Source organism: Heterodontus francisci, chromosome 18, assembly GCF_036365525.1.
Source record: "Heterodontus francisci isolate sHetFra1 chromosome 18, sHetFra1.hap1, whole genome shotgun sequence".
NCBI classification, from domain to species: Eukaryota; Metazoa; Chordata; class Chondrichthyes; order Heterodontiformes; family Heterodontidae; genus Heterodontus; species Heterodontus francisci.
Genome location: NC_090388.1, coordinates 94516413 through 94588501, shown reverse-complemented (window position 1 = coordinate 94588501; position 72089 = coordinate 94516413).

The window sequence follows — 72089 nt, the reverse complement described above, 5'->3', positions numbered from 1 at the left end:
TCTGACACTTTCTGACATTCTCTGACACACTCTGACACACTCTATCGCTCTCTGACATTCTCTGACACACTCTGACACTCTCTGACACTGTCAGACACTCTCTGTCACTCTCCATCATTCTCTGACACAATCTGACACAATCTGACAATCTCTGACACTCTCAGACACTCTCTGTCATTCTCTGACACTGTCTGACACCCTCAGACACTCTCTATCACTCTCAGACACTCTCTATCACTCTCTGACATTCTCTGAAACTCTCAGACACTCTCTATCACTCTCTGACACTCTCTATCACTCTCTATCACTCTCCATCACTCTCTGTTACTCTCTGACACACACTGACACTCTCGAACACACTCTGACACACTCTGACAATCTCTGACACTCTCTATAACTCTCTGACATACTCTGTCACTCACAGACACTCTCAGACACTCTCGATCACTCTCTGACATTCTCTATCACACTCTATCACACTCTATCACTCTCTATCACTCTCTGACACTCTCGGACACTCTCGGACACTCTCTATCACTCTCTATCAGTCTCTGACACTCTCTGACCGTCTCTGACACTCTCAGACACACTGACAATCTCTGACAATCTCTATCACTCTCTGACATACTCTGTCACTCACAGACACTCTCAGACACTCTCGATCACTCTCTGACATTCTCTATCACTCTCTGACACTCTCTGACACTCAAATACACTCTCTATCACACTCTATCAATCTCTATCACTCAAAGACACTCTCTGACACTCTCTATCTCACTCTGCACTCTCTGACTCTCTCTGACTCACTCAGACACTCTCTGACACATTATATCACTCTCTGAACCTCTCAGACACACTCTGACACTTTCTATCACACTCTGACACTCTCAGATAATCTCAGACAGTCTCGGACACTTTCTATCACTCTCTGACACTGTCCGACAATCTCTGACACTCTCAGACACTCTCTTTCACTCTCTATCCCTCTATGACACTCCCTATCACTCCCTAACACTCTCAGATTCTCTATGACACTCTCTTTCACTCTCCATCTCTCTCTGACACTGTCAGACACTCTCTGACACTCTCAGACACTCTCTGACTCTTTCAGACACTCTCAGACACTCTCTATCACTCTATATCACTCTCTGACCCTCTCCATCACTCTCCATCAATCTCTGGCACACTCTGACTCGCTCTGACCCTCTCTGACACTATCTGACATTCTCTGACACACTCTGACAATCTCAGACACTCTCTATCACTAGCTATCACTCTCTGACACGCTCTGACTGTCTCTGACACTCTCTGACACTCTCTATCACTCTCTGACACTCTCAGACAATCTCTATCACTCTCTATCACTGTCTATCACTCTCTACCACTCTCTATCACTCTCCAACACACTCTGACACTCTCTGACACTCTCTGACACTCTCTATCACTCTCTATCACTCTCTGACACACTCTGACTGTCTCTGACACTCTCTGACACTCTCTATCACTCTCTGACACTCGCAGACACTCTCTATCACTCTCTGACACTTTCTATCACTCTCTATCACTCTCTATCACTCTCTGACACACTCTGACACTTTCTGACACTCTCAGACACTCTCTCTCAATCTCTATCAAACTCTGACACACTCTGACAGTCACTGACACTCTCTGACATTCTCTATCACTCTCTATCACTCTCTATCACTCTCTGACACTCGCAGACACTCTCTATCACTCTCTGACACTTTCTATCACTCTCTATCACTCTCTGACACACTCTGACACTTTCTGACACTCTCAGACACTCTCTCTCAATCTCTATCAAACTCTGACACTCTCTGACAGACCCTGACACTCTCTGACACTCTCTGACAATCTCTGACAATCTCTGACACTTTCTATCACTCTCTGACACTCTCTATCACTCTCTGACACTCTCAGACACTCTCTATCAATCTCTGACACTCTCAGACACTCTCTATCACTCACTGACACTCTCTATCACTCTCTGACACTCTCGGACACTCTCTGACACACTCTGACACTCTCAGACACTCTCTATCACTCTCTATCACTCTCTGACACACTCTGACACTTTCTGACACTCTCAGACACTCTCCATCCCTCTCTATCACTCTCTGTTACTCTCTGTTACTCTCTGAAACACTCTGACACTCTCTGACACTCTCTGACACTCTCTGACACACTCTGACAATCTCTGACACTCTCTATAACTCTCTGACATACTCTGTCACTCACAGACACTCTCAGACAGTCTCGATCACTCTCTGACATTCTCTATCACACTCTATCACTCTATATCACTCTCTGACACTCTCTATCACTCTCTATCACTCTCTATCACTCTCTGACACTCTCTGACAGTCTCTGACACTCTCAGACACTCTCTATCACTCTCAGACAGTCTCTATCACTCTCAGTCACTCTCTATCATTCTCTGACGTTCTCTGAAACTCTCAGACACTCTCTATCACTCTCTGACACTCTCAGACACTCTCTATCACTCTCTGACACTTACTATCACTCTCTATCACTCTCTGACGCACTCTGACACTTTCTGACACTCTCAGGCACTCTCTCTCACTCTCTGACACTCTCTGACACTCTCTATCACTCTCTGTCACTCTCTGTTACTCTCTGACACACTCTGACATTCTCTGACACTCTCTGACACACTCTGACAATATCTGACACTTTGTATCACTCTCTGACACTCTCTATCACTCTCTGACACTCTCAGACACTCTCTATCAATCTCTGACATTCTCAGACACTCTCTATCACTCACTGACACTCTCTATCACTCTCTGACACTCTGACACAATCTGACACTCTCAGACACTCTCTGTCACTCTCTGTCACTCTCTGACACACTCTGACACTTTCTGACCCTCTCAGACACTCTCTATCACTCTCTATCCCTCTCTGTTACTCTCTGACACTCTGACACTCTCTGACACTCTCTGACACTCTCTGACACTCTCTGACACACTCTGACAATCTCTGACACTCTCTATCACTCTCTGACATACTCTGTCACTCTCTGACAATCTCTGACACACAAAGACACGCTTTATCACACTCTATCAATCTCTATCACTCTCTGACACTCTCGGGCACTCTCTATCACTCTCTGCACTCTCTGACTCTCTCTGACTCTCTCAGACACTCTCTGACACTTTATATCACTCTCTGAACCTTTCAGACACTCTCTGACACTTTCTATCACACTCTGACACTCTCTGACACTCTCAGATAATCTCAGACAGTCTCAGACACTTTCTCTCACTCTCTGACACGTTCTGACAATCTCTGACACTCTCAGACACTCTCTTTCACACTCTATCCCTCTATGACACTCCCTATCACTCCGTAACACTCTCAGATTCTCCAAGACACTCTCTGACACTCTCCATCACTCTCTGACTCTCTCAGACACTCTCTATCACTCTATATCACTCTCTGACACTATCTATCACTCTATGAAACTCTCTGACACTCTCCATCACTCTCTATCACTCTCTGGCACACTCTGACTCACTCTGACCCTCTCTGACACCATCTGACACACTCTGACACACTCAGACACTCTCTATCTCTCTCTGTCACTCTCTATCACTCTCTATCACTCTCTGACACACTCTGACACTTTCTGACACTCTCAGACACTCTCTATCACTCACTGACACTCTCTGACACTCTCTGACACACTCTGACACTCTCAGACACTCTCAGACACTCTCTATCACACTCTATCACTCTCTGACACACTCTGACAATCTCTGACACTCTCAGAAACTCTCTGTCACTCGCTGACACTCTCTCACACTCTCAGACACTCACTATCAATCTCTGACACTCACTGACACTCTCAGACACGCTCTGTCACTCTCAGACACTCTCTATCACTCTCTTTCACTCTCTGACACTCTCTGACATTCTCAGAAACTCTCTATCACTCTCTATCACTCGCTGACACTCTCAGACACTCTCAGACACTCTCTATCACTCTCGATCACTCGCTGACACTCTCAGACACTCTCAGACACTCTCCATCACTCTCTGACACTCACTGAAACTCTCAGACACTCTCTGTCTCTCTCAGACACTCTCAGACACTCTCGCTCACTCTCAGACACTCTCTGAAACTCTCTGACACACTCACACTCTCTCTGGCACTCTCTATCACTCTCTGACACTCTCTGAGACTCTCTGACACTCTCTGACACACTCTGACACACTCTATCACTGTCTGACATTCTCTGACACACTCTGACACTCTCTGACACTTTCAGACACTCTCTATCACTCTCCATCACTCTCTGACACACTCTGACAGTCTCTGACACTCTCGATTACTCTCTATCACTCTCTGATACTCTCTGACACACTCTGACATTCTCTGACACTCTATGACACTCTCACACACTCTCTATCACTCACTGACACTCTCTATCACTCTCTGACACACTCTGACACTCTCAGACACTCTCTATCACTCTCTATCACTCTCTGACACACTCTGACATTTTCTGACACTCTCTGACACTCTCTGACGCACTCTGACAATCTCTGACACTCTCTATCACTCTCTGACATACTCTGTCACTCACAGACACTCTCAGACTCTCTCGATCACTCTGACATTCTCTATCACTCTCTGACACTCTCGGACACTCTCTCTCACTCTCTGACACTCTCTGACTTTCTCTGACTCTCTCAGACACTCTCTGACACTTGATATCACTCTCTGAACCTCTCAGACACTCTCTGACACTTTGTATCACTCTCTGACTCTTTCTGACACTCTCTGACACACTCTATCGCTCTCTGACATTCTCTGACACACTCTGACACTCTCTGACACTGTCAGACACTCTCTATCACTCTCCATCACTCTCTGACACACTCTGACACAATCTGACAATCTCTGACACTCTCAGACACTCTCTGTCATTCTCTGACACTGTCTGACACCCTCAGACACTCTCAGACACTCTCAGACACTCTCTGTCATTCTCTGACACTGTCTGGCACCCTCAGACACTCTCAGACACTCTCTATCACTCTCAGACACTCCCTATCACTCTCTGACATTCTCTGAAACTCTCTATCACTCTCTGACACTTTCTGACATTCTCTGACACACTCTGACACACTCTATCGCTCTCTGACATTCTCTGACACACTCTGACACTCTCTGACACTGTCAGACACTCTCTGTCACTCTCCATCATTCTCTGACACACTCTGACATAATCTGACAATCTCTGACACTCTCAGACACTCTCTATCACTCTCAGACACTCTCTAAAACTCTCTGACATTCTCTGAAACTCTCAGACACTCTCTATCACTTTCTGACACTCTCAGACACTCTCTATCACTCTCGATCAAACTCTGACACTCTCAGAGACTCTCGATCACTCACTGACACTCTCTTTCACACTCTGACAGTCTCTGACACTCTCTCACAATCTCTATCACTCTCTGATACTCTCTGACACACTCTGACATTCTCTGACACTCTCTGACACACTCTGGCACTCTCTATCAATCTCTGACACTCTCAGACACTCTCTATCACTCACTGACACTCTCTATCACTCTCTGACACACTCTGACACTCTCAGACACTCTCAGACACTCTCTATCACTCTCTATCACTCTCTGACACACTCTGACATTTTCTGACACTCTCAGACACTCTCTATCACTGTCTATCCCTCTCTGTTACTCTTTGACACACTCTGACACTCTCTGACACTCTCTGACACACTCTGACAATCTCTGACACTCTCTATCACTCTCTGACACTCTCTGACATTCTCAGACACTCTCTGTCACTCTCTATCACTCGCTGACACTCTCAGACACTCTCTATCACTCTCTAACACTCGCTGACACTCTCAGACACTCTCAGACACTCTCTGTCACTCTCTGACACTCACTGAAACTCTCAGACACTCTCTGTCACTCTCAGACACTCTCAGACACTCTCTCTCACTCTCTGACACTCTCTGAATCTCTCTGATACACTCACACACTCTCTGACACTCTCTAACACTCTCTGACACTCTCTGACACACTCTGACACTCTCTGAATCTCTCTATCACTCTCTGAAACTCTCTGAAACTCTCTGACACTCTCTGACACACTCTGACACACTCTATCGCTCTCTGACATTCTCTGACACACTCTGACACTCTCTGACACTCTCAGACACTCTCAGACACTCTCTATCACTCTCTGACACTTTCTATCACTCTCTGACACTCTCTGACACACTCTGAAACTCTCTGACACTCTCTATCACTCTCTGACACAATTTGACACTCTCTATCACTCTCTGGCACTCTCAGACACTCTCTATCACTCTATGACACTGTCAGACACTCTCTATCACTCTCTGACACACTCTGACACTCTGTGACACTCCCAGACACTCGCTATCACTCTCTATCACTCTCTGACACTCTCAGACACTCTCTGACACACACTGACACTCTCAGGCATTCTCTGAAACTCTCTATCACTCGCTGCAAATGTCTGACACTCGCAGACACTCTCTGAAACTTTTTATCACTTTCTGACACTCTCAGAATATCTCAGACACTCTCAGAAACTCTCAGACACTCTCAGACACTCTCTGACACTCTCTATCAAACTCTGACACTTTCTGTCACTCTCTGACACTCTCAGACACTCTCTATCACTCTCTATCCCTCTCTGTTACTCTCTGACACACTCTGACACTCTCTGAAACTCTCTGACACACTCTGACAATCTCTGACACTCTCTATCACTCTCTGACATACTCTGTCACTCACAGACACTCTCAGACACTCTCTATCACTCTCTATCACTCTTTGACACACTCTGACATTTTCTGACACTCTCAGACACTCTCTATCACTGTCTATCCCTCTCTGTTACTCTTTGACACACTCTGACACTCTCTGACACACTCTGACAATCTCTGACACTCTCTATCACTCTCTGACATACTCTGTCACTCACAGACACTCTCAGACACTCTCGATCAATCTCTGACACTCTCTATCACTCTCTGACACTCTCTGACATTCTCAGACACTCTCTATCACTCTCTATCACTCGCTGACACTCTCAGACACTCTCTATCACTCTCTAACACTCGCTGACACTCTCAGACACTCTCAGACACTCTCTGTCACTCTCTGACACTCACTGAAACTCTCAGACACTCTCTGTCACTCTCAGACACTCTCAGACACTCTCTCTCACTCTCTGACACTCTCTGAATCTCTCTGATACACTCACACACTCTCTGACACTCTCTAACACTCTCTGACACTCTCTGACACACTCTGACACTCTCTGAATCTCTCTATCACTCTCTGAAACTCTCTGAAACTCTCTGACACTCTCTGACACACTCTGACACACTCTATCGCTCTCTGACATTCTCTGACACACTCTGACACTCTCTGACACTCTCAGACACTCTCAGACACTCTCTGACACTTTATATCACTCTCTGACACTCTCTGACACACACTGAAACTCTCTGACACTCTCTATCACTCTCTGACACAATTTGACACTCTCTATCACTTTCTGACACTCTCAGACACTCTCTATCACTCTATGACACTGTCAGACACTCTCTATCACTCTCTGACACACTCTGACACTCTGTGACACTCCCAGACACTCGCTATCACTCTCTATCACTCTCTGACACTCTCAGACACTCTCTGACACACACTGACACTCTCAGACACTCTCTATCACTCTATGACACTGTCAGACACTCTCTATCACTCTCTGACACACTCTGACACTCTGTGACACTCCCAGACACTCGCTATCACTCTCTATCACTCTCTGACACTCTCAGACACTCTCTGACACACACTGACACTCTCAGGCATTCTCTGAAACTCTCTATCACTCGCTGCAACTGTCTGACACTCGCAGACACTCTCTGAAACTTTTTATCACTTTCTGACACTCTCAGAATATCTCAGACACTCTCAGACACTCTCAGACACTCTCTGGCACTCTCTGACACTCTCTGGCACTCTCTATCAAACTCTGACACTTTCTGGCACTCTCTGACACTCTCAGACACTCTCTATCACTCTCCATCCCTCTCTGTTACTCTCTGACACACTCTGACACTCTCTGAAACTCTCTGACACACTCTGACAATCTCTGACACTCTCTATCACTCTCTGACATACTCTGTCACTCACAGACACTCTCAGACACTCTCGATCAATCTCTGACATTCTCTATCACCTTCTATCTCTCTCTGACACTCTCGGACACTCTCTCTCACTCTCTGACACTCTCTGACTCTCGCTGACTCTCTCAGACACTCTCTGACACTTTATATCACTCTCTGAACCTCTCAGACACTCTCTGACACTTTCTATCACACTCTGACACTCTCTGACACTCGCAGATAATCTCAGACAGTCTCAGACACTTCCTATCACACTCTGACACTGTCTGACAATCTCTGACGCTGTCAGACACTCTCTTTCACTCTCTATCCCTCTATGACACTCCCTATCTCTCCCTCACACTCTCAGATTCTCTATGACACTCTCTTTCACTCTCCATCACTCTCTGACACTGTCAGACACTCTCTGAAGCTCTCAGACACTCTCTGACTCTCTCAGACACTCTCAGACACTCTCTATCACTCTATATCACTCTCTGACACTATCTATCACTCTATGAAACTTTCTGACACTCTCCATCACTCTCTATCACTCTCTGGCACACTCTGGCCCACTCTGACGCTCTCTGACACATTATCTGACACTCTCTACACACTCTGACAGACTCAGACACTCTCTATCAATCTCTATCACTCTCTGACACTCTCTGACACACTTTGACACTCTCAGACACTCTCTATCACTCTCTATCACTCTCTGACACACTGACATTTTCTGACACTCTCAGACACTCTCTATCACTCTCTATCCCTCTCTGTTACTCTCTGACACACTCTGACACACTCTGACACTCTCTGACACTCTCTGACGCACTCTGACAATCTCTGACACTCTCTCTCACTCTCTGACATACTCTGTCACTCACAGACACTCTCAGACACTCTCGATCAATCTCTGACACTCTCTATCACTCTCTGACACTCTCTGACATTCTCAGACACTCTCTATCACTCGCTGACACTCTCAGACACTCTCTGTCACTCTCTAACACTCGCTGACACTCTTAGACACTCTCAGACACTCTCTGTCACTCTCTGACACTCACTGAAACTCTCAGACACTCTCAGACACTCTCTGACGCTCTCAGACACTCTCTGACTCTCTCAGACACTCTCAGACACTCTCTATCACTCTATATCACTCTCTGACACTATCACTCTATGAAACTCTCTGACACTCTCCATCACTCTCTATCACTCTCTATCACTCTCTGGCACACTCTGGCACACTCTGGCCCACTCTGACCCTCTCTGACACGATCTGACACTCTCTGACACACTCTGACAGACTCAGACACTCTCTATCACTCTCTATCACTCTCTGACACACTCTGACAGACTCAGACACTCTCTATCACTCTCTATCACTCTCTGACACTCTCTGACACTCTCTGACACACTCTGACACTCTATGACACTCTCAGACACACTCTATCACTCTCTGACACTCTCTATCACTTTCTGACACTCTCAGACACTCTCTACCACTCTCTGACACTCTCTATCACCCACTGACACTCTCTGACACACTCTGACACGCTCAGACACTCTCAGAGACTCTCTATCACTCTCTATCACTCTCTATCACTCTCTGACACACTCTGACACACTCTGACACACTCTGACAATCTCTGACAATCTCTGACACTCTCAGACACTCTCTAAACACTCTCTGACACTCACTGACACTCTCAGACACGCGCTGTCACTCTCTGACACTCTCAAACACTCTCTATCACTCTCTATCACTCTCTGACACTCTCTGACATTCTCAGAAACTATCCATCACTCTCTATCACCCGCTGACGCTCCCAGACACTTTCAGATACTCTCTATCACTCGCTGACACTCTCAGACACTCTCAGACACTCTCAGACACTCTCAGACACTCTCTATCACTCTCCGACACTCACTGAAACTCTCAGACACTCTCTCTCACTCTCTGACACTCTCTGAAACTCTCTGACACGCTCACACTCTGTTGACACTCTCTATCACTCTCTATCACTCTCTGACACTCTCTGACACACTCTGACACTCTCTGACAATCTCTATCACTCTCTGACACTCTCTGACTCTTTGTGACACACTCTGACAGACTCTATCGCTCTCTGACATTCTCTGACACACTCTGACACTCTCTGACACTATCAGAAACTCTCTATCACTCTCTGACACTGACTGATACCCTCAGACACTCTCTGTCACTCTCAGACACTCTCAGACACTCTCAGACACTCTCGATCACTCTCTGACATTTTCTATCACTCTCTGACACTCTCTGACACACTCTGAAACTCTCTGACACTCTCTATCACTCTCTATCACTCTCTGACACAATTTGACACTCTCAGACACTCGCTATCACTCTCGATCACTCTCTGTCACTCTCTGACCCTCTCTGACACTCTATCACTCTCTGTCACTCTCTGACACTCTCAGATACTCTCAGACACTCTCAGACACTCTCAGACACTCTCGACCACTCTCTGACATTTTCTATCACTCTCTGACACTCTCTGACACACTCTGAAACTCTCTGACACTCTCTATCACTCTCTATCACTCTCTGACACAATTTGACACTCTCAGACACTCGCTATCACTCTCGATCACTCTCTGACACTCTCTGACCCTCTCTGACACTCTCTGACACTCTCTATCACTCTCTATCACTCTCTATCACTCTCTGACAGTCTCTGACATTCTCAGACACTCTCTATCACTCTCAGACACTCTCTATCACTCTCTATCACTCTCTCACACTTTCTATCACTCTCTATCACTCTCTGACACACTCTGACACTTTCTGACACTCTCAGACACTCTCTCTCACTCTCTATCAAACTCTGACACACTCTGACAATCTCTGACAATTTCTATCACTCTCTGACACTCTCAGACACTCTCTATCAATCATTGACTCTCTCAGACACTCTCTATCACTCACTGACACTCTCTATCACTCTCTGAAACTCTCTGACACACTCTGACACTCTCAGACACTCTCTATCACTCTCTTTCACTCTCTGACACACTCTGACACTTTCTGACACTCTCAGACACTCTCTATCCCTCTCTATCCCTCTCTGTTGCTCTCTGACACACTCTGACACTCTCTGACACACTCTGGCACTCTCTGACACACATCTGACAATCTCTGACATTCTCTATCTCTCTCTGACACTCTCTGACACTCGAAGACACTTTCTATCACACTCTATCTCTCTCTGTCACTCTCGTTCACTCTCGGACACTCTCTATAACTCTCTGACACTCTCTGACAGTCTCTGTCACTGTCAGATACTCTCTATGACTCTCAGACACTCACTATCACTGTCAGACACTCTCAGACACTCTCAGACGCTCTCTATCACTCTCCGACACTCACTGAAACTCTCAGACACTCTCTCTCACTCTCTGACACTCTCTGAAACTCTCTGACACGCTCACACTCTGTCTGACACTCTCTATCACTCTCTGACACTCTCTGACACACTCTGACACTCTCTGACAATCTCTATCACTCTCTGAAACTCTCTGACTCTTTGTGACACACTCTGACAGACTCTATCGCTCTCTGACATTCTCTGACACACTCTGACACTCTCTGACACTATCAGAAACTCTCTATCACTCTCTGACACTGACTGACACCCTCAGACACTATCTGTCACTCTCAGACACTCTCTGACACACTCTGAAACTCTCTGACACTCTCTATCACTCTCTATCACTCTCTGACACAATTTGACACTCTCAGACACTCGCTATCAATCTCTATCACTCTCTATCACTCTCTGACACTCTCTGACCCTCTCTGACACTCTCTATCACTCTCTATCACTCTCTGACAGTCTCTGACATTCTCAGACACTCTCTATCACTCTCAGACACTCTCTATCACTCTCTATCACTCTCTCACACTTTCTATCACTCTCTATCACTCTCTGGCACACTCTGACACTTTCTGACACTCTCAGACACTCTCTCTCACTCTCTATCAAACTCTGACACACTCTGACAATCTCTGACAATTTCTATCACTCTCTGACACTCTCTATCACTCTCTGACACTCTCAGACACTCTCTATCAATCATTGACACTCTCAGACACTCTCTATCACTCACTGACACTCTCTATCACTCTCTGAAACTCTCTGACACACTCTGACACTCTCAGACACTCTCTATCACTCTCTTTCACTCTCTGACACACTCTGACACTTTCTGACACTCTCAGACACTCTCTATCCCTCTCTATCCCTCTCTGTTACTCTCTGACACACGCTGCCACTCTCTGCCACTCTCTGGCACTCTCTGACACACATCTGACAATCTCTGACACTCTCTATCACTCTCTGACATACTCTGTCACTCACAGACACTCTCAGACACTCTCGATCACTCTCTGACATTCTCTATCTCTCTCTGACACTCTCTGACACTCGAAGACACTTTCTATCACACTCTATCTCTCTCTGTCACTCTCGTTCACTCTCGGACACTCTCTATAACTCTCTGACACTCTCTGACAGTCTCTGTCACTGTCAGATACTCTCTATGACTCTCAGACACTCACTATCACTGTCAGACACTCTCTATCACTCTCTGACACTCTCTGACAATCTCTGACACACTCTGACACACTCTATCGCTCTCTGACACTCTCGGACACAATCTGACACTCTCTGCCACTCTCTGACACTCTCTATCACACATTATCACTCTCTGACACACTATGACACAATCTGACAATCTCTGACACTCTCAGAAACTCTCTATCACTCTCTGACACTCTCAGACACTCTCTATCACTCTCAGACACTCTCCATCAGTCTCTGACACATTCTATCACTCCCTATCACTCTCTGACACTCTATGACACACTCTGACACTCTCAGACACTCTCTATCACTCCCTATCACTCTCTGACACTGTCTGACACACTCTGACACTCTCAGACAGTCTCTAGCACTCTCTGAAACTCTCTATCACTCTCTATCACTCTCTAACATTCTCAGACACTCTCTATCACTCTCTGACACTCTCTATCACTCTCTATCACTCTCTGACTCTCTCTGACACACTCAGACAATCTCTATCACTCCCTAAAACTCTCTGACACTCTCTGACACACTCTGACACTCTCAGACACTCTCTATCACTCTCTGGCACACACTGAAACTCTGAGACACTCTCTGTCACTCTCAGACACTCTCAGACACTCTCTCTCACTCTCTGACACTCTCTGAAACATTCTGACACACTCACACTCTCTCTGACACTCTCCATCACTCTCTGACAATCTCTGACACTCTCTGACACACTCTGATACTCTCTATCGCTCTCTGACAATCTCTATCGCTCTCTGACACTCTCTGACACTTTCTGACACACTCAGTCTCTCTCCATCACTCTCTGACTCTCTCTATCACTCTCTGACACTCTATCACTCTCTGTCACTCTCTGACACTCTCAGATACTCTCTGACACTCTCTGACACTCTCAGACAGTCTCTATCACTCTCTGACACTCTCTAACACTCTCTAACACTCTCTATCACTCTCTATCACTCTCTGACACTCTCAGACACTCTCTATCACTCTCTGACACTCTCTATCACTCTCTATCACTCTCTATCACTCTCTATCACTCTCTATCACTCTCTGACTCTCTCTGACACACTCAGACAATCTCTATCACTCCCTATCACTCTCTGACACTCTCTGACACACTCTGACACTCTCAGACACTCTCTATCACTCTCTGGCACTGACTGAAACTCTCTGACTCTCTCTGAAACTCTCTGACACACTCACACTCTCTCTGACACTCTCCATCGCTCTCTGACAATCTCTATCGCTCTCTGACACTCTCTGACACACTCTGACACTTTCTGACACACTCAGACTCTCTCCATCACTCTCTGACTCTCTCTATCACTCTCTGACACTCTCTGACACTCTTAGACATTCTCTATCTCTCCCTATCACTCTCTGACACTCTCTGACACACTCTGAGACTCTCAGACACTCTCTATCACTCTCTGGCACTCTCTGACACTCTCAGACATTCTCTATCACTCCCTATCACTCACTGAAGCTCTCAGACACTCTCTGTTACTCTCAGACACTCTCAGACACTTTCTCTCACTCTCTGACACTCTCTGAAACTCTCTGACACACTCACAATCTCTCTGACGCTGTCCATCACTCTCTGACACTCTCTGACATTCTCAGAAACTCTCTGACACACTCTGACACTCTCTGACACTCTCTGACACTCTCAGACAGTCTCTATCACTCTCTGACACTCTCTAACACTCTCCATCACTCTCTGACACTCTCAGACACTCTCTATCACTCTCTGACACTCTCTATCACTCTCTGACACTCTCTGACACACTCAGACAATCTCTATCACTCCCTATCACTCTCTGACACTCTCTGTCACACTCTGACACTCTCTGTCACTCTCAGACACTCTCAGACACTCTCTCTCTCTCTCTGACACTCTCTGAAACTCTCTGACACACTCGCACTCTGTCTGACACTCTCTATCACACTCTGACACTCTCTGACAATCTCTATCACTCTCTGAAACTCTCTGACTCTTTGTGACACACTCTGACAGACTCTATCGCTCTCTGACATTCTCTGACACACTCTGACACTCTCTGACACTATCAGAAACTCTCTATCACTCTCTGACACTGACTGACACCCTCAGACACTATCTGTCACTCTCAGACACTCTCTGACACACTCTGAAACTCTCTGACACTCTCTATCACTCTCTATCACTCTCTGACACAATTTGACACTCTCAGACACTCGCTATCACTCTCTATCACTCTCTGACACTCTCTGACCCTCTCTGACACTCTCTATCACTCTCTATCACTCTCTGACAGTCTCTGACATTCTCAGACACTCTCTATCACTCTCAGACACTCTCTATCACTCTCTATCACTCTCTCACACTTTCTATCACTCTCTATCACTCTCTGACACACTCTGACACTTTCTGACACTCTCAGACACTCTCTCTCACTCTCTATCAAACTCTGACACACTCTGACAATCTCTGACAATTTCTATCACTCTCTGACTCTCTCTATCACTCTCTGACACTCTCAGACACTCTCTATCAATCATTGACACTCTCAGACACTCTCTATCACTCACTGACACTCTCCATCACTCTCTGAAACTCTCTGACACACTCTGACACTCTCAGACACTCTCTATCACTCTCTTTCACTCTCTGACACACTCTGACACTTTCTGACACTCTCAGACACTCTCTATCCCTCTCTATCCCTCTCTGTTACTCTCTGACACACGCTGCCACTCTCTGCCACTCTCTGGCACTCTCTGACACACATCTGACAATCTCTGACACTCTCTATCACTCTCTGACATACTCTGTCACTCACAGACACTCTCAGACACTCTCGATCACTCTCTGACATTCTCTATCTCTCTCTGACACTCTCTGACACTCGAAGACACTTTCTATCACACTCTATCTCTCTCTGTCACTCTCGTTCACTCTCGGACACTCTCTATAACTCTCTGACACTCTCTGACAGTCTCTGTCAATGTCAGATACTCTCTATGACTCTCAGACACTCACTATCACTGTCAGACACTCTCTATCACTCTCTGACACTCTCTGACAATCTCTGACACACTCTATCGCTCTCTGACACTCTCGGACACAATCTGACACTCTCTGCCACTCTCTGACACTCTCTATCACACATTATCACTCTCTGACACACTATGACACAATCTGACAATCTCTGACACTCTCAGAAACTCTCTATCACTCTCTGACACTCTCAGACACTCTCTATCACTCTCAGACACTCTCCATCAGTCTCTGACACATTCTATCACTCCCTATCACTCTCTGACACTCTCTGACACACTCTGACACTCTCTATCACTCCCTAACACTCTCTGACACTGTCTGACACACTCTGACACTCTCAGACAGTCTCTAGCACTCTCTGAAACTCTCTATCACTCTCTATCACTCTGTAACTTTCTCAGACACTCTCTATCACTCTCTGACACTCTCTATCACTCTCTATCACTCTCTGACTCTCTCTGACACACTCAGACAATCTCTATCACTCCCTAAAACTCTCTGACACTCTCTGACACACTCTGACACTCTCAGACACTCTCTATCACTCTCTGGCACACACTGAAACTCTGAGACACTCTCTGTCACTCTCAGACACTCTCAGACACTCTCTCTCACTCTCTGACACTCTCTGAAACCTTCTGACACACTCACACTCTCTCTGACACTCTCCATCACTCTCTGACAATCTCTGACACTCTCTGACACACTCTGATACTCTCTATCGCTCTCTGACAATCTCTATCGCTCTCTGACACTCTCTGACACTTTCTGACACACTCAGTCTCTCTCCATCACTCTCTGACTCTCTCTATCACTCTCTGACACTCTATCACTCTCTGTCACTCTCTGACACTCTCAGATACTCTCTGACACTCTCTGACACTCTCAGACAGTCTCTATCACTCTCTGACACTCTCTAACACTCTCTATCACTCTCTATCACTCTCTGACACTCTCAGACAATCTCTATCACTCTCTGACACTCTCTATCACTCTCTATCACTCTCTATCACTCTCTGACTCTCTCTGACACACTCAGACAATCTCTATCACTCCCTATCACTCTCTGACACTCTCTGACACACTCTGACACTCTCAGACACTCTCTATCACTCTCTGGCACTGACTGAAACTCTCTGACACTCTCTGAAACTCTCTGACACACTCACACTCTCTCTGACACTCTCCATCGCTCTCTGACAATCTCTATCGCTCTCTGACACTCTCTGACACACTCTGACACTTTCTGACACACTCAGACTCTCTCCATCACTCTCTGACTCTCTCTATCACTCTCTGACACTCTCTGACACTCTTAGACATTCTCTATCTCTCCCTATCACTCTCTGACACTCTCTGACACACTCTGAGACTCTCAGACACTCTCTATCACTCTCTGGCACTCTCTGACACTCTCAGACATTCTCTATCACTCCCTATCACTCACTGAAGCTCTCAGACACTCTCTTTTTACTCTCAGACACTCTCAGACACTCTCTCTCACTCTCTGACACTCTCTGAAACTCTCTGACACACTCACAATCTCTCTGACGCTGTCCATCACTCTCTGACACTCTCTGACATTCTCAGAAACTCTCTGACACACTCTGACACTCTCTGACACTCTCAGACAGTCTCTATCACTCTCTGACACTCTCTAACACTCTCCATCACTCTCTGACACTCTCAGACACTCTCTATCACTCTCTGACACTCTCTATCACTCTCTGACACTCTCTGACACACTCAGACAATCTCTATCACTCCCTATCACTCTCTGACACTCTCTGTCACACTCTGACACTCTCTGTCACTCTCAGACACTCTCAGACACTCTCTCTCACTCTCTGACACTCTCTGAAACTCTCTGACACACTCGCACTCTCTCTGACACTCTCCATCACTCCCTGTCAATCTCTGACACTCTCTGACACACTCTGATACTCTCTATAGCTCTCTGACAATCTCTATCGCTCTCTGACACTCTCTGACACACTCTGACACTTTCTGACACACTCAGACTCTCTCCATCACTCTCTGACTCTCTCTATCACTCTCTGACACTCTCTGACACTCTCAGACACTCTCTATCACTCTCTGGCACTCTCTGACACTCTCAGCCATTCTCTATCACTCCCTATCACTCACTGAAATTCTCAGACACTCTCTGTCACTCTCAGACACTCTCAGACACTCTCTCTCACTCTCTGACACTCTCTGAAACCATCTGACACACTCACAATCTCTCTGACGCTGTCCATCACTCTCTGACACACTCTGACACTCTCAGACACTCTCAGACACTCTCTGTCACTCTCAGACACGCTCAGAAACTCTCTCTCACTCTCTGACACTCTCTGAAACTCTCTGACACACTCACACTCTCTCTGACACTCTCTATCACTCTCTGACAGACTCTGACACTCGCAGACACTCGCAGACACTCTCAGACACTCTCTATCACTCTCTGACAATCTCAGACACTCTCTACCACTCTCTGACACTCTCTATCACTCTCTAGCGCTCTCTGAAACTCTCTATCACTCTCTGACACTCTCTGACTCACTCTTACACTCTCTATCACTCTCTGACTCTCTCTGACACACTCTGAAACTCTCAGACACTCTCTATCGCTCTCTATTACTCTCTGACACACTCTGACACACTCTGACAATCTCTGACACTCTCAGACACTCTCTATCACTCTCTGACACTCACTGGCACTCTCAGACACTCTCTGTCACTTTCAGACACTCTCAGACACTCTCTATCACTCTCTGACTCTCTCGATCACTCTCCGACACTCTCTGACACTCTCTGACTCTCTCAGACACTCTCTATCACTCTCTATCACTGTCTGACACTCTCTGACACTCTCTGACACTCTCTGACACTCTCTGACACTCCCTGACACTCTCAGACACTCTCTATCACTCTCTGGCACACTCTGACATTCTCTGACATTCTCTGTCACTCTCTGTCACTCTCTGACACACTCTGACAGTCGCTGACACTCTCAGACGCTCTCAGACACTCTCTGTTACTCTCTGACTCTCTCTATCACTCTCTGACACTCTCTGACACTCTTAGACATTCTCTATCTCTCCCTATCACTCTCTGACACTCTCTGACACACTCTGAGACTCTCAGACACTCTCTATCACTCTCTGGCACTCTCTGACACTCTCAGACATTCTCTAACACTCCCTATCACTCACTGAAGCTCTCAGACACTCTCTGTTACTCTCAGACACTCTCAGACACTCTCTCTCACTCTCTGACACTCTCTGAAACTCTCTGACACACTCACAATCTCTCTGACGCTGTCCATCACTCTCTGACACTCTCTGACATTCTCAGAAACTCTCTGACACACTCTGACACTCTCTGACACTCTCAGACAGTCTCTATCACTCTCTGACACTCTCTAACACTCTCCATCACTCTCTGACACTCTCAGACACTCTCTATCACTCTCTGACACTCTCTATCACTCTCTGACACTCTCTGACACACTCAGACAATCTCTATCACTCCCTATCACTCTCTGACACTCTCTGTCACACTCTGACACTCTCTGTCACTCTCAGACACTCTCAGACACTCTCTCTCACTCTCTGACACTCTCTGAAACTCTCTGACACACTCGCACTCTCTCTGACACTCTCCATCACTCCCTGTCAATCTCTGACACTCTCTGACACACTCTGATACTCTCTATAGCTCTCTGACAATCTCTATCGCTCTCTGACACTCTCTGACACACTCTGACACTTTCTGACACACTCAGACTCTCTCCATCACTCTCTGACTCTCTCTATCACTCTCTGACACTCTCTGACACTCTCAGACACTCTCTATCACTCTCTGGCACTCTCTGACACTCTCAGCCATTCTCTATCACTCCCTATCACTCACTGAAATTCTCAGACACTCTCTGTCACTCTCAGACACTCTCAGACACTCTCTCTCACTCTCTGACACTCTCTGAAACCATCTGACACACTCACAATCTCTCTGACGCTGTCCATCACTCTCTGACACACTCTGACACTCTCAGACACTCTCAGACACTCTCTGTCACTCTCAGACACGCTCAGACACTCTCTCTCACTCTCTGACACTCTCTGAAACTCTCTGACACACTCACACTCTCTCTGACACTCTCTATCACTCTCTGACAGACTCTGACACTCGCAGACACTCTCAGACACTCTCTATCACTCTCTGACAATCTCAGACACTCTCTACCACTCTCTGACACTCTCTATCACTCTCTAGCGCTCTCTGAAACTCTCTATCACTCTCTGACACTCTCTGACTCACTCTTACACTCTCTATCACTCTCTGACTCTCTCTGACACACTCTGAAACTCTCAGACACTCTCTATCGCTCTCTATTACTCTCTGACACACTCTGACACACTCTGACAATCTCTGACACTCTCAGACACTCTCTATCACTCTCTGACACTCACTGGCACTCTCAGACACTCTCTGTCACTTTCAGACACTCTCAGACACTCTCTATCACTCTCTGACTCTCTCGATCACTCTCCGACACTCTCTGACACTCTCTGACTCTCTCAGACACTCTCTATCACTCTCTATCACTGTCTGACACTCTCTGACACTCTCTGACACTCTCTGACACTCCCTGACACTCTCAGACACTCTCTATCACTCTCTGACACACTCTGACATTCTCTGACATTCTCTGTCACTCTCTGTCACTCTCTGACACACTCTGACAGTCGCTGACACTCTCAGACGCTCTCAGACACTCTCTGTCACTCTCTGACACTCACTGACACTCTCTATCACTCTCTATCACTCTCTGACTCTCTCTGACACACTCAGACAATCTTTATCACTCCCTATCACTCTCTGGCACTCTCTGACACACTCTGACACTCTCAGACACTCTCTATCACACTCTGGCACTCACTGAAACTCTCAGACACTCTCTCTCACTCTCTGACACTCTCTGAAACTCTCTGACACACTCTGATACTCTCTATCGCTCTCTGACAATCTCAATCGCTCTCTGACACTCTCTGACACACTCTGACACACTCTGACACACTCATACTCTCTCTATCACTCTCTGACTCTCTCTATCACTCTCTGGCACTCTCTGACACTCTCAGACATTCCCTATCACTCCCTATCACTCCCTATCACTCTCTGACACTCTCTGACACACTCTGACACTCTCAGACACTGTCTATCACTCTCTGGCACTCACTGAAACTCTCTGACACACTCTGATACTCTCTATCGCTCTCTGACAATCTCAATCGCTCTGTGACACTCTCTGACACACTCTGACACACTCTGACACACTCAGACTCTCTCTATCAATCGCTGACTCTCTCTATCACTCTCTGGCACTCTCTGACACTCTCTATCATTCTCTATCACTCCCTATCACTCTCTGACACTCTCTGACACACTCTGACATTCTCAGACACTCTCTATCACTCTCTGGCACTCACTGAAACTCTCAGACATTCTCTATCACTCCCTATCACTCTCTGACACTCTCTGACACACTCTGACACTCTCAGACAGTCTCTATCACTCTCTGAAACTCTCTATCACTCTCTATCGCTCTCTAACATTCTCAGACACTCTCTATCACTCTCTGACACTCTCTATCACTCTCTATCACTCTCTGACTCTCTCTGACACACTCAGACAATCTCTATCACTCCCTATCACTCTCTGACACTCTCTGACACACTCTGACACTCTCAGACACTCTCTATCACTCTCTGACACTCACTGAAACTCTCAGACACTCTCTGTCACTCTCAGACACTCTCAGACACTCTCTCTCACTCTCTGACACTCTCTGAAACTCTCTGACACACTCTGATACTCTCTATCGCTCGCTGACAATCTCTATCGCTCTCTGACACTCTCTGACACACTCTGACACTTTCTGACACACTCAGACTCTCTCTATCACTCTCTGACTCTCTCTATCACTCTCTGGCACTATCTGACACTCTCAGACATTCTCTATCACTCCCTATCACTCTCTGACACTCTCTGACACACTCTGACACTCGCAGACTCTCTCTATCACTCTCTGGCACTCTCTGACACTCTCAGACATTCTCTATCACTCCCTATCACTCTCTGACACTCTCTGACACACTCTGACACTCTCAGACACTCTCTATCACTCTCTGGCACTCACTGAAACTCTCAGACACTCTCTGTCGCTCTCAGACACTCTCTGACACTCTCTCTCACTCTCTGGCACTCTCTGAAACTCTCTGACACACTCACACTCTCTCTGACACTGTCCATCACTCTCTGTCACTCTCTGACACTCTCTGAAACTCTCTGACACACTCTGACTATCTCTATCGCTCTCTGACAATCTCTAACGCTCTCTGACACTCTCTGAAACACTCTGACACTTTCTGACACACTCAGACTATCTCTACCACTCTCTATCACTCTCTGACACACTCTGACAAAATCTAACACAGACTGACACTCTCTGTCTCTCTCAGACACTCTCTATTACTCTCTGACAGTTTCTATCACTCTCTATCACTCTCTATCACGCTCTGACACTCTCTATCACTCTCTAACACTCTCTATCACTCTCTGACACATTCTGACACACTCTGACACTTTCTATCACTCTGACACTCTCTGACACTCTCTGTCTCTCTCAGACACTCTCTATCACTCTCTGACAGTTTCTATCACTCTCTATCACTCTCTATCACGCTCTGACACTCTCTATCACTCTCTAACACTCTCTATCACTCTCTGACACATTCTGACACACTCTGACACTTTCTATCACTCTGACACTCTCTGACACACTCTGACAATTTCTATAAATCTCTATCACTCTCTGACACTCTCAGACACTCTCTATCACCTCAGAGACTCTCTATCACTCTCTGACACTTTCTATCCATCTCTATCACTCTCTGAAACTCTCTGACACTCTCAGACAATCTCTATCACTCCCTATCTCTCTCTGACGCACTCTGACACTCTCAGACACTCTCTATCAATCTCTGGCACTCACTGAAACTCTCAGACACTCTCTGTCACTCTCAGACACTCTCAGACACTCTCGCTAACTCTCTGGCACTCTCTGAAACTCTCTGACACACTCACACTTTCTCTGACACTCTCAATCACTCTCTGACACTCTCTGACACTCTCTGACACACTCTGACACTCTCTATCGCTCTCTGACACTCTATCGCACTCTGGCACTCTCTGACACTCTCTGACACACTCTGACACTCTCTGACACTCTCAGACACTCTCTATCACTCTCTATCACTTTCTGACACCCTCTGACACAATCCGACAGTCTCTGACAATCTCAGACACTCTCTATCACTCTCTGACACTGATTGACACTCTCAGGCACTCTCAGACACTCTCTATCACTCTCTGACACTTTCTATCACTGTCTGACACTCTCTGACACAATTTGACACTCTCTATCAGTCTCCGACAATCTCAGACACTCTCTATCACTCTATGACACTCTCTGACACTCTCTATCACTCTCCATCACTCTCTGACACACTCTGACACTGTCTGACAATCTCAGACACTCTCTATCACTCTCTATCACTCTCTATCACTCTCTGACACTCTCTGACAATCTCTGACACACTCTGACACACTCTATCGCTCTCTGACACTCTCGGACACAATCTGACACTCTCTGCCACTCTCTGACACTCTCTGTCACACATTATCACTCTCTGACACACTCTGACACAATGTGACAATCTCTGACACTCTCAGAAACTCTCTATCACTCTCTGACACTCACTGACACTCTCAGACACTCTCTATCACTCTCAGACACTCTCCATCAGTCTCTGACACATTCTATCACTCTCTGACACTCTCTGACACACTCAGAAACTCTCTGACACTCTCTATCACTCTTCATCACTCTCTGACACTCTCAGACACTCTCTATCACTCTATGACACTCTCTGACATTGTCTATCACTCTCTGACACACTCAGACCCTCTCTATCACTCTCTATCACTCTCTGACACACTCTGACAGTCTCTGACACTCGCAGACACTCGCAGACACTCTCTATCACTCTCTGACACTCCCTGACACTCTCAGACACTCTCTGTCACTCTCAGACACTCTGTATCACTCTCTATCACTCTCTGACACTCTCTGATTCTCTCTGACACACTCTGAAAGTCTCTGACACTCACTATCACTCTTTATCACTCTCTGACACAATTTGACACTCCCTATCACTCTCTGACACTCTCAGACACTCTCTATCACTCTATGACACTCTCTGACATTGTCTATCACTCTCTGACACACTCTGACACTCTCAGACACTCTCAGACACTCTCTATCACTCTCTGACACTCACTGATACTCTCAGACACTCTCTGACACTCTCTGACACTCTCAGACACTCTCTATCACTCTCTGACACTCTCTATCACTCTCTATCACTCTCTGATACTCTCAGACACTGTCTATCACACTCTGACACTCTATCACTCTCTATCACTCTCTGACACACTCTGGCAATCTCTGACTCTCTCAGACACTCTCTATCACTGTCTGTAACTCACTGACACTCACAGGCACTCTCTATCACTCTCTGACTCTCTTTATCACTCTCTGACACTCTCTGACACTCTCTATCTCTCTCTGACACTCTCTGACACTCTCTATCACTCTCTGACACACTCAGACATGCTCTATCACTCTCTGACACTCTCTGATTCTCTCTGACACTCTCTATCACTCTTTATCACTCTCTGACACAATTTGACACTCTCGATCACTCTCTGACACTCTCAGACACTCTCTATCACTCGATGACACTCTCTGACATTGTCTATCACTCTCTGACACACTCTGACACTCTCAGACACTCTCAGACAATCTCAGACACTCTCTATCACTCTCTGACACTCACTGACACTCTCAGGCAATCTCTGTCACTCTCAGACAATCTCTATCACACTCTATCACTCTCTGACACTCTCTGACACTCTCTGTCACTCTCTGTCACTCTCTATCACTCTCTGACTCTCTTTATCACTCTCTGACACTCTCTGACACTCTCTATCACCCTCTGACACACTCAGACACGCTCTATCACTCTCTGACACTCTCTGACACACTCTGGCAGTCTCAGACACTCTCTATCACTCTCTGACACTCTCTATCCATCTCTATCACTCTCTGAAACTCTCTGACACTCTCAGACAATCTCTATCACTCCCTATCTCTCTCTGACGCACTCTGACACTCTCAGACACTCTCTATCAATCTCTGGCACTCACTGAAACTCTCAGACACTCTCTGTCACTCTCAGACACTCTCAGACACTCTCGCTAACTCTCTGGCACTCTCTGAAACTCTCTGACACACTCACACTCTCTCTGACACTCTCTATCACTCTCTGACACTCTCTGACACACTCTGACACTCTCTATCGCTCTCTGACACTCTATCGCACTCTGACACTCTCTGACACTCTCTGACACACTCTGACACTCTCTGACACTCTCTGACACAATTTGACACTCTCTATCAGTCTCCGACAATCTCAGACACTCTCTATCACTCTATGACACTCTCTGACACTCTCTATCACTCTCCATCACTCTCTGACACTGTCTGAAAATCTGAGACACTCTCTATCACTCTCTATCACTCTCTATCACTCTCTGACACTCTCTGACAATCTCTGACACACTCTGACACACTCTATCGCTCTCTGACACTCTCGGACACAATCTGACAGTCTCTGACACTCTCAGACACTCTCTATCACACATTATCACTCTCTGACACACTCTGACACAATGTGACAATCTCTGACACTCTCAGAAACTCTCTATCACTCTCTGACACTCACTGACACTCTCAGACACTCTCTATCACTCTCAGACACTCTCCATCAGTCTCTGACACATTCTATCACTCTCTGACACTCTCTGACACACTCAGAAACTCTCTGACACTCTCTATCACTCTCTGACACACTCAGACACGCTCTATCACTCTCTGACACTCTCTGACACACACTGACAGTCTCAGACACTCTCTATCACTCTCTGACACTCTATCACTCTCTATCACTCTCTGACACACTCTGGCAATCTCTGACTCTCTCAGACACTCTCTATCACTGTCTGTAACTCACTGACACTCTCAGACACTCTCTATCACTCTCTGACTCTCTTTATCACTCTCTGACACTCTCTGACACTCTCTATCTCTCTCTGACACTCTCTGACACTCTCTATCACTCTCTGACACACTCAGACACGCTCTATCACTCTCTGACACTCTCTGATTCTCTCTGACACTCTCTATCACTCTTTATCACTCTCTGACACAATTTGACACTCTCGATGACTCTCTGACACTCTCAGACACTCTCTATCACTCGATGACACTCTCTGACATTGTCTATCACTCTCTGACACACTCTGACACTCTCAGACACTCTCAGACAATCTCAGACACTCTCTATCACTCTCTGACACTCACTGACACTCTCAGACAATCTCTGTCACTCTCAGACACTCTCTATCACACTCTATCACTCTCTGACACTCTCTGACACTCTCTGTCACTCTCTGTCACTCTCTATCACTCTCTGACTCTCTTTAGCACTCTCTGACACTCTCTGACACTCTCTATCACTCTCTGACACACTCAGACACGCTCTATCACTCTCTGACACTCTCTGACACACTCTGACAGTCTCAGACACTCTCTATCACTCTCTGACACTCTCTATCCATCTCTATCACTCTCTGAAACTCTCTGACACTCTCAGACTATCTCTATCACTCTCTATCTCTCTCTGACGCACTCTGACACTCTCAGACACTCTCTATCAATCTCTGGCACTCACTGAAACTCTCAGACACTCTCTGTCACTCTCAGACACTCTCAGACACTCTCGCTAACTCTCTGGCACTCTCTGAAACTCTCTGACACACTCACACTCTCTCTGACACTCTCTATCACTCTCTGACACTCTCTGACACTCTCTGACACACTCTGACACTCTCTATCGCTCTCTGACACTCTATCGCACTCTGGCACTCTCTGACACTCTCTGACACACTCTGACACTCTCTGACACACTCAGACACTCTCTATCACTCTCTATCACTTTCCGACACACTCTGACACAATCCGACAGTCTCTGACAATCTCGGACACTCTCTATCACTCTCTGACACTGACTGACACTCTCAGGCACTCTCAGACACTCTCTATCACTCTCTGACACTTTCTATCACTGTCTGACACTCTCTGACACAATTTGACACTCTCTATCAGTCTCCGACAATCTCAGACACTCTCTATCACTCTATGACACTCTCTGACACTCTCTATCACTCTCCATCACTCTCTGACACACTCTGACACTGTCTGACAATCTCAGACACTCTCTATCACTCTCTGACACTCTCTGACAATCTCTGACACACTCTGACACACTCTATCGCTCTCTGACACTCTCGGACACAATCTGACACTCTCTGCCACTCTCTGACACTCTCTATCACACATTATCACTCTCTGACACACTCTGACACAATGTGACAATCTCTGACACTCTCAGAAACTCTCTATCACTCTCTGACACTCACTGACACTCTCAGACACATTCTATCACTCTCTGACACTCTCTGACACACTCAGAAACTCTCTGACACTCTCTATCACTCTTCATCATTCTCTGACACTCTCAGACACTCTCTATCACTCTATGACACTCTCTGACATTGTCTATCACTCTCTGACACACTCAGACACTCTCTATCACTCTCTGACACTCCCTGACACTCTCAGACACTCTCTGTCACTCTCAGACACTCTGTATCACTCTCTATCACTCTCTGACACTCTCTGATTCTCTCTGACACACTCTGAAAGTCTCTGACACTCACTATCACTCTTTATCACTCTCTGACACAATTTGACACTCCCTATCACTCTCTGACACTCTCAGACACTCTCTATCACTCCATGACACTCTCTGACATTGTCTATCACTCTCTGACACACTCTGACACTCTCAGACACTCTCAGACACTCTCTATCACTCTCTGACACTCACTGATACTCTCAGACACTCTCTGACACTCTCAGACACTCTCTATCACTCTCTGACACTCTCTATCACTCTCTATCACTCTCTGATACTCTCAGACACTGTCTATCACTCTCTGACACTCTATCACTCTCTATCACTCTCTGACACTCTCTGGCAATCTCTGACTCTCTCAGACACTCTCTATCACTCTTTATCACTCTCTGACACAATTTGACACTCTCGATCACTCTCTGACACTCTCAGACACTCTCTATCACTCGATGACACTCTCTGACATTGTCTATCACTCTCTGACACACTCTGACACTCTCAGACACTCTCAGACAATCTCAGACACTCTCTATCACTCTCTGACACTCACTGACACTCTCAGACAATCTCTGTCACTCTCAGACACTCTCTATCACACTCTATCACTCTCTGACACTCTCTGACACTCTCTGTCACTCTCTGTCACTCTCTATCACTCTCTGACTCTCTTTATCACTCTCTGACACTCTCTGACACTCTCTATCAATCTCTGACACACTCAGACACGCTCCATCACTCTCTGACACTCTCTGTCAATTTCTGACATTCTCTGACACACGCTGACAGTCGCTGGCACTCTCAGACACTCTCTATCACTCTCTAGCACTCTCTGACGCTCTCTGACACTCTCATACAGTCTCTATCACTCTCTGACACTGTCTATCACTCTCTATCACTCTCTGACACTCTCAGACAATCTCTATCACTCTCTGACAATCTCTATCAATCTCTATCACTCTCTGACACTCTCTGACACTGTCAGCCACTCTCTATCACTCCCTATCACTCTCTGACACACTCTGACACACTCTGACACTCTCAGACACTCTCTATCACACTCTGGCACTCACTGAAACTCTCAGACACTCTCTGTCACTCTCAGACACTCTGTATCACTCTCTATCACTCTCTGACTCTCCCTGATTCTCTCTGACACACTCTGAAACTCTCTGACACTCTCTATCACTCTTTATCACTCTCTGACACAGTTTGACACTCTCTATCACTCTCTGAGACTCTCAAACACTCTCAGACCATCTGTGTCACTCTCAGACACTCTCGATCACTCTCGATCACTCTCTATCACTCTCTGACACACTCTGACACACTCTGACACACTCTGACACTCTCAGACACTCTCAGACACTCTTTATCACTCTCTGGCACTCAGTGAAACTCTCAGACACTCTCTGTCACTCTCAGACACTCTGTATCACTCTCTATCACTCTCTGACACTCCCTGATTCTCTCTGACACACTCTGAAACTCTCTGACACTCTATATCACTCTTTATCACTCTCTGACACAGTTTGACACTCTCTATCACTCTCTGAGACTCTCAAACACTCTCAGACCATCTCTGTCACTCTCAGACACTCTCGATCACTCTCTATCACTCTCTGACACTCTCTGACACTCTCAGACACTCTCAGACACTCTCAGACACTCTCTATCACTCTCTGACACTCTCTATCACCCTCGATCACTCTCTGACACTCTCAGACACTGTCTATCGCTCTCTGACACTCTCTATCACTCTCTATCACTCTCTGACACACTCTGACATTGTCTATCACTCTCTGACACACTCTGACACTGTCTATCGCTCTCTGACACTCTCTATCACTCTCTATCACTCTCTGACACACTCTGACATTGTCTATCACTCTCTGACACACTCTGACACTGTCAGACACTCTCAGACACTCTCAGACAATCTCGATCACTCTCTATCACTCTCTGACACTCTCTATCACTCTCTATCACTCTCTGAGACACTCAGACACTGTCTATCACTCTCTATCACTCTCTATCACTCTCTATCACTCTCTGACACACTCTGACAATCTCAGACTCTCTCAGACACTCTCTATCACTGTCTGAAACTCACTGACACTCTCAGACACTCTCTGTCACTTTCAGACACTCTCAGACACTCTCTATCACTCTCTGACACTCTCTGACACTCTCTGACACTCTCTATCACTCTCTGACACACTCAGACACGCTCTATCACTCTCTGACACACTCTGGCACTCTCTGACACTGTCTGTCACTCTCTGTCACTCTCTGACACACGCTGAACGTCGCTGGCACTCTCATACACTCTCTATCAGTCCCTATCACTCTCTGACACACTCTGACACTCTCTGTCACTCTCAGACACTCCCAGACACTCTCTCTCACTCTCTGACCCTCTCTGAAACTCTCTGGCACACTCACACTCTCTCTGACACTCTCTATCACTCTCTGACACTCTCTGACACTCTCTATCGCTCTCTGACACTCTCTGACACTCTCTATCACTCTCTGACACACTCAGACACGCTCTATCACTCTCTGACAATCTCTGACACTCTCAGACACTCTCTATCATTCTCTGACACACTCTGGCACTGTCTGACACTCTCTGTCACCCTCTTTCACTCTCTGACACACGCTGAACGTAGCTGGCACTCTCAGACATTCTCTATCACTCCCTATCACTCTCTGACACACTCTGACTCACTCTGACACTCTCAGACACACTCTATCACTCTCTGGCACTCACTGAAACTCTCAGACACTCTCTGTCACTCTCAGACACTCCCAAACACTCTCTCTCACTCTCTGACACTCTCTGAAACTCTCTGACACACTCACACTCTCTCTGACACTCTCTATCACTCTCTGAAACTCTCTATCACTCTCTATCACTCTCTGACACACTCTGACAATCTCTGACTCTCTCAGACACTCTCTAGCACTGTCTGAAACTCACTGACACTCTCAGACACTCTCTGTCACTTTCAGACACTCTCAGACACTCTCCATCACTCTCTGACTCTCTTTGTCACTCTCTGACACTCTCTGATACTCTCTATCACTCTCCGACACTCTCTGACTCTCTCTATCACTCTCTGACACACTCAGGCACGCTCTATCACTCTCTGACACTCTCTGACACTCTCTGTCACTCTCTGTCACTCTCTGACACACCCTGACAGTCGCTGGCACTCTCTGACACTCTCTATCACTCTCTATCACTCTCTGACACTCTCTATCACTCTCTCTCACTCTCTGACACACTCTGACAATCTCTGACTCTCACAGACACTCTCTAGCACTGTCTGAAACTCACTGACACTCTCAGACACTCTCCGTCACTTTCAGACACTCTCAGACACTCTCCATCACTCTCTGACTCTCTTTATCACTCTCTGACACACTCAGGCACGCTCTATCACTCTCTGACACTCTCAGACACTCTCTATCATTCTCTGACACACTCTGACACTCTCTGACACTCTCTGTCACTCTCTGTCACTCTCTGACACACCCTGACAGTCGCTGGCACTCTCTGACACTCTCTATCACTCTCTATCACTCTCTGACACTCTCTATCACTCTCTCTCACTCTCTGACACACTCTGACAATCTCTGACTCTCTCAGACACTCTCTATCACTTTCTGAAACTCACTGACACTCTCTGAATCTCTCTATCACTCTCTGACACACTCAGACACGCTCAATCACTCTCTGACACTCTCTGACACTCTCTTACACTCTCTGACACACTCTGAAACTCTCTAACACTCTCTATCACTCTTGATCACTCTCTGGCACAATTTGACACTCACTATCACTCTCTGACACTCTCAGACACTCTCTATCACTCTATGACACTCTCTGACATTGTCCATCACTCTCTGACGCACTCTGACACTCTCAGACACTCTCAGACACTCTCTATCACTCTCTGACACTCACTGACACTCTCAGACACTGTCTATCACTCTCTGACACTCTCTATCACTCTCTATCACTCTCTGACACACTTTGACAATCTCTGACTCTCTCAGACACTCGCTATCACTGTCTGAAACTCACTGACACTCTCAGACACTCTCTATCACTCTCTGACTCTCTTTATCACTCTCTGACACTCTCTGACACTCTCTATCTCTCTCTGACACTCTCTGACACTCTCTATCACTCTCTGACACACTCAGATATGCTCTATCACTCTCTGACACTCTCTGACACTCTCAGACACTCTCTATCATTCTCCGACACACTCTGGCACTCTCTGACACTCTCTGTCACTCTCTGTCACTCTCTGACACACGCTGAACGTCGCTGGCACTCTCAGACACTCTCTATCACTCCCTATCACTCTCTGACACACTCTGACACACTCTGACACGCACAGACACTCTCTATCACTCTCTGGCACTCACTGAAACTCTCAGACACCTTCTGTCACTCTCAGACACTCCCAGAGACTCTCTCTCACTCTCTGACACTCCCTGAAACTCTCTGACACACTCACACTCTGTCTGACACTCTCTATCACTCTCTGACACTCCCTATCACTCTCTATCACACTCTGACACACTCTGACAATCTCTGACTCTCTCAGACACTCTCTATCACTGTCTGAAACTCACTGACACTCTCAGACACTCTCTGTCACTTTCAGACACTCTCAGACACTCTCTATCACTCTCTGAATCTCTTTATCACTCTCTGACACTCTCTGACACTCTCTATCACTCTCTGACACTCTCTGACACTCTCTATCACTCTCTGACACACTCAGACACGCTCTTTCACTCTCTGACACTCTCTGACACTCTCAGACACTCTCTATCATTATCTGACACACTCTGTCACTCTCTGACACACGCTGACAGACGCTGGCACTCTCAGACACTCTCTGTCAATCTCTAGCACTCTCTGACGCTCTCTGACGCTCTCAGACAGTCTCTGTCACTCTCTGACACTCTCTGACACTCTCAGAGACTCTCTATCACTCTCTGACTTTCTATATCACTCTCTATCACTCTCTGACACTCTCTGACACTCTCAGACACTCTCTATCACTCTCTGACACTCTCTATCAATCTCTATCACTCTCTGACACTCTCTGACACTGTCAGACACTCTCTATCACTCCCTATCACTCTCTGACACTCTCTGTCACTCTCAGACATTCCCAGACACTCTCTCTCACTCTCTGACACTCTCTGAAACTCTCTGACACACTCACACTCTCTCTGACACACTCACACTCTCTCTGACACACTCACACTCTCTCTGACACTCTCTATCACTCTCTGACACTCTCTGACACACTCTGACAATCTCTGACTCTCTCAGACACTCTCTATCACTGTCTGAAACTCACTGACACTCTCAGACACTCTCTGTCACTTTCAGACACTCTCAGACACTCTCTATCACTCTCTGACTCTCTTTATCACTCTCTGACACTCTCTAACTCTCTCTGACACTCTCTGACACTCTCTATCAGTCTCTGACACACTCAGACACGCTCTATCACTCTCTGACACTCTCTGACACTCTCAGACACTCTCTATCATTCTTTGACACATTCTGGCACTCTCTGACACTCTCTGTCAATCTCTGACACACGCTGAACGTCGCTGGCACTCTCAGACACTCTCTATCACTCCCTATCACTCTCTGATTCACTCTGACACACTCTGACACTCTCAGACACTCTCAGACACTCTCAGACACTCTCTATCACTCTCTGGCACTCACTGAAACTCTCAGACACTCTCTGTCACTCTCAGACACTCCCAGACACTCTCTCTCACTCTCTGACACTCTCTGAAACTCTCTGACACACTCACACTCTCTCTGACACTCCCTGTCACTCTCTGACACTCTCTATCCCTCTCTATCACTCTCTGACACACTCTGACAATCTCTGACTCTCTCAGACACTCTCTATCACTGTCTGAAACTCACTGACACTCTCAGACACTCTCTGTCACTTTCAGACACTCTCAGACACTCGCTATCACTCTCTGACACTCTCTATCACTCTCTGACACTCTCTGACACTCTCTGACACTCTCTATCACTCTCTGACACTCTCTGACACTCTCTATCACTCTCTGACACAATCAGACACGCTCTATCACTCTCTGACACTCTCTGACACTCTGTCACTCTCTATCACTCTCTGACTCTCTTTATCACTCTCTGACACTCTCTGACACTCTCGATCACTCTCTGACACTCTCTGACACTCTCTATCACTCTCTGACACACTCAGACACGCTCTATCACTCTCTGACACTCTCTGTCAATCTCTGACATTCTCTGACACACGCTGACAGTCGCTGGCACTCTCAGACACTCTCTATCACTCTCTATCACTCTCTGACACACTCTGAAACTCTCTGACACTCTCTATCACTCTTTATCACTCTCTGACACAGTTTGACACTCTCTATCACTCTCTGAGACTCTCAAACACTCTCAGACCATCTCTGTCACTCTCAGACACTCTCGATCACTCTCTATCACTCTCTGACACTCTCTGACACTCTCAGACACTCTCAGACACTCTCTATCACTCTCTGACACTCTCTATCACCCTCGATCACTCTCTGACACTCTCAGACACTGTCTATCGCTCTCTGACACTCTCTATCACTCTCTATCACTCTCTGACACACTCTGACATTGTCTATCACTCTCTGACACACTCTGGCACTCTCAGACACTCTCAGACACTCTCTATCACTCTCTGACACTCTCAGACAATCTCTGTCACTCTCAGACACTCTCGATCACTCTCTATCACTCTCTGACACTCTCTGACACTCTCTATCACTCTCTATCACTCTCTGAGACTCTCAGACACTGTCTATCACTCTCTATCACTCTCTGACACTCTCTATCACTCTCTGACACTCTCTGACACTCTCTGTCAATCTCTGACATTCTCTGACACACGCTGACAGTCGCTGGCACTCTCAGACACTCTCTATCACTCTCTAGCAGTCTCTGACGCTCTCTGACACTCTCATACAGTCTCTATCACTCTCTGACACTCTCTATCACTCTCTATCACTCTCTGACACTCTCAGAGACTCTCTATCACTCTCTGACTTTCTATATCACTCTCAATCACTCTCTGACACTCTCAGACTCTCTCTATCACTCTCTGAATATCTCTATCAATCTCTATCACTCTCTGACTCTCTCTGACACTGTCAGACACTCACTATCACTCCCTATCACTCCCTATCACTCTCTGACACACTCTGACACACTCTGACACTCTCAGACACTCTCTATCACTCTCTGGCACTCACTGAAACTCTCAGACACACTCTGACACTCTCAGACACTCCCTATCACTCTCTGGCACTCACTGAAACTCTCAGACACTCTCTGTCACTCTCAGACACTCTGTATCACTCTTTATCACTCTCTGACACAGTTTGACACTCTATCACTCTCTGAGACTCTCAAACACTCTCAGACCATCTCTGTCACTCTCAGACACTCTCGATCACTCTCTATCACTCTCTGACACACTCTGACACACTCTGACACTCTCTGACACTCTCTATCACTCTCTGGCACTCAGTGAAACTCTCAGACACTCTCTGTCACTCTCAGACACTCTGTATCACTCTCTATCACTCTCTGACACTCCCTGATTCTCTCTGACACACTCTGAAACTCTCTGACACTCTCTATCACTCTTTATCACTCTCTGACACAGTTTGACACTCTCTATCACTCTCTGAGACTCTCAAACACTCTCAGACCATCTCTGTCACTCTCAGACACTCTCGATCACTCTCTATCACTCTCTGACACACTCTGACACTCTCAGACACTCTCAGACACTCTCTATCACTCTCTGACACTCTCTATCACCCTCGATCACTCTCTGACACTCTCAGACACTGTCTATCGCTCTCTGACACTATCTATCACTCTCTATCACTCTGACACACTCTGACATTGTCTATCACTCTCTGACACACTCTGACACTCTCAGACACTCTCAGACACTCTCTATCACTCTCTATCACTCTCTGACACTCACTGACACTCTCAGACAATCTCTGTCACTCTCAGAAACTCTTGATCACTCTCTATCACTCTCTGACACTCTCTGACACTATCTATCACTCCCTATCACTCTCTGAGACTCTCAGACACTGTCTATCACTCTCTGACACTCTCTATCACTCTCTATCACTCTCTGACACACTCTGACAATCTCAGACTCTCTCAGACACTCTCTAACACTGTCTGAAACTCACTGACACTCTCAGACACTCTCTGTCACTTTCAGACACTCTCTGACACTCTCTGACACTCTCTATCACTCTCTGACACACTCAGACACGCTCTATCACTCTCTGACACACTCTGGCACTCTCTGACACTGTCTGTCACTCTCTGTCACTCTCTGACACACGCTGAACGTCGCTGGCACTCTCAGACACTCTCTATCACTCCCCATCACTCTCTGACACACTCTGACACTCTATGTAACTCTCAGACACTCCCAGACACTCTCTCTCACTCTCTGACACTCTCTCAAACTCTCTGACACACTCACACTCTCTCTGATACTCTCTATCACTCTCTGACACTCTCTGACACTCTCTATCGCTCTCTGACACTCTCTGACACTCTCTATCACTCTCTGAGACACTCAGACACGCTCTATCACTCTCTGACAATCTCTGACACTCTCAGACACTCTCTATCATTCTCTGACACACTCTGGCACTCTCTGACACTCTCTGACACTCTCGGTCACTCTCTGTCACTCTCTGACACACGCTGAACGTCGCTGGCACTCTCAGACACTCTCTATCACTCCCTATCACTCTCTGACACACTCTGACTCACTCTGACACTCTCAGACACTCTCTATCACTCTCAGACACTCCCAGACACTCTCTCTCACTCTCTGACACTCTCTGAAACTCTCTGACACACTCACACTCTCTCTGACACTCTCTGTCACTCTCTGAAACTCTCTATCACTCTCTGACACACTCTGACTATCTCTGACTCTCTCAGACACTCTCTAGCACTGTCTGAAACTCACTGACACTCTCAGACACTCTCTGTCACTTTCAGACACTCTCAGACACTCTCCAACACTCTCTGACTCTCTTTATCACTCTCTGACACGCTCTGACACTCTCTATCACTCTCCGACACTCTCTGACTCTCTCTATCACTCTCTGACACACTCAGACACGCTCTATCACTCTCTGACACTCTCTGACACTCTCTGTCACTCTCTGTCACTCTCTGACACACGCTGACAGTCGCTGGCACTCTCTGACACTCTCAGAGGCTCTCTATCACTCTCTGACTTTCCATATCACTCTCAATCACTCTCTGACACTCTCAGACACTCTCTATCACTCTCTGACACTCTTTATCAATCTCTATCACTCTCTGACACTCTCTGACACTGTCAGACACTCTCTATCACTCCCTATCACTCTCTGACACACTCTGACACACTCTGACACTCTCAGACACTCTCTATCACTCTCTGGCACTCACTGAAACTCTCAGACACTCTCTGTCACTCTCAGACTCTCCCAGACACTCTCTCTCACTCTCTGACACTCTCTGAAACTCTCTGACACACTCACACTCTCTCTGACACGCTCTATCACTCTCTGACACTCTCTGACACTCTCTGACACACTCTGACACACTCTGACACTCTCTATCGCTCTCTGACCCTCTCTAACGCTCTCTGACACTCTTTGAAACACTCTGACACTCTCTGACACACTCAGACACTCTCTATCGCTCTCTATCACTTTCTGACACACTCTGACACAATCTGACAATCTCTGACAATCTCAGACACTCTGTATCACTCTCTATCACTCTCTGACTCTCTCTGATTCTCTCTGACACACTCTGAAACTCTCTGACACTCTCGATCACTCTTTATCACTCTCTGACACAATTTGACACGCTCTATCACTCTCTGACACTCTCAGACACTCTCTATCACTCTATGACACACTCTGACATTGTCTATCACTCTCTGACACACTCTGACACTCTCAGGCACTCTCAGGCACTCTCTATCACTCTCTGACACTCACTGACACTCTCAGACAATCTCTATCACTCTCAGACACGCTATATTACTATCTATCACTCTCTGACACACTCAGACACTGTCTATCACTCTCTGACACTCTCTATCAATCTCGATCACTCTCTGACACTCTCTGACACTGTCAGACACTCTCTATCACTCCCTATCACTCCCTATCACTCTCTGACACACTCTGACACACTCTGACACTCTCAGACACTCTCTATCACTCTCTGGCACTCACTGACACTCTCAGACAACCTCTGTCACTCTCAGACACGCAATATTACTCTCTATCACTCTCTGACACTCTCAGACACTCTCTATGACTCTCTGACACTCTCAGACACAGTCTATCACTCTCTGACACTCTCTATCTCTCTCCATCAGTCTCTGACACACTCTGACAATCTCTGACTCTCTCAGACACTCTCTATCACTGTCTGAAACTCACTGACACGCTCAGACACTCTCTGTCACTTTCAGACACTCTCAGACACTCTTTATCTCTCTCTTTATCACTCTCCATCACTCTCTGACACACTCAGACACGCTCTATCACTCTCTGACACTCTCTGACACTCTCAGACACTCTCTATCATTCTCTGACACACTCTGACACTCTCTGACAATCTCTGTCACTCGCTGTCACTAACTGACACACGCTGACAGTCGCTGGCACTCTCAGACACTCTCTGTCACTCTCTAGCACTCTCTGACGCTCTCTGACACTCTCAGACAGTCTCTATCACTTTCTGACACTCTCAGAGACTCTCTATCACTCTCTGACTTTCTATATCACTCTCAATCACTCTCTGACACTTTCAGACGCTCTCTATCACTCTCTGACTCTCTCTATCAATCTCTATCACTCTCTGACACTCTCTGACGCTCTCAGATACTCTCTATCAATCCCAATCACTCTCTGAAACACTCTGACACTCTCAGACATTCTCTATCACTCTCTGGCACTCACTGAAACTCTCAGACACTCTCTGTCACTCTCAGACACTCTCTCTCACTCTCTGACACTCTCTGAAACTCTCTGACACACTCACACTCTCTCTGACACTCTCTATCACTCTCTGAAACTCTCTATCACTCTCTATCACTCTCTGACACACTCTGACAATCTCTGACTCTCACAGACACTCTCTAGCACTGTCTGAAACTCACTGACACTCTCAGACACTCTCTGTCACTTTCAGACACTCTCAGACACTCTCCATCACTCTCTGACTCTCTTTATCACTCTCTGACACTCTTTGACACTCTCTATCACTCTCCGACACTCTCTGACTCTCTCTATCACTCTCTGACACACTCAGACACGCTCTATCACTCTCTGACACTCTCTGACACTCTATCATTCTCTGACACACTCTGACACTCTCTGACACTCTCTGACACTCTCTGACACTCTCTGTCACTCTCTGTCACTCTCTGACACACGCTGACAGTCGCTGGCACTCTCTGACACTCTCTATCACTCTCTATCACGCTCTGACACTCTCAGAGGCTCTCTATCACTCTCTGACTTTCCATATCACTCTCAATCACTCTCTGACACTCTCAGACACTCTCTATCACTCTCTGACACTCTCTATCAATCTCTATCACTCTCTGACACTCTCTGACACTGTCAGACACTCTCTATCACTCCCTATCACTCTCTGACACACTCTGACACTCTCAGACACTCTCTATCACTCTCTGGCACTCACTGAAACTCTCAGACACTCTCTGTCACTCTCAGACTCTCCCAGACACTCTCTCTCACTCTCTGACACTCTCTGAAACTCTCGGACACACTCACACTCTCTCTGACACTCTCTATCACTCTCTGACACTCTCTGACACTCTCTGACACACTCTGACACTCTCTATCGCTCTCTGACCCTCTCCAACGCTCTCTGACACTCTTTGACACTCTCTCTGACACTCTCTGACACACTCAGACACTCTCTATCGCTCTCTATCACTTTCTGACACACTCTGACACAATCTGACAATCTCTGACAATCTCAGATACTCTGTATCACTCTCTATCACTCTCTGACTCTATCTGATTCTCTCTGACACACTCTGAAACTCTCTGACACTCTCGATCACTCTTTATCACTCTCTGACACAATTTGACACGCTCTATCACTCTCTGAAACTCTCAGACACTCTCTATCACTCTATGACACACTCTGACATTGTCTATCACTCTCTGACACACTCTGACACTCTCAGACACTCTCAGGCACTCTCTATCACTCTGTGACACTCACTGACACTCTCAGACAATCTCTGTCACTCTCAGACACGCTCTATTACTCTCTATCACTCTCTGACACTCTCTGACACTCTCAGACACTCTCAGACACTCTCTGTCACTCTCTGACACTCTCTATCACTCTCTATCACTCTCTGACACTCTCTATCACTCTCTATCACTCTCTGACACTCTCTGACACTCTCAGACACTGTCAGACACTCTCTATCACTCCCTCTCACTCTTTGACACTCTCTGACACACTCTGACACACTCTGACACTCTCAGACACTCTCTGTCACTCTCTAGCACTCTCTGAAACTCTCAGACACTCTCTGTCACTCTCAGACTCTCCCAGACACTCTCTCTCACTCTCTGACACTCTCTGAAACTCTCTGACGCACTCACACGCTCTCTGACACTCTCTATCACTCTCTGACACTCTCTGACACACTCTGACACTCTCTATCGCTCTCTGACCCTCTCTAACGCTCTCTGACACTCTTTGACACACTCTGACATTCTCTGACACACTCAGACACTCTCTATCGCTCTCTATCACTTTCTGACACACTCTGACACAATCTGACAATCTCTGACAATCTCAGACACTCTGTATCACTCTCTATCACTCTCTGACTCTCTCTGATTCTCTCTGACACACTCTGAAACTCTCTGACACTCTCGATCACTCTTTATCACTCTCTGACACAATTTGACACGCTCTATCACTCTCTGACACTCTCAGACACTCTCTATCACTCTATGACACACTCTGACATTGTCTATCACTCTCTGACACACTCTGACACACTCTGACACTCTCAGACACTCTCAGGCACTCTCTATCACTCTCTGACACTCACTGACACTCTCAGACAATCTCTGTCACTCTCAGACACGCTCTATCACTCTCTATCACGCTCTGACTCTCTCTGACACTCTCAGACACTCTCTATCACTCTCTGACACTCTCTATCACTCTCTGACACTCTCAGACACTCTCTATCACTCTCTGACTTTCCATATCACTCTCAATCACTCTCTGACACTCTCAGACACTCTCTGTCACTCTCTGACACTCTCTATCAATCTCTATCACTCTCTGACACTCTCTGACACTGTCAGACACTCTCTATCACTCCCTATCACTCTCTGACACACTCTGACACTCTCAGACACTCTCTATCACTCTCTGGCACTCACTGAAACTCTCAGACACTCTCTGTCACTCTCAGACTCTCCCAGACACTCTCTCTCACTCTCTGACACTCTCTGAAACTCTCGGACACACTCACACTCTCTCTGACACTCTCTATCACTCTCTGACACTCTCTGACACTCTCTGACACACTCTGACACTCTCTATCGCTCTCTGACCCTCTCCAACGCTCTCTGACACTCTTTGACACTCTCTCTGACACTCTCTGACACACTCAGACACTCTCTATCGCTCTCTATCACTTTCTGACACACTCTGACACAATCTGACAATCTCTGACAATCTCAGATACTCTGTATCACTCTCTATCACTCTCTGACTCTATCTGATTCTCTCTGACACACTCTGAAACTCTCTGACACTCTCGATCACTCTTTATCACTCTCTGACACAATTTGACACGCTCTATCACTCTCTGAAACTCTCAGACACTCTCTATCACTCTATGACACACTCTGACATTGTCTATCACTCTCTGACACACTCTGACACTCTCAGACACTCTCAGGCACTCTCTATCACTCTGTGACACTCACTGACACTCTCAGACAATCTCTGTCACTCTCAGACACGCTCTATTACTCTCTATCACTCTCTGACACTCTCTGACACTCTCAGACACTCTCAGACACTCTCTGTCACTCTCTGACACTCTCTATCACTCTCTATCACTCTCTGACACTCTCTATCACTCTCTATCACTCTCTGACACTCTCTGACACTCTCAGACACTGTCAGACACTCTCTATCACTCCCTCTCACTCTTTGACACTCTCTGACACACTCTGACACACTCTGACACTCTCAGACACTCTCTGTCACTCTCTAGCACTCTCTGAAACTCTCAGACACTCTCGGTCACTCTCAGACTCTCCCAGACACTCTCTCTCACTCTCTGACACTCTCTGAAACTCTCTGACGCACTCACACGCACTCTGACACTCTCTATCACTCTCTGACACTCTCTGACACACTCTGACACTCTCTATCGCTCTCTGACCCTCTCTAACGCTCTCTGACACTCTTTGACACACTCTGACATTCTCTGACACACTCAGACACTCTCTATCGCTCTCTATCACTTTCTGACACACTCTGACACAATCTGACAATCTCTGACAATCTCAGACACTCTGTATCACTCTCTATCACTCTCTGACTCTCTCTGATTCTCTCTGACACACTCTGAAACTCTCTGACACTCTCGATCACTCTTTATCACTCTCTGACACAATTTGACACGCTCTATCACTCTCTGACACTCTCAGACACTCTCTATCACTCTATGACACACTCTGACATTGTCTATCACTCTCTGACACACTCTGACACACTCTGACACTCTCAGACACTCTCAGGCACTCTCTATCACTCTCTGACACTCACTGACACTCTCAGACAATCTCTGTCACTCTCAGACACGCTCTATCACTCTCTATCACGCTCTGACTCTCTCTGACACTCTCAGACACTCTCTATCACTCTCTGACACTCTCTATCACTCTCTGACACTCTCAGACACTGTCTATCACTCTCTGACACTCTCTATATCTCTCTGACACACTCAGACACGCTCTATCACTCTCTGACACTCTCTGACACTCTCAGACACTCTCTATCATTCTCTGACACACTCTGACACTCTCTGACACTCTCTGTCACTCGCTGTCACCAACTGCCACACGCTGACAGTCGCTGGCACTCTCAGACACTCTCTATCACTCTCAGACACTGTCTATCACTCTCTGACACTCTCTATATCTCTCTGACACACTCAGACACGCTCTATCACTCTCTGACACTCTCTGACACTCTCAGACACTCTCTATCATTCTCTGACACACTCTGACACTCTCTGACACTCTCTGTCACTCGCTGTCACTAACTGCCACACGCTGACAGTCGCTGGCACTCTCAGACACTCTCTATACTCTCTCGCACTCTCTGACGCTCTCTGACACTCTCAGACAGTCTCTATCACTCTCTGACACTCTCAGAGACTCTCTATCACTCTCTGACTTTCTATATCACTCTCAATCACTCTCTGACACTCTCAGACACTCTCTATCACTCTCTGACTCTCTCTATCAATCTGTATCACTCTCTGACACTCTCTGACGCTCTCAGATACTCTCTATCAATCCCTATCACTCTCTGACACACTCTGACACTCTCAGACACTCTCTATCACTCTCTGGCACTCAGTGAAACTCTCAGACACTCTCTGTCACTCTGAGACACTCCCAGACACTGTCTCTCACTCTCTGACACTCTCTGAAACTCTCTGACACACTCACACACTCTCTGACACTCTCTATCACTCTCTGACACTCCCTGACACTCTCTGACACACTCTGACACTCTCTATCGCTCTCTGACCCTCTCTATCGCTCTCTGACACTCTTTGACACACTCTGACACTCTCTGACACACGCAGACACTCTCTATCGCTCTCTATCACTTTCTGACACACTCTGACACAATCTGACAATCTTTGACAATCTCAGACACTCTCTATCACTCTCTGACACTGACTGACACTCTCAGACACTCTCTGTCTCTCTCAGACACTCTCAGACAATCTCTGTCACTCTCAGACACTCTCGATCACTCTCTATCACTCTCTGACACTCTCTGACACTCTCTATCACTCTCTGAGACTCTCAGACACTGTCTATCACTCTCTATCACTCTCTGACACTCTCTATCACTCTCTGACACTCTCTGTCAATCTCTGACATTCTCTGACACACGCTGACAGTCGCTGGCACTCTCAGACACTCTCTATCACTCTCTAGCATTCTCTGACGCTCTCTGACACTCTCATACAGTCTCTATCACTCTCTGACACTCTCTATCACTCTCTATCACTCTCTGACACTCTCAGAGACTCTCTATCACTCTCTGACTTTCTATATCACTCTCAATCACTCTCTGACACTCTCAGACTCTTTCTATCACTCTCTGAATATCTCTATCAATCTCTATCACTCTCTGACTCTCTCTGACACTGTCAGACACTCACTATCACTCCCTATCACTCCCTATCACTCTCTGGCACTCACTGAAACTCTCAGACACTCTCTGTCACTCTCAGACACTCTGTATCACTCTTTATCACTCTCTGACACAGTTTGACACTCTATCACTCTCTGAGACTCTCAAACACTCTCAGACCATCTCTGTCACTCTCAGACACTCTCGATCACTCTCTATCACTCTCTATCACTCTCTATCACTCTCTGACACAATCTGACACACTCTGACACTCTCTGACACTCTCTATCACTCTCTGGCACTCAGTGAAACTCTCAGACACTCTCTGTCACTCTCAGACACTCTGTATCACTCTCTATCACTCTCTGACACTCCCTGATTCTCTCTGACACACTCTGAAACTCTCTGACACTCTCTATCACTCTTTATCACTCTCTGACACAGTTTGACACTCTCTATCACTCTCTGAGACTCTCAAACACTCTCAGACCATCTCTGTCACTCTCAGACACTCTCGATCACTCTCGATCACTCTCTATCACTCTCTGACACTCTCTGACACTCTCAGACACTCTCAGACACTCTCTATCACTCTCTGACACTCTCTATCACCCTCGATCACTCTCTGACACTCTCAGACACTGTCTATCGCTCTCTGACACTATCTATCACTCTCTATCACTCTCTGACACACTCTGACATTGTCTATCACTCTCTGACACACTCTGACACTCTCAGACACTCTCAGACACTCTCTATCACTCTCTATCACTCTCTGACACTCACTGACACTCTCAGACAATCTCTGTCACTCTCAGACACTCTCGATCACTCTCTATCACTCTCTGACACTCTCTGACACTCTCTATCACTCCCTATCACTCTCTGAGACTCTCAGACACTGTCTATCACTCTCTGACACTCTCTATCACTCTCTATCACTCTCTGACACACTCTGACAATCTCAGACTCTCTCAGACACTCTCTAACACTGTCTGAAACTCACTGACACTCTCAGACACTCTCTGTCACTTTCAGACACTCTCTGACACTCTCTATCACTCTCTGACACACTCTGGCACTCTCTGACACTGTCTTTCACTCTCTGTCACTCTCTGACACACGCTGAACGTCGCTGGCACTCTCAGACACTCTCTATCACTCCCCATCACTCTCTGACACACTCTGACACTCTATGTCACTCTCAGACACTCCCATACACTCTCTCTCACTCTCTGACACTCTCTGAAACTCTCTGACACACTCACACTCTCTCTGATACTCTCTATCACTCTCTGACACTCTCTATCGCTCTCTGACACTCTCTGACACTCTCTATCACTCTCTGACACACTCAGACACGCTCTATCACTCTCTGACAATCTCTGACACTCTCAGACACTCTCTATCATTCTCTGACACACTCTGGCACTCTCTGACACTCTCTGACACTCTCGGTCACTCTCTGTCACTCTCTGACACACGCTGAACGTCGCTGGCACTCTCAGACACTCTCTATCACTCCCTATCACTCTCTGACACACTCTGACTCACTCTGACACTCTCAGACACTCTCTATCACTCTCAGACACTCCCAGACACTCTCTCACACTCTCTGACACTCTCTGAAACTCTCTGACACACTCACACTCTCTCTGACACTCTCTATCACTCTCTGAAACTCTCTATCACTCTCTGACACACTCTGACTATCTCTGACTCTCTCAGACACTCTCTAGCACTGTCTGAAACTCACTGACACTCTCAGACACTCTCTGTCACTTTCAGACACTCTCAGACACTCTCCAACACTCTCTGACTCTCTTTATCACTCTCTGACACGCTCTGACACTCTCTATCACTCTCCGACACTCTCTGACTCTCTCTATCACTCTCTGACACACTCAGACACGCTCTATCACTCTCTGACACTCTCTGACACTCTCTGTCACTCTCTGTCACTCTCTGACACACGCTGACAGTCGCTGGCACTCTCTGACACTCTCAGAGGCTCTCTATCACTCTCTGACTTTCCATATCACTCTCAATCACTCTCTGACACTCTCAGACACTCTCTATCACTCTCTGACACTCTTTATCAATCTCTATCACTCTCTGACACTCTCTGACACTGTCAGACACTCTCTATCACTCCCTATCACTCTCTGACACACTCTGACACACTCTGACACTCTCAGACACTCTCTATCACTCTCTGGCACTCACTGAAACTCTCAGACACTCTCTGTCACTCTCAGACTCTCCCAGACACTCTCTCTCACTCTCTGACACTCTCTGAAACTCTCGGACACACTCACACTCTCTCTGGCACTCTCTATCACTCTCTGACACTCTCTGACACTCTCTGACACTCTCTGACACACTCTGACACACTCTGACACTCTCTATCGCTCTCTGACCCTCTCTAACGGTCTCTGACACTCTTTGAAACACTCTGACACTCTCTGACACACTCAGACACTCTCTATCGCTCTCTATCACTTTCTGACACACTCTGACACAATCTGACAATCTCTGACAATCTCAGACACTCTGTATCACTCTCTATCACTCTCTGACTCTCTCTGATTCTCTCTGACACACTCTGAAACTCTCTGACACTCTCGATCACTCTTTATCACTCTCTGACACAATTTGACACGCTCTATCACTCTCTGACACTCTCAGACACTCTCTATCACTCTATGACACACTCTGACATTGTCTATCACTCTCTGACACACTCTGACACTCTCAGACACTCTCAGGCACTCTCTATCACTCTCTGACACTCACTGACACTCTCAGACAATCTCTATCACTCTCAGACACGCTATATTACTATCTATCACTCTCTGACACACTCAGACACTGTCTATCACTCTCTGACACTCTCTATCAATCTCGATCACTCTCTGACACTCTCTGACACTGTCAGACACTCTCTATCACTCCCTATCACTCCCTATCACTCTCTGACACACTCTGACACTCTCAGACACTCTCTATCACTCTCTGGCACTCACTGACACTCTCAGACAACCTCTGTCACTCTCAGACACGCAATATTACTCTCTATCACTCTCTGACACTCTCTGACACTCTCAGACACTCTCTATGACTCTCTGACTCTCTCAGACACAGTCTATCACTCTCTGACACTCTCTATCTCTCTCCATCAGTCTCTGACACACTCTGACAATCTCTGACTCTCTCAGACACTCTCTATCACTGTCTGAAACTCACTGACACGCTCAGACACTCTCTGTCACTTTCAGACACTCTCAGACACTCTTTATCTCTCTCTTTATCACTCTCCATCACTCTCTGACACACTCAGACACGCTCTATCACTCTCTGACACTCTCTGACACTCTCAGACACTCTCTATCATTCTCTGACACACTCTGACACTCTCTGACAATCTCTGTCACTCGCTGTCACTAACTGACACACGCTGACAGTCGCTGGCACTCTCAGACACTCTCTGTCACTCTCTAGCACTCTCTGACGCTCTCTGACACTCTCAGACAGTCTCTATCACTTTCTGACACTCTCAGAGACTCTCTATCACTCTCTGACTTTCTATATCACTCTCAATCACTCTCTGACTCTCTCTATCAATCTCTATCACTCTCTGACACTCTCTGACGCTCTCAGATACTCTCTATCAATCCCAACCACTCTCTGAAACACTCTGACACTCTCAGACACTCTCTATCACTCTCTGGCACTCACTGAAACTCTCAGACACTCTCTGTCACTCTCAGACACTCCCAGACACTCTCTCTCTCTCCCAGACACTCTCTCTCACTCTCTGACACTCTCTGAAACTCTCTGACACACTCACACTCTCTCTGACACTCTCTATCACTCTCTGAAACTCTCTATCACTCTCTATCACTCTCTGACACACTCTGACAATCTCTGACTCTCACAGACACTCTCTAGCACTGTCTGAAACTCACTGACACTCTCAGACACTCTCTGTCACTTTCAGACACTCTCAGACACTCTCCATCACTCTCTGACTCTCTTTATCACTCTCTGACACTCTTTGACACTCTCTATCACTCTCCGACACTCTCTGACTCTCTCTATCACTCTCTGACACACTCAGACACGCTCTATCACTCTCTGACACTCTCTGACACTCTCTGACACTCTATCATTCTCTGACACACTCTGACACTCTCTGACACTCTCTGACACTCTCTGACACTCTCTGTCACTCTCTGTCACTCTCTGACACACGCTGACAGTCGCTGGCACTCTCTGACACTCTCTATCACTCTCTATCACGCTCTGACACTCTCAGAGGCTCTCTATCACTCTCTGACTTTCCATATCACTCTCAATCACTCTCTGACACTCTCAGACACTCTCTATCACTCTCTGACACTCTCTATCAATCTCTATCACTCTCTGACACTCTCTGACACTGTCAGACACTCTCTATCACTCCCTATCACTCTCTGACACACTCTGACACACTCTGACACTCTCTATCACTCTCTATCACTCTCTGGCACTCACTGACACTCTCAGACAACCTCTGTCACTCTCAGACACGCAATATTACTCTCTATCACTCTCTGACACTCTCTGACACTCTCTATCACTCTCTGACACAATTTGACACTCTCTATCACTCTCTGACAATCTCAGACACTCTCTATCACTCTATGACACTCTCTGATACTCTCCATCACTCTCTATCACTCTCTGACACACTCTGACACTCTCTGACACTCTCAGACACTCTCTCTCACTCTCCATCACTCTCTGACAATCTCTGACACACTCTGACACTCTCTATCGCTCTCTGACACTCTCTGACACAATCTGACAATCTCTGACACTCTCAGACACTCTCTACCGCTCTCTATCACTTTATGACACACTCTGACACAATCTGACTATCTCTGACACTCTCAGACACTCTCTATCACTCTCTGACACTCACTGACACTCTCAGACACTCTCTATCACTCTCTGAACCTTTCTATCACTCTCTGACGCTCTCTGACACACTCTGAAACTCTCTGGCACTCTCTATCACTCTCTATCAATCTCTGACACAATTTGACACTCTCTATCACTCTCTGACATTCTCTGACACTCTCTATCACTCGCTGACACTCTCTGACACTCTCTGACACTCTCAGACAATCTCTGACACTCTCAGACACTCTCCATAACTCTCTGACACTCTCTGATACTCTCAGACACTCTCTGAAACTCTCATACACTCTCTATCAATCTCTATCACTCTCTGACACACTCTGACACTCTCTGACAGTCTCAGACACTCTCTATCACTCTCTGACACACTCTGACCATCTCTGACACTGTCAGACACTCTCAGACACTGTCAGACACTCTCTATCACTCCCTATCACTCTCTGACACACTCTGACACACTCTGACACACTCTGACACTCTCAGACACTCTCTATCACTCTCTGGCACTCACTGAAACTCTCAGACACTCTCTGTCACTCTCAGACTCTCCCAGACACTCTCTCTCACTCTCTGACACTCTCTGAAACTCTCTGACACACTCACACTCTCTCTGACACTCTCTATCACTCACTGACACTCTCTGATACACTCTGACACTCTCTATCGCTCTCTGACACTCTTTGACACACTCTGACACTCTCTGACACACTCAGACACTCTTTATCGCTCTCTATCACTTTCTGGCACACTCTGACACAATCTGACAATCTCTGACAATCTCAGACACTCTGTATCACTTTCTATCAATCTCTGACACTCTCTGATTCTCTCTGACACACTCTGAAACTCTCTGACACTCTCGATCACTCTTTATCACTCTCTGACACAATTTGACACTCTCTATCACTCTCTGACACTCTCAGACACTTTCTATCACTCTCTGACACACTCTGACATTGTCTATCACTCTCTGACACACTCTGACACTCTCAGACACTCTCAGCCACTCTCTATCACTCTCTGACACTCACTGACACTCTCAGACAATCTCTGTCACTCTCAGACACGCTCTATTACTCTCTATCACTCTCTGACACTGTCTGACACTCTCTGACACTCTCAGACACTCTCTATCACTCTCTGACACTCTCCATCACTCTCTGACACACTCAGACTCGCTCTATCACTCTCTGACACTCTCAGACACTCGCTATCATTCTCCGACACACTCTGACACGCGCTGACAGTCGCTGGCACTCTCAGACACTCTCTATCACTCTCTAGCACTCTCTGACGCTCTCTGACACTCTCAGACAGTCTCTATCACTCTCTGACACTCTCAGAGACTCTCTATCACTCTCTGACTCTCTCTATCAATCCCGATCACTCTCTGACACACTCTGACACACTCTGACACTCTCAGACACTCTCTATCACTCTCTGGCACTCACTGAAACTCTCAGACACTCTCTGTCACTCTCAGACACTCCCAGACACTGTCTCTCACTCTCTGACACTCTCTGAAACTCTCTGACACACTCACACACTCTCTGACACTCTCGATCACTCTCTGACACTCCCTGACACTCTCTGACACACTCTGACACTCTCTATCGCTCTCTGACCCTCTCTATCGCTCTCTGACACTCTTTGACACACTCTGACACTCTCTGACACACGCAGACACTTTCTATCGCTCTCTATCACTTTCTGACACACTCTGACACAATCTGACAATCTTTGACAATCTCAGACACTCTCTATCACTCTATGACAATTTATATCTCTCTCTGACACACTCTGACACTCTCTATCACTCTCTGACACAATTTGACACTCTCTATCACTCTCTGACAATCTCAGACACTCTCTATCACTCTATGACACTCTCTGATACTCTCCATCACTCTCTATCACTCTCTGACACACTCTGACACTCTCTGACACTCTCAGACACTCTCTCTCACTCTCCATCACTCTCTGACAATCTCTGACACACTCTGACACACTCTATCGCTCTCTGACACTCTCTGACACAATCTGACCATCTCTGACACTCTCAGACACTCTCTATCACTCTCTATCACTCTCTGACACACTCTGACACAATCTGACAATCTCTGACACTCTCAGACACTCTCTATCACTCTCTGACACACTCTGACACACTCTGACACTCTCAGACACTCTCTATCACTCTCTGGCACTCACTGAAACTCTCAGACACTCTCTGTCACTCTCAGACACTCCCAGACACTGTCTCTCACTCTCTGACACTCTCTGAAACTCTCTGACACACTCACACACTCTCTGACACTCTCGATCACTCTCTGACACTCCCTGACACTCTCTGACACACTCTGACACTCTCTATCGTTCTCTGACCCTCTCTATCGCTCTCTGACACTCTTTGACACACTCTGACACTCTCTGACACACGCAGACACTCTCTATCGCTCTCTATCACTTTCTGACACACTCTGACACAATCTGACAATCTTTGACAATCTCAGACACTCTCTATCACTCTCTGACAATTTATATCTCTCTCTGACACACTCTGACACTCTCTGACACTCTCTATCACTCTCTGACACAATTTGACACTCTCTATCACTCTCTGACAATCTCAGACACTCTCTATCACTCTATGACACTCTCTGATACTCTCCATCACTCTCTATCACTCTCTGACACACTCTGACACTCTCTGACACTCTCAGACACTCTCTCTCACTCTCCATCACTCTCTGACAATCTCTGACACACTCTGACACACTCTATCGCTCTCTGACACTCTCTGACACAATCTGACCATCTCTGACACTCTCAGACACTCTCTATCACTCTCTATCACTCTCTGACACACTCTGACACAATCTGACAATCTCTGACACTCTCAGACACTCTCTATCACTCTCTGACACTCACTGACACTCTCAGACACTCTCTATCACTCTCTGAACCTTTCTATCACTCTCTGACGCTCTCTGACACACTCTGAAACTCTCTGGCACTCTCTATCACTCTCTATCAATCTCTGACACAATTTGACACTCTCTATCACTTTCTGACATTCTCTGACATTCTCTGACACTCTCTATCACTCGCTGACACTCTCTGACACTCTCTGACACACTCTGACACACTCTATCACTCTATATCACTCTCTGACACACTCTGACACACTCTGCCAATCTCTGACACTCTCAGACACTCTCTATCACTCTCTAGCACTCGATATCACTCTCTGACACACTCTGACACAATCTGCCAATCTCGGACACTCTCAGACACTCTCTATCACTCTCTATCACTCTCTGACACTCTCGATAAATCTTTCTCACTCTCTGACACTCTCAGACACTCTCTATCACTCTTTCTCACTCTCTGACGCTCTCTGACACTCTCTGACAATCTCAGACACTCTCAGACACTCTCTATGACGCTCTGTCACTCTCAGACACCTCCGAAACTCTCTATCACTCTCTGACACTCTCTGACACTCTCTGACAATCCCTATCAATCTCTACCACTCTCTGACACACTCTGACACACTCTGACACTCTCTGACAGTCTCAGACACTATCACTCTCAGACACTCTCTATCACTCTCTGACACTCTCAGACAATCTCTGACACTCTCAGACACTCTCCATAACTCTCTGACACTCTCTGATACTCTCAGACACTCTCTGACACTCTCATACACTCTCTATCAATCTCTATCACTCTCTGACACACTCTGAGCATCTCTGACACTGTCAGACACTCTCAGACACTGTCAGACACTCTCTATCACTCCCTGTCACTCTCTGACACACTCTGACACGCTCTGACACTCTCAGACACTCTCTATCACTCTCTGGCACTCACTGAAGCTCTCAGACACTCTCTGTCACTCTCAGACTCTCCCAGACACTCTCTCTCACTCTCTGACACTCTCTGAAACTCTCTGACACACTCACACTCTCTCTGACACTCTCTATCACTCTCTGACACTCTCTGACAATCCCTATCAATCTCTACCACTCTCTGACACTCTTTGACACACTCTGACACTCTCTGACACACTCAGACACTCTCTATCGCTCTCTATCACTTTCTGACACACTCTGACACAATCTGACAATCTCTGACAATCTCAGACACTCTGTATCACTCTCTATCACTCTCTGACACTCTCTGATTCTCTCTGACACACTCTGAAACTCTCTGATACTCTCGATCACTCTTTATCACTCTCTGACACAATTTGACACTCTCTATCACTCTCTGACACTCTCAGACACTCTCTATCACTCTATGACACACTCTGACATTGTCTATCACTCTCTGACACACTCTGACACTCTCAGACAGTCTCAGGCACTCTCTATCACTCTCTGACACTCACTGACACTCTCAGACAATCTCTGTCACTCTCAGACACGCTCTATTACTCTCTATCACTCTCTGACACTCTCTGACACTCTCAGACACTCTCTATCACTCTCTGACACTCTCCATCACTCTCTGACACACTCAGACTCGCTCTATCACTCTCTGACACTCTCTGACACTCTCAGACACTCTCTATCATTCTCCGACACACTCTGAAACTCTCTGACACTCTCTGTCACTCGCTGTCACACTCTGACACACGCTGACAGTCGCTGGCACTCTCAGACACTCTCTATCACTCTCTAGCACTCTCTGACGCTCTCTGACACTCTCAGACAGTCTCTATCACTCTCTGACACTCTCAGAGACTCTCTATCACTCTCTGACACTCTCTATCAATCTCTACCACTCTCTGACACACTCTGACACACTCTGACACTCTCAGACACTCCCAGACACTGTCCCTCACTCTCTGACACTCTCTGAAACTCTCTGACACACTCACACACTCTCTGACACTCTCTATCACTCTCTGACACTCTCTGACACTCTGTGACACACTCTGACACTCTCTATCGCTCTCTGACCCTCTCTATCGCTCTCTGACACTCTTTGACACACTCTGTCACTCTCTGACACACGCAGACACTCTCTATCGCTCTCTATCACTTTCTGACACACTCTGACACAATCTGACAATCTTTGACAATCTCAGACACTCTCTATCACTCTCTGACACTGACTGACACTCTCAGACACTCTCTGTCACTCTCAGACACTCTCTGACACTTACTATCTCTCTCTGACACACTCTGCCACTCTCTGACACTCTCTATCACACTCTGACACAATTTGACACTCTCTATCACCCTCTGACAATCTCAGACACTCTCTATCACTCGATGACACTCTCTGATACTCTCCATCACTCTCTATCACTCTCTGACACATTCTGACACTCTCTGACACTCTCAGACACTCTCTCTCACTCTCCATCACTCTCTGACACTCTCTGACACACTCTGACACACTCTATCGCTCTTTGACACTCTCTGACACAATCTGACAATCTCTGACACTCTCAGACACTCTCTATCACTCTCTATCACTCTCTGACACACTCTGACACAATCTGACAATCTCTGACACTCTCAGACACTCTCTATCACTCTCTGACACTCACTGACAATCTCAGACACTCTCTATCACTCTCTGAACCTTTCTATCACTCTCTGACGCTCTCTGACACACTCTGAAACTCTCTGACACTCTCTATCACTCTCTATCAATCTCTGACACAATTTGACACTCTCTATCACTCTCTGACACTCTCTGACACTCTATATCTCTCTCTGACACTCTCTGACACACTCTGACACACTCTATCGCTCTCTGACACTCTCTGACACAATCTGACAATCTCTGACACACTCAGACACTCTCTATCACTCTCTGATACTCTCTGACACTCTCAGACACTCTCAGACACTCTCTATCACTCTCTATCACTCTCTGACACTCTCTATAAATATTTATCACTCTCTGACACTCTCAGACACTCTCTATCACTCTTTCTCACTCTCTGACGCTCTCTGACACTCTCTGACAATCTCAGACACCATCAGACACTCTCTATGACTCTCTGTCACTCTCAGACACCTCCGAAACTCTCTATCACTCTCTGACACTCTCTGACAATCTCTGACACTCCCTATCAATCTCTGTCACTCTCTGACACTCTCTGACACTCAATGACACTCTCTATCAATCTCTATCACTCTCTGACACACTCTGACACTCTCTGACACTCTCTGACACTCAATGACACTCTCTATCAATCTCTATCACTCTCTGACACACTCTGACACTCTCTGACATTCTCAGACACTATCACTCTCAGACACTCTCTTTCACTCTCAGACACTCTCTGACACTCTCTGACACTCTCAGACACTCTCAGACACTCTCAGACACTCTCTGACACTCTCCATAACTCTCTGACACTCTCTGACACTCTCAGACACTCTCTGACACTCTCATACACTCTCTATCAATCTCTATCACTCTCTGACACACTCTGACACACTCTGACACTCTCTGACAGTCTCAGACACTCCCTATCACTCTCTGACACACTCTGACCATCTCTGACTCTGTCAGACACTCTCAGACACTCTCAGACACTCTGTATCACTCTCTGACACTGTCTGACACACTCAGACACTCTCTATCACTCTCTGTCACTCTCAGACACCTCAGAAACTCTCTTTCACTCCCTGACACTCACTGACACTTGCAGACACTCTCTGGCACTCTCAGACATCTCAGAAACTCTCTATCACTCTCTGACACTCTCTGACACTCTCTGACGCTCTCTGACACTCTCTGACATTCTCTGACAATCCCTATCAATCTCTACCACTCTCTGACACACTCTGACACACTCTGACACTCTCTGACAGTCTCAGACACTATCACTCTCTGACACTCTCAGACAATCTCTGACACTCTCAGACACTCTCCATAACTCTCTGACACTCTCTGATACTCTCAGACACTCTCTGACACTCTCATACACTCTCTATCAATCTCTATCACTGTCTGACACACTCTGACCATCTCTGACACTGTCAGACTCTCTCAGACACTGTCAGACACTCTCTATCACTCCCTATCACTCTCTGACACACTCTGACACACTCTGACACTCTCAGACACTCTCTATCACTCTCTGGCACTCACTGAAACTCTCAGACACTCTCTGTCACTCTCAGACTCTCCCAGACACTCTCTCTCACTCTCTGACACTCTCTGAAACTCTCTGACACACTCACACTCTCTCTGACACTCTCTATCACTCTCTGACACTCTCTGACACTCTCTGACACTCTCTGACACACTCTGACACTCTCTATCGCTCTCTGACCCTCTCTAACGCTCTCTGACACTCTTTGACACACTCTGACACTCTCTGACACACTCAGACACTCTCTATCGCTCTCTATCACTTTCTGACACACTCTGACACAATCTGACAATCTCTGACAATCTCAGACACTCTGTATCACTCTCTATCACTCTCTGACACTCTCTGATTCTCTCTGACACACTCTGAAACTCTCTGACACTCTCGATCACTCTTTATCACTCTCTGACACACTCTGACACTCTCAGACAGTCTCAGGCACTCTCTATCACTCTCTGACACTCACTGACACTCTCAGACAATCTCTGTCACTCTCAGACACGCTCTATTACTCTCTATCACTCTCGGACTCTCTCTGACACTCTCAGACACTCTCTATCACTCTCTGACACTCTCCATCACTCTCTGACACACTCAGACTCGCTCTATCACTCTCTGACACTCTCTGACACTCTCAGACACTCTCTATCATTCTCCGACACACTCTGAAACTCTCTGACACTCTCTGTCACTCGCTGTCACTCGCTGTCACTCTCTGACACACGCTGACAGTCGCTGGCACTCTCAGACACTCTCTATCACTCTCTATCACTCTCGGACTCTCTCTGACACTCTCAGACACTCTCTATCACTCTCTGACACTCTCCATCACTCTCTGACACACTCAGACTCGCTCTATCACTCTCTGACACTCTCTGACACTCTCAGACACTCTCTATCATTCTCCGACACACTCTGAAACTCTCTGAAACTCTCTGACACTCTCTGTCACTCGCTGTCACTCGCTGTCACTCTCTGACACTCACTGACACTCTCAGACAATCTCTGTCACTCTCAGACACGCTCTATTACTCTCTATCACTCTCGGACTCTCTCTGACACTCTCAGACACTCTCTATCACTCTCTGACACTCTCCATCACTCTCTGACACACTCAGACTCGCTCTATCACTCTCTGACACTCTCTGACACTCTCAGACACTCTCTATCATTCTCCGACACACTCTGAAACTCTCTGAAACTCTCTGACACTCTCTGTCACTCGCTGTCACTCTCTGACACACGCTGACAGTCGCTGGCACTCTCAGACACTCTCTATCACTCTCTATCACTCTCTGACTTTCTATATCACTCTCTATCACTCTCTGACACTCTCAGACACTCTCTATCACTCTCTGACACTCTCTATCAATCTCTATCACTCTCTGACACTTTCAGATACTCTCTATCAATCCTTATCACTTTCTGACACACTCTGACACACTCTGACACACTCTGACACTCTCAGACACTCTCTATCACTCTCTGGCACTCACTGAAACTCTCAGACACTCTCTGTCACTCTCAGACACTCCCAGACACTGTTTCTCACTCTCTGACACTCTCTGAAGCTCTCTGACACACTCACACACTCTCTGACACTCTCTGACACTCTCTGACACTCTCTGACACTCTCTATCACTCTCTGACACTCTCTGACACACTCTGACACTCTCTATCGCTCTCTGACCCTCTCTATCGCTCTCTGACACTCTTTGACACACTCTGACACTCTCTGACACACGCAGACACTCTCTATCGCTCTCTATCACTTTCTGACACACTCTGACACAATCTGACAATCAGCTGTGCTGAAGGAGGGCACTATGGAGGACTCGAGCAGTGAGGCAATATGGACAGAACTCAGAAATAGGAAGGGTGCGGTAACAATGTTGGGGCTGTACTACAGGCCTCCCAACAGCGAGCGTGAGATAGAGGTACAAATATGTAAACAGATTATGGAAAGATGTAGGAGCAACAGGGTGGTGGTGATAGGAGATTTTAATTTTCCCAACATTGACTGGGATTCGCTTAGTGTTAGAGGTCCAGATGGAGCAGAATTTGTAAGGAGCATCCAGGAGGGTTTTCTAGAGCAGTATGTAAATAGTCCAACTCGGGAAGGGGCCATACTGGACCTGCTGTTGGGGAATGAGCCCGGCCAGGTTGTTGAAGTTTCAGTAGGGGACTACTTTGGGAATAGTGATCACAATTCCGTAAGCTTTAAAATACTCATGGACAAAAACGAGAGTGGTCCAAAAGGGAGAGTGCTAAATTGGGGGAAGGCCAACTACACCAAAATTCGGCAGGAGCTGGGAAATGTAGATTGGGAGCAGCTGTTTGAAGGTAAATCCACATGTGATATGTGGGAGGCTTTTAAAGAGAGGTTGATTAGCGTGCAGGAGAGACATGTTCCTGTGAAAATGAGGGATAGAAATGGCAAGATTAGGGAACCATGGATGACAGGTGAAATTGTGAGACTAGCTAAGAGGAAAAAGGAAGCAGACATAAGGTCTAGGCGGCTGATGAAAGACGAAGCTTTGAAAGAATATCGGGAATGTAGGACCAATCTGAAACGAGGAATTAAGAGGGCTAAAAGGGGTCATGAAATATCTTTAGCAAACAGGGTTAAGGAAAATCCCAAAGCCTTTTATTCATATATAAGGAGAAAGAGTGTAACTAGAGAAAGGATTGGCCCACTAAAGGACAAAGGAGGAATGTTATGCTTGGACTCAGAGAAAATGGGTGAGATTCTAAACGAGTACTTTGCATCGGTATTCACCGAGGAGAGGGACATGACGGATGTTGAGGTTAGGAACAGATGTTTGATTACTCTAGGTCAAGTCGGCATAAGGAGGGAGGAAGTGTTGGGTATTCTAAAGGGCATTAAGGTGGACAAGTCCCCAGGTCCGGATGGGATCTATCCCAGGTTACTGAGGGAAGCGAGAGAGGAAATAGCTGGGGCCTTCACAGATATCTTTGCAGCATCCTTAAACACGGGTGAGGTCCCGGAGTACTGGAGAATTGCAAATGTTGTCCCCTTGTTTAAGAAGGGTAGCAGGGATAATCCAGGTAATTATAGACCGGTGAGCCTGACGTCAGTGGTAGGGAAGCTGCTGGAGAAGATACTGAGGGATAGGATCTATTCCCATTTGGAAGAAAATGGGCTCATCAGTGATAGGCAATATGGTTTTGTGCAGGGAAGGTCATGTCTTACCAACTTAATAGAATTCTTTGAGGAAGTGACAAAGTTGATTGATGAGGGAAGGGCTGTCGATGTCATATACATGGACTTCAGTAAGGCGTTTGATAAGGTTCCCCATGGCAGGCTGATGGAGAAAGTGAAGGCGCTTGGGGTCCAAGGTGTACTAGCTCGATGGATAAAGAACTGGCTGGGCAACAGGAGACAGAGAGTAGCAGTAGAAGAGAGTTTCTCAAAATGGAGACGTGTGACCAGTGGTGTTCCACAGGGATCCGTGCTGGGACCACTGTTGTTTGTGATATACATTAATGATTTGGAGGCAAGCATAGGTGGACTGATTAGCAAATTTGCAGACGACACTAAGATTGGTGGAGTAGCAGATAGTGAAGGGGACTGTCAGAGAATACAGCAGAATATAGATAGATTGGAGAGTTGGGCAGAGAAATGGCAGATGGAGTTCAATCAGGGCAAATGCGAGGTGATGCATTTTGGAAGATCCAATTCAAGAGTGAACTATACAGTAAATGGAAAAGTCCTGGGGAAAATTGATGTCCAGAGAGATTTGGGTGTTCAGGTCCACTGTTCCCTGAAGGTGGCAACGCAGGTAAATAGAGTGGTCAAGAAGGCATACGGCATGCTTTCCTTCATCGGACGGGGCATTGAGTACAAGAGTTGGCAGGTCATGTTACAGTTGTATAGGACTTTGGTTCGGCCACATTTGGAATACTGCGTACAGTTCTGGTCGCCACATTATCAAAAGGATGTGGATGCTTTGGAGAGGGTGCAGAGGAGGTTCACCAGGATGTTGCCTGGTATGGAGGGCGCTAGCTATGAAGAGAGGTTGAGCAGATTAGGATTATTTTCATTAGAAAGACGGAGGTTGAGGGGGGACCTGATTGAGGTGTACAAAATCATGAGAGGTATAGACAGGGTGGATAGCAAGAGGCTTTTTCCCAGAGTGGGGGTTTCAATTACTAGAGGACACGAGTTCAAAGTGAAAGGGGAAAAGTTTAGGGGGGATATGCGTGGAAAGTTCTTTACGCAGAGGGTGGTGGGCAGCTGGAACGCATTGCCAGCGGAGGTGGTAGATGCGGGCACGATGGAGTCTTTTAAGATGTATCTAGACAGATACATGAATGGGCAGGAAGAAAAGAGATACAGAACCTTAGAAAATAGGCGACATGTTTAGAGAGAGGATCTGGATCGGCGCAGGCTTGGAGGGCTGAAGGGCCTGTTCCTGTGCTGTAATTATCTTTGTTCTTTGTTCTTTGTTCTTTGACAATCTCAGACACTCTCTATCACTCTCTGACACTGACTGACACTCTCAGACACTCTCTGTCACTCTCTGTCACTCTCAGACACTCTCTGACACTTACTATCTCTCTCTGACACACTCTGACACTCTCTGACACTCTCTATCACACTCTGACACAATTTGACTCTCTCTATCACTCTCTGACAACCTCAGACACTCTCTATCACTCGATGACACTCTCTGATACTCTCCATCACTCTCTATCACTCTCTGACACATTCTGACACTCTCTGACACTCTCAGACACTCTCTCTCACTCTCCATCACTCTCTGACACTCTCTGACACAATCTGACAATCTCTGACACTCTCAGACACTCTCTATCACTCTCTATCACTCTCTATCACTCTCTGACACACTCTGACACAATCTGACAATCTCTGACACTCTCAGACACTCTCTATCACTCTCTGACACTCACTGACACTCTCAGACACTCTCTATCACTCTCTGAACCTTTCTATCACTCTCTGACGCTCTCTGACACACTCTGAAACTCTCTGACACTCTCTATCACTCTCTATCAATCTCTGACACAATTTGACACTCTCTGTCACTCTCTGACACTCTCTGACACACTATATCTCTCTCTGACACTCTCTGACACAATCGGACACTCTCTGACATTCTCAGACACTCTCTATCACTCTATATCACCCTCTGACACTCTCTGACACAATCTGACAATCTCTGACACACTCAGACACTCTCTATCACTCTCTGATACTCTCTGACACTCTCAGACACTCTCTATCACTCTCTATCACTCTCTGACACTCTCTATAAATCTTTATCAATCTCTGACAATCTCAGACACTCTCTATCACTCTTTCTCACTCTCTGACGCTCTCTGACACTCTCTGACAATCTCAGACACTATCAGACACTCTCTATGACTCTCTGTCACTCTCAGACACCTCCGAAACTCTCTATCACTCTCTGACACTCTCTGACAATCTCTGACACTCCCTATCAATCTCTATCACTCTCTATCACTCTCTGTCACTCTCTGACACTCTCTGACACTCAATGACACTCTCTATCAATCTCTATCACTCTCTGACACACTCTGACACTCTCTGACACTCTCTGACACTCTCTGACACTCTCAGACACTCTCAGACACACTCTGACACTCTCAGACACTCTCCATAACTCTCTGACACTCTCTGACACTCTCAGACACTCTCTGACACTCTCATACACTCTCTATCAATCTCTATCACTCTCTGACACACTCTGACACTCTCTGACACTCTCTGACATTCTCAGACACTCTCTTTCACTCTCAGACACTCTCTTTCACTCTCAGACACTCTCTGACACTCTCTGACACTCTCAGACACTCTCAGACACTCTCTGACACTCTCAGACACTCTCCATAACTCTCTGACACTCTCTGACACTCGCAGGCACTCTCTGGCACTCTCAGACATCTCAGAAACTCTCTATCACTCTCTGACACTCTCTGACACTCTCTGACACTCTCTGACGCTCTCTGACACTCTCTGACACTCTCTATCACTCGATTACACTCTCTGACGCTCTGTCACTCTCTGTCACTCTCTGACACTCTATGACACACTCAGACACTCTATCACTCTCTGACACTCTCTGTCACTCTCTGACATTCTCAGACACTCTCTATCACTCTCTGAAACTCTCTATCACTCTCTGACACTCTCTGACACTCTCTATCACTCTCTATCACTATCTGACACTCACTGACACTCTCAGACACTCTCTGTCACTCTCAGACACTCTCTATCACACTCTGAAGCTCTCTGACGCTCTCAGACACTCTCTATCACTCTCTGACACTCTCTGTCACACTCTGACACTCTCTGACAATATCTGACACTCTCTGACACTCACTGACACTCTCAGACACTCTCCATAACTCTCTGACACTCTCATACACTCTCTATCAATCTCTATCACTCTCTGACACACTCTGACACACTCTGACACTCTATGACAGTCTCAGACACTCCCTATCACTCTCTGACACACTCTGACCATCTCTGACACTGTCAGACACTCTCATACACTCTCAGACACTCTATGTCACTCTCTGTCACTCTCAGACACCTCAGAAACTCTCTTTCACTCCCTGACACTCACTGACACTCGCAGACACTCTCTGGCACTCTCAGACATCTCAGAAACTCTCTATCACTCTCTGACACTCTCTGACACTCTCTGACACTCTCTGACGCTCTCTGACACTCTCTGACACTCTCTGTCACTCGATTACACTCTCTGACACTCTCTATCACTCTCTATCAGACTCTGACACTCTATGACACACTCAGACACTCTCTATCACTCTCTGACACTCTCTGTCACTCTCTGACATTCTCAGACACTCTCTATCACTCTCTGAAACTCTCTATCCCTCTCTGAAACTCTCTATCACTCTCTGACACTCTCTGACACTCTCTATCACTCTCTGACACTCACTGACACTCTCAGACACTCTCTGTCACTCTCAGACACTCTCTATCACACTCTGAAGCTCTCTGACACTCTCAGACACTCTCTATCACTCTCTGACACTCTCTGTCACACTCTGACACTCTCTGACAATATCTGACACTCTCTGACACTCACTGACACTCTCAGACACACTCAATCACTCTCTGTCACACTCTGACACTCTCTGAGACTCTCAGATTCTCTCTATCACTCTATGACACTCTCTATAACTCTCTGACATTCTCAGACACTCTCTATCACTCTCTGACACTCTCTGACACTCTCTGTCACTCTCTGACACTCACTGACACTCTCAGACACTCTCTGTAACTCTCATACACTCTCTATCACACTCTGAAGCTCTCTGACACTCTCAGACACTCTCTATCACTCTCTGACACTCTCTGTCACACTCTGACACTCTCTGACAATATCTGACACTCACTGACACTCTCAGACACACTCAATCACTCTCTGTCACACTCTGACACTCTCTGAGACTCTACGATTCTCTCTGACACTCTCTATCACTCTATCACTCTCTGATACTCTCTGACACTCTCTGGCGCTCTCAGACAATCTCTATCACTCTAAATCACACTCTGACCCTCTCTGACACTCTCTGACACACTCAGACACTCTCTATCACTCTCTATCACTCTCTGACATTTTCAGACACTCTCAGACACTCTCTATCACTCTCTGGCACTCTCTGACACTCTCTGACACTCTCTATCACTCTCTGTTACTCTCTGACACACTCTGACACACTCTGAAACTCTCTGACACTCTCAGACACTCTCTATCACTCTCTGACACTCTCTGACACTCTCAGACACTCTCTATCACACTCTGACTCTCGCTGACACTCTCAGACTCTCTCTGACACTCTCAGATGCTCTCTATCACTCGATCACTCTCTGACTCTCTCAGACACTCTCTATCACTCTCTGACACTCACTGACACTCTCAGACACTCTCTGTCACTCTCTGTCACTCTCAGACACTCCCAGACACTCTCTGACACTCTCTGACACACTCAGACACTCTGTGACTCAGTCTGACACTCTCTATCACTCTCTGACACTCTCTGACACTCTCTGACACTCTCTGACAAACTCAGACACTCTGTGACTCAGTCTGACACTCTCTATCACTCTCTGACACTTTCTATCACTCAATGACACTCTGTGTCACTCTCTATCACTCTCCATTACTCTCTGACACACTCTGAAACTCTCAGACACTCTCTATCGCACTCCGTATCACTCTCTGACACCCAATGACACTCTATATCACTCTCTGACACTCTCTGGCACTCTCTGACACTCGCTATCACTCTATGACACTCTCTGACAATCTCTGACACTTTCTGACACAATCTATCACTCTCTAACACTCTTTGACAATCTCAGAAACTCTCTAACACTCTATCACTCACTGACACTCACTGACACTCTCAGACTCTCTCTGTCACTCTCTGTTACTCTCTGTCACTCTCAGACACTCTCAGACACTCTCAGACACTCTCTATCACTCTCTGACACTCTCTATCACTCTCAGACACTCTATATCGCTCCCTATCACTATCTGACACTCTCTGACACTCTCAGAAACTCTCTGTCACTCTCTGACACTCTCGGAAACTCTCTATAACACTCTGACACGCTCGATCACTCTCTGACATTCTGAGACACTCTCTATCACTCTCTGACACTATCTATCACTCTCTGACACTCTCTGACACACTCTATCACTCTCTGACACACACTGACATTCTCAGACACTCTCTGTCACTCTCAGACACTCTCTATCACTCGCTATCACTCTCTGACACTCTATGACACTCTCTGACACTCTTAATCAGGCTCTGACTCTCTGTATCACTCTCTATCACTCTCTGACACTCTATATCATTCTCTGACACTCTCTATCACTCTCTGACACTCTCGATCACTCTCTGACGCTCTCTGACACTCTCTATCACTCAATGACACTCCATGACACTCTCTATCACTCTCTATCACTCTCTATCACTCTCTGATACTCTCTGACACAATCTGACACTCTCAGACGTTCTGTGACACACTCTGACACTCTCTGTCACTCTATGACACTCTCTGACGCCCTCTATCACTCTCTATCACACTCTGACACTATCTGACACACTTTGACACGCTCTATCACACTCGATCACACTCTCTGACACTCTCTGGCACTCTCTGACACTCGCTATCACTCTATGACTCTCTCTGACAATCTCTATCACTCTCTATCACTCTCTGACATTCTCTGACACTCTCTGACAATCTCTGACACAATTTATCACTCTCTATCACTCTTTGACACTCTCAGAAACTCTCTAACACTCTCTATCACTCGCTGACACTCTCAGACACTCTCTATCACTCACTGACACTCACTGACACTCTCAGACACTCTCAGACACTCTCTGTCACTCTCTGTCACTCTCTGTCACTCTCTGTCACTCTCAGACACTCTCAGACACTCTCAGACACTCTCTATCGCTCTCTGACACTCTCTGATACTCTCAGACACTCTCTATCACACTCTGACTCTCGCTGACACTCTCAGACTCTCTCTGACACTCTCAGATGCTCTCTATCACTCGATCACTCTCTATCACTCTCTATCACTCTCTATCACTCTCTATCACTCTCTGACACTCACTGACACTCTCAGACACTCTCTGTCACTCTCTGTCACTCTCAGACACTCCCAGACACTCTCTGACACTCTCTGACACACTCAGACACTCTGTGACTCAGTCTGACACTCTCTATCACTCTCTGACACTCTCTGACACTCTCTGACACACTCAGACACTCTGTGACTCAGTCTGACACTCTCCATCACTCTCTGACACTTTCTATCACTCAATGACACTCTGTGTCACTCTCTATCACTCTCCATTACTCTTTGACACACTCTGAAACTCTCAGACACTCTCTATCGCACTCCGTATCACTCTCTGACACCCAATGACACTCTATATCACTCTCTGACACTCTCTGGCACTCACTGACACTCGCTATCACTCTGTGACACTCTCTGACAATCTCTATCACTCTCTGACACTCTCTGACACTCTCTGACACTCTCTGACACTTTCTGACACAATCTATCACTCTCTATCACTCTTTGACAATCTCAGAAACTCTCTAACACTCTATCACTCACTGACACTCTCTGTCACTCTCAGACACTCTCAGACACTCTCTATCACTCTCTGACACTCTCTATCACTCTCAGACACTCTATATCGCTCCCTATCACTATCTGACACTCTCTGACACTCTCAGAAACTCTCTGTCACTCTCTGACACTCTCAGAAACTCTCTATAACACTCTGACACGCTCTATCACTCTCTGACATTCTGAGACACTCTCTATCACTCTCTGACACTATCTATCACTCTCTGACACTCTCTGACACACTCTATCACTCTCTGACACTCACTGACATTCTCAGACACTCTCTGTCACTCTCAGACACTCTCTATCACTCGCTATCACTCTCTGACACTCTCTGACACTCTCTGACACTCTTAATCAGTCTCTGAGTCTCTGTATCACTCTCTATCACTCTCTGACACTCTATATCATTCTCTGACACTCTCTATCACTCTCTGACACTCTCGATCACTCTCTGACGCTCTCTGACACTCTCTATCACTCAATGACACTCTCTATCACTCTCTATCACACTGTATCACTCTCTGATACTCTCTGACACAATCTGACACTCTCAGACGTTCTGTGACACACTCTGACACTCTCTGTCACTCTATGACTCTCTCTGACGCCCTCTATCACTCTCTATCACACTCTGACACTATCTGACAAACTCTGACACGCTCTATCACACTCGGTCACACTCTCTGACACTCTCTGGCACTCTCTGACACTCGCTATCACTCTATGACTCTCTCTGACAATCTCTCTCACTCTCTATCACTCTCTATCACTCTTTGACACTCTCAGAAACTCTCTAACACTCTCTATCACTCTCTGACACTCTCAGACACTCTCTATCACTCATTGACACTCACTGACACTCTCAGACACTCTCAGACACTCTCTGTCACTCTCTGTCACTCTCTGTCACTCTCTGTCACTCTCAGACACTCTCAGACACTCTCAGACACTCTCTATCGCTCTCTGACACTCTCTGATACTCTCAGACACTCTCTATCACACTCAGACTCTCGCTGACACTCTCAGACTCTCTCTGACACTCTCAGATGCTCTCTATCACTCGATCAATCTCTGACTCTCTCAGACACTCTCTATCACTCTCTGACACTCACTGACATTCTCAGACACTCTCTGTCACTCTCTGTCACTCTCAGACACTCCCAGACACTCTCTGACACTCTCTGACACACTCAGACACTCTGTGACTCAGTCTGACACTCTCTATCACTCTCTGACACTCTCTGACACTCTCTGACAAACTCAGACACTCTGTGACTCAGTCTGACACTCTCTATCACTCTCTGACACTTTCTATCACTCAATGACACTCTGTGTCACTCTCTATCACTCTCCATTACTCTCTGACACACTCTGAAACTCTCAGACACTCTCTATCGCACTCCGTATCACTCTCTGACACCCAATGACACTCTATATCACTATCTGACACTCTCTGGCACTCTCTGACACTCGCTATCACTCTATGACACTCTCTGACAATCTCTATCACTCTCTATCACTCTCTGACACTCTCTGACATTCTCTGACACTTTCTGACACAATCTATCGCTGTCTATCACTCTTTGACAATCTCAGAAACTCTCTAACACTCGATCACTCACTGAAACTCACTGACACTCTCAGACTCTCTCTGTCACTCTCTGTCACTCTCTGTCACTCTCAGACACTCTCAGACACTCTCTATCACTCTCTGACACTCTCTATCAATCTCAGACACTCTATATCGCTCCCTATCACTATCTGACACTCTCTATCACTCTCTATCACTCTCTGATACTCTCTGACACAATCTGACACTCTCAGACGTTCTGTGACACACTCTGACACTCTCTGTCACTCTATGACACTCTCTGACGCCCTCTATCACTCTCTATCACACTCTGACACTCTCTGACACACTCTGACACGCTCTATCACACTCGATCACACTCTGTGACAGTCTCTGGAACTCTCTGACACTCGCTATCACTCTATGACTCTCTCTGACAATCTCTATCACTCTCTATCACTCTCTGACATTCTCTGACACTCTCTGACAATCTCTGACACAATCTATCACTCTCTATCACTCTTTGACACTCTCAGAAACTCTCTAACACTCTCTAACACTCTCTATCACTCTCTGACACTCTCAGACACTCTCTATCACTCACTGACACTCACTGACACTCTCAGACACTCTCAGACACTCTCTGTCACTCTCTGTCACTCTCTGTCTCTCTCTGTCACTCTCAGACACTCTCAGACACTCTCAGACACTCTCTATCACTCTCTGACACTCTCATCACTCTCTGACACTCTCTATCGCTCTCTGACACTCTCAAACACTCTGACACTCACTGACACTCTCAGACACTCTCTGCCACTCTCTGACACTCTCAGAAACTCTCTATAACACTCTGCCACTCTCTATCACTCTCTGACATTCTGAGACACTCTCTATCACTCTCTGACACTCTCTATCACTCTCTGACACTCTCTGACACTCTCTATCACTCTCTGACACTCACTGACACTCTCAGACACTCTCTGTCACTCTCAGACCCTCTCAGACACTCTCTATCACTCTCTATCACACTCGAACGCTCTTTGACGCTCTCTCACACTCTCTGACGCTCTCAGACACTCTCTGACACTCTCTGACGCTCTCAGACACTCTCTGACACTCTCTGACACTCTCTGACACTCTCTATCACTCTCTGACACTCTCTGACACACTCAGACACACTCAATCACTCTCTATCACTCTCTGACACTCTCTGACACTCTCTAACACTCTCTATCACTCTCTGACACACTCTGACACTCTCTGACACTCTCAGACACTCTCTATCACTCTCTGATACTCTCCATCACTCAATGACACTCTCTGAAAATCTCTATCACTCTGTATCACTCTCTGACACTCTCTGACACTCTCTATCACTCTCTGACACTCTCTATCACTCTCTGACACTCTCTGACACTCTCTATCACTCTCTGACACTCTCTGAAACTCTCTATCACTCTCTGATACTCTCGATCACTCTCTGACGCTCTCTGACACTCTCTATCACTCAATGACACTCTATGACACACTCTATCACTCTCTATCACTCTCTGATACTCTGTGACACAATCTGACACTCTCAGACGTTCTGTGACACACTCTGACATTCTCTGTCACTCTGTGACACTCTCTGACGCCCTCTATCACTCTCTATCTCTCTCTATCACTCTCTGACACTCTCTGACACGCTCTGACACTCTCTATCACTCTCTATCACTCTCTGACACTCTCTGGCACACTCTGACACTCGCTATCACTCTATGACACTCTCTGACAATCTCTATCACTCTCTATCACTCTCTGACACTCTCTGACACTCTCTGACACTTTCTGACACAATCTATCACTCTCTATCACTCTTTGACAAGCTCAGAAACTCTCTAACACTCTCTATCACTCACTGACACTCACTGACACTCTCAGAGTCTCTCTGTCACTCTCTGTCACTCTCTGTCACTCTCAGAAACTCTCAGACACTCTCAGACACTCTCTATCACTCTCTGACACTCTCTATCACTCTCAGACACTCTATATCGCTCTCTATCACTATCTGACACTCTCTGACACTCTCAGAAACTCTCTGTCACTCTCAGAAACTCTCTATAACACTCTTACACGCTCTATCACTCTCTGACATTCTGAGACACTCTCTATCACTCTCTGACACTATCTATCACTCTCTGACACTCTCTGACACACTCTATCACTCTCTGACACTAACTGACATTCTCAGACACTCTCTGTCACTCTCAGACACTCTCTATCACTCGCTATCACTCTCTGACACTCTCTGACACTCTCTGACACTCTTAATCAGTCTCTGACTCTCTGTATCACTCTCTATCACTCTCTGACACTCTATATCATTCTCTGACACTCTCTATCACTCTCTGACACTCTCGATCACTCTCTGACGCTCTCTGACACTCTCTATCACTCAATGAAACTCCATGACACTCTCTATCACTCTCTATCACTCTCTGTCACTCTCTGATACTCTCTGACACAATCTGACACTCTCAGACACTCTCTATCACTCTCTGATACTCTCCATCACTCAATGACACTCTCTGAAAATCTCTATCACTCTTTATCACTCTCTGACACTCTCTGACACTCTCTGACACTCTATCACTCCCTGACACTCTCGATCACACTCTGACAGTCTCTATCACTCTCTATCACTCTCTGACACTCTCTGAAACTCTCTATCACTCTCTAACACTCTCTTACACTCTCTGACACTCTCTACCACTCAATGACACTCTGTGCCACTCTCTATCACTCTCCATCACTCTCTGACACTCTCTGACCCTCTCTGACACAATCTGACACTCTCAGACGTTCTGTGACACACTCTGACACTATGACACTCTCTGACGCCCTCTATCACTCTCTATCACACTCTGACACTCTCTGACACACTCTGACACGCTCTATCACACTCGATCACACTCTCTGACACTCTCTGGCACTCTCTGACACTCGCTATCACTCTATGACTCTCTCTGACAATCTATTTCACTCTCTATCACTCTCTGACATTCTCTGACACTCTCTGACAATCTCTGACACAATCTATCACTCTCTATCACTCTTTGACACTCTCAGAAACTCTCTAACACTCTCTATCACTCTCTGACACTCTCAGACACTCTCTATCACTCACTGACACTCACTGACACTCTCAGACACTCTCTGTCACTCTCTGTCACTCTCTGTCACTCTCTGTCACTCTCTGTCACTCTCTGTCACTTTCAGACACTCTTAATCAGTCTCTGACTCTCTGTATCACTCTCTATCACTGTCTGACACTCTATATCATTCTCTGACACTCTCTATCACTCTCTGACACTCTCGATCACTCTCTGACGCTCTCTGACACTCTCTATCACTGAATGAAACTCCATGACACTCTCTATCACTCTCTATCACTCTCTGTCACTCTCTGATACTCTCTGACACAATCTGACACTCTCAGACGTTCTGTGACACACTCTGACACTCTATGACACTCTCTGACGCCCTCTATCACTCTCTATCACACTCTGACACTCTCTGACACACTCTGACACGCTCTATCACACTCGATCACACTCTCTGACACTCTCTGGCACTCTCTGACACTCGCTATCACTCTATGACTCTCTCTGACAATCTCTTTCACTCTCCATCACTCTCTGACATTCTCTGACACTCTCTGACAATCTCTGACACAATCTATCACTCTCTATCAC